Genomic DNA, 72089 nt, shown 5'->3' with positions numbered 1-72089 from the left:
CTTTTGGATAACCTGATAAGAAGACAGGCTTCACATCTTTTCCAACAGGGAGTGACGTTAATCTTCTTTCTAGCCTATCAAGTTTTTCAATACTATTCTTATAAATTCTACTACAAAACTGAACCCATAATTTAAAAGATCCTATCAAATTTTAACTATGGTGCACAGGTCATTTTTCACTCTTAATTTTACTTCTCTCTTAATACAGCTGTAAATAAATTTTCATAATTATCTTTAGTTATTGTTATATTTAATTAACTAAATTATCAGTACTTAAATAATTAACTAAAAATTATTGCAAACCTTGCCTGTACTAGACACTGGGTTAGATGCCACAGATAAAATGATGAATAAAATATTTTAAAAAGATACAGCTGAGTCCACCAGATGAGCTCATAGTTTAATGGGGGGTAGCTGGGCACAGAAACCTTTAACATTTATTATAATAAGTTCTACAAAACATGATTATTAATACCACTAAAGTACTAATTGGAGGATCCCAACCTAGTAACAGCTGATTAACCTTTAGTACTCTCCCTCTGACATCTAGTTCTTTTAAAAAAAAATTTCTTAGAGTTATGCCTGTCTACTTCTCACTATATTGTACCTATATAGTCTGGTACTGATCCCTGTTATCATTTTTGATCAATAATTTATAGTTCATATTTTAAAAATATCAAACTTACGGATTCTATTTCTACCTTTGAGGTGGAGTAACTTCCCCCTAAATTTTAAAACTGAAAACTTGCCTCAAATACCCAGGTAAACTAACATAAAAGTGTACATTGATAAGTATCAAACATCACCCATGTTCTACTCATTGGCTACATTTTAAGCTTGTTCTCTAGAGTAACTAAAACTCATTGCCTTCTCTTTGTAATTGTCTTGGAATTAGTGAGCTCACATTTCAGAAGAATGTTTTCTGAGCCAGTAATCTTCAGTTTGTGAATGAAAATAGGATACAATGCAGAATTAAATCTTCCTGAAAGACAGATATTTTACATGTATTGTTTCTTCTTTACTTATAAGGATTATCACTTAATCTCTATACAAAATAACTCTGCCTCTGAAAATTAATGGTCTGACTAGTAGATTATAGTATTTTGAAGGGGGAGATGTCAAAGTCTTTAGGCTTGGAATCAATATCAAACCTAACTTATTTTTTAAATGTCATATACAATTAATAATCCCGTAACAACTAGGAAAGTTAGCAGGCTATTACGAGCATTACCACAGTATCGAAAAGGCTAAGGTTCTTCAGTTAAGACTTAGCGTGTAAGCACAGTCATGCCTGACTATAAGCACAGCTATCTATCTCTTATTCAATAAGCCAGTAAGATGCATTATATTTTTAAAGGCCAGATGCTTGGGGGCAAAACAAATGGCTAGCATGAAAGGGCTAAGCTAGCAGATAAAATCACATAATGAAAAAAGTTTAGGGAAAGAAGTGGAATTTGAATTGTGTGGCTATCAATAAAAGCATAATATTGACCTACTATTTCCTTGGGAGGCAGTGGGGAGATTTCAGGAGGAGTGGTAGGCTGCGACAGCTGGGATCCCATGAGACACAAAGCAGCAGCATGCTAAAAGCCTCAAGAGTTGATGAAGTACACCCTCTGGTAACCTAGCAAGTAATGAATTACAATCATCTGACAAAGAGGCTAAAAATAAGGAATCAACCCAATTTCCCCGTCTTTCCCATTGAACCTAATGCTGGCGGCATTCTGCAAAAAAGAAAGAACTACATTGCTTAGAATAACTTTCAGTTATTCTCAGAAAAATTCTATTATGATAGGTCTTACATATTTGTGTGACTTTAAATATCATTAAAACAGCCACCAGATATGTTAAGAGTTTAAACACCAAGCAGTGTTATCCAACAATGTTGAAAGAAAAATTTAAGATACTGTTGGTAATTCTTTTTCTGCTAAGTTCACTTGGAACATTTCAGATGAAACATTTCTTTTTTCTTTTTTTTTCTTTTTTTAGAGAAAGAGAGAGGGTGGGGGAGGGGCAGAGAGAGAAGGAGACAGAGATTCTTTAGTGGGCTTGATGCTCAGCTTGGAGCCCAATGTGGGGCTCAATCTCACGACTCTGGGGTGAAATCAAGAGTCAGATGCTTCACCCACTGAACCACCTGGGTGCCCCAAATGGGGAATTTCTATCACTAGTGGACAGAGCTTACGAAAATAACATGATGAACATTCATTACGTAAACTACTTATGTAGTTGGGTTTACTTACAACATCCATTCATTTATCATATATTCACTGAGTTCCTGTGTCAGAATCTATGCTATGCTCTGTGGAGAAACAAAGTTGTGATACATGAGCCCTATGCTAAAGGAGCTTGCCATATAATATAATAGATTATATGACTAACAAGACCCCAGTGTAGAATATGATAAATGCCTTTAGACAAGTAGAATAAAAGTGCCATGGTGGTCCCAATGAAGAGGAAAGGAAGAGTAATATTTATTCATTCACTCAGCAAATATTTTAAGGACTCTTCTAGGCATTGGGGTTAGATTGGTAAACAAGATAGACAGAGACCAAGCCTTTCTGTGCTTTTACAAATGTTAACACACTTTGTCTTCATGAGAACTCAGTAAGGCAAGTATTATTCTAAGAGGGTGACTGTTTTACTGTTTGGAGCATAAATAATGGCCTCCCAGTAGTGTTGAAAGCACACAGCTTAGAATAGCAGAAAATTCAGTCTCCATACCTCTGTCCTCCTAGAACATAGCTCGGAGAGCTAACGTATATCAAAGGACCAGTCCTATTTGTTTTCACTTTTTGGCTGGGGATAAAATTTAAAAGCTCCCAAATGAGGAGGGTGTTCTCTAGGGTTGATAACAGATATTCTTGCACAGGACTCTTCCACAACATTACATCTTCAAGATGACTGATGCAACCAGGAATGGGTTAAACAATGGTTTCTACTAAAAACCAGAACCAAACAAAAAGCAGTAAAACAACCTCCTGGATAGATCCTGAATATCCAAATACTTCATCCTAGCCTTCAGTAAGCAATGCTTATACTGCTCTACAATGAAAATATTTCCATTCTGAATGGTAACACTGTGCTACTGGAATTATCAAAATGTATTCAATTATGTGCACTAAACTTGATTTTTTAAGGCAGAAAAGACAATTAGATTTTAGGAATATTTCCAGCAAGGAGAATTCAATCAAAATTTATTTTCCGGCTAGCCCAGAGAAGTAAGTTAATTAGAATATCTAATTCCATGATCATTCTGGGTAAACCCAGTAGCGCTTTATAAATTCAAAAGTGTTAATATTGATAATAATATTATACTTTTTCTAATCTTTCAGGTCCCTTCAGATTTAGAATGATGTCTTCCTTACAACCTCTCTTTAGGGACACAAATATTAATGATTAATATTTGGTATTATCTCCGGTATTATCTCTAGATAATAATAATAATAATAGTAACTCTAGAATGTAATTCACATTTTAAAGATGAAAAAAAACTAAGGATCCATAAGTAACAATACCTGAAACCATAATTCTAATAAAGGTAATAAAAAAGCATTTTGTATACTAATAGTTCTCCACTATCTCAGAACCATCTGTGGACTTCCCCAAAACACAGAACTACCAGGCACCATGCTGAGAACTGAAAATCTGCTTCTGTAAGGGAGTCTCCACTGTTATTTATTTATTTTTTAATTTCTACTAGTAAATCTGGTCTAACTTAATAGAGTCAAACCTGTCAAATGGCAAATTAAAAGTAGGATGTTCCAGTATCTGAATAAAATGGGAGCTAAAAAATAATGGGAAGAATTAAAGTGAAAGGAGCATTGGTTTTACTGAGTCTAAAAGAAATAATGCAAGGAGAGAAGTAGTGGTTATGGTCTGCATAATCGGGCTTTAGATTGTGACCAACACAACTTATCTGATACCAGTCCTTCCAGGGTGAACGTGATAAGATTGTTTGTCTCTTCTAACGAAGAGCGAGTGGACCAGAAGGAAATACATCATCGTAACTCCAACTTCTAATTTCTTTCCTTGATAAATTAAGGGCCACGGCCCAGGTCAGTCCCTCAGTAGCACTCCTGGTACCACTCCCAGGGCCCAGGGCCTGGCTGGACAGACAGCGGATTGATTGTTACAGGCAGGCACATGTGTACCCTAGTAATTCTTCCTGAATCCTACCAGTTAGACTTGGCAAAGAAGAAGAAATTTACTTGGACTTCTCCTAAGTCATTCATTCTTTCGTTTACTCATTTATTGAGCAAACACAGTGCCCGCTGTTGTGTTTAATATTGGAAATACAATGATGAATAAGTCTTGCACCCTGCAAAGACTAAATGGCAGAAGAACCTGTCCTACATAGGCCTGGCCCCTACTTTTTTTTTTTTTTTATAGGTTTAATTTATTTATTTGAGAGAGAGAGAGAAGGCGCGCACGTGCTCGCACATGCGGAAGTGCGCGGTGGGGCAGAGTGAGAGGGAGAAGCCAACTCCCTGCTGAGCAGGGAGCCTGAGCTGGTGGGGCTCAATCTCAGGACCCCAAGATCATGACCTGAGTCGAAAGCAGACCTTTACCAGCTGAGCCATCCAGGTGCCCCCAGGCATTTTTTAAAAGATTTTATTTTTTTATTAATAGAGATGCAGCGAGAGAGGGAATACAAGCAGGAGGAGTGGGAGAGGGGGAAGCAGGCTCCCCCATGCAGAGCTCGATCCCAGGACTCTGGGATCATGACCTCGTGGAAGGCAGAAGCTTAACCACTGAGCCACCCAGGTGCCCCCCACCTCAGGCACTTTTTAAAGTACTCGTGTGTCATAGTTCTTCATTCAAAGGTGTTTAAAACATATTTATCTAAGTCTTCTAACACGTTGGGTACTTTTTATCATTTAATTCTTGAACAAACCTGTAAGGTAAATAATAATATTCCTTTTGTTACAGAGGAAGGAAATGAGATTTAGAGAGGATAAGTACATTGCTGAAGGTCACACAGACAGTGAGGGATAGAAACGAGACTTGAGCCTAGGTCGTATGGCTTCAAAACTCAGGCTTCTAACCACTAAACTTATTCTGACTCCTTTGAGGCTAAGTTTATTAATATCTAAGACCTGGAAAGAGCCCTACAGAGAAGCTTTTCATCTTCATGAAGTAGGAATAATATTATTTGATCAGTCAATGAGCATAAGGAAGGTAGGGGGAGCGGGAGGATGCAAGGGAGGGAGGGAGGGAAGAAAATGAATATAAAGAAGTTGATGTTAGGAGTTCATTACAAAGACCACTGACAGTGCAGACTTCCACATACCTCCATTCATAGGAAATTTCAGCCTTACTCAGCGGCAAATATGTTAAGAAATTATCAACACATTCTCACTACTGATCTGCAAGATCTGATTCTGAGAAGGGATTTGCTATCTTCTCCAACTCCTGTTCAGGCCCCCTCCAGTCATCAGCTATGCCATCTCCAGTAGGGTCTGGGGACCCCTTAATATTAGTTTGTTTGCCGGTTGGTTTGGTTGGTTAATTTGGCACAAATTTAAATTTGTGTTAAATTTAGTTTTTTCTCTCAGTTCAGTAAGACTGACGTGGTCTCCAGTGGTCCAGGAAGGACATGGTTAAAGTGAACTCCGCAATAGCTCCTGTTGATTTCTATAAAATTAGGCTACAGAAGTGAACGTATTTCACTAGAGCTGTCTCTGTTTGTCAGTTAGGTTGTTTGCTTGGATTTAGTCAGATAAGAGTTCTTAGCGAAGGTTCCAGGAAGGAGAGCAGTAGGAGTAGTGTAAAGAGTAGTGAGAGGAAACGAAGATAAGAGCATGCCCATTTAGCGCTATGCACCCTGCAAAGCAAAGCGAAAGATAATCAAACTTAAGAACTTAAAAAGCTGCCTTTAGATTTGTTGTCAGTGGTGAGAATTAAACTAATTTTCTTTTGTCAAAAGTGAAAATATGTTTATGCCAAAAAAAATTTCAGCATGAAAAGAGATAAAAGGAAGTTGTATCCTTGCATGATTATGAGAGAAAACATGTTTTCACTCAACTCTTTGCATAGCCCAGAATTAAAATGGGGGGTTGCTTGCTTAGAGTTTTGAACATAGTGCCTAGAACATTGTGAGTGCTCAATAAATATTTGTAGAATGAATGAATGAATTAAAAGAAATATCAAGAAAGCAAACTGAGTTTGTGCCTTAAAACATCATAAGAAATTATAGCAGAGAATTTCTAAGAATTCATTTATTGTGCCTTCAAATAAAGAAGAAAAAATGTGACCTTTGGAAAAGGAAACTTCTATCTGAAACATGAAATCTTTGCAAATAGTGTATTTAGCTCAGTTTTTAAATGAAACTAATTTGTTATGTGAGTGGTTGAGAGGATGAGATGCCTCCCCATATAAATGAGAAAATGTCTTTACCTAATTTCATTTATCTTAGAAGGTCTTTTCCTTTACCTTCTAGTCACTTTTTTTTTTTTTTTTTTTTTTGCCAAACATCACAGAGAAAGCCATTGAACCTTAATCAACTATTTAAAGAGTAGCTATTCTCTTCTATTCTGGCTCTATAATTACCAATTATATTATTTTTTCCTCAAGAAGAAACACTTCTGGACTTATTTTGATTGATTTTTATCAGGCAGCTCTCTTGCATCTTTAAGCAGCATCTTTTATAAAAGAGTTTCAGTTTTGCTTAGTTTATGCTAATAATAGCATTTACATTTTTATTTATGAATGAATTCAAATGTCTCATTCCTGTTGGAAAACAAAGTCATAATAAAAAATTGGGAAAATATTAATTAATTCTGCTTTTATGCAGTTTGAAAACCAGATTAGTTAAACAGCATTTGCAAGAAAAGTGAATATTATTCAGGGGCTACTAGAGCCAAGCTAGTTTAACTTAGTTTTCCACATTATAAACCACACATATTTGCATGTTCTTCTTCAGTAAATCCTGTTTTCCTCCTTACCATGTGCATGATAAAACAAGAAAAATATGGCATTGATTGATTGCCTTAATTCTGAGGAAAAATGAAAAATCTATCCTTTGGAGGGAGGCAGAATGTGATTCTTCAGGGCTATACCCAGTTGTGGCATTTTTGTGGAGAAACTAGAGTTCCTGAAGTCCAACCCAGAAAAGGAGCAATGGGGTGGGGTAGGGGGTGTGGAGTAAGCGTAGCATGAAGCAAGACTTTCAAGTAACCCCCTGAAGAATGGTGTAGCCAAGGCAGAGTTTGGAGAGGGAGACAGAGGAGAGGTAGTAGATACTTGTCTTCAACTAGAAATATATTTGAATCAAAGAATAATCTTGGAGAGACAGAATGGCCAATAGTGGCATGGCCCTTCCTAAATAGTGTTGCATAGTCGGAGTACCAATGACCATGTCAAGGTAGTTCCTGCCTTTAGGCACTAGAGCCTTTACTTGGTGACCACTCGGGTTCCCCAACTGTTAGGAAACTTCTTAGGCCTGGTATTTTAGAAATGGTTGAATTGCAGATCTAAAGCAGGAGTTTCTCCACCATGAGGATCCAGGATAAAATCTCATGGGAAATGTTTTTCCAAACTGCACATACCTGCCCAATGCCTTGTATATCGCCTCAAGACTGTGAAGCAGCTCTCTTGGACATAGTTGTGAATGGACAAGGGAAGACAGTAGGGTAACTTCCTGAGTGTCCCTGATTTTGCTCCATCTCTATTAATAATTACATTTTTATGTACATCTCTGTGCATAATTACATTTGCTTCTTAGGCTTGGGCTTTCCCTTGGGTCCATGTCCCTGTGAGCAGCTCCTAAGATATCTTCTCTAGGGTACAGTACATTCGGCCACATGGCTACCTCACATGTGATACTCTTGGTGTTCTAAGGGGCTTTCCACAGCTAGAGGACCACAGGTGGACAGGCTCACAGGCTCACATCTTCTTTTTATCTTTCTGAATGAACACCTGACCTCACAGTGGTGACCTCACCTTTATTTACTATTTCCTCTTTCCAATGTGATATGTCTCCAAGATAGCAACAATCTCCCCAAACTCCACAAAATACCCATTCCTAGATCTCCCCCTTTTCTCCCTGTGATTTTTGCCATGGGTTCTCTGCATCCTCTTCATCCCACTGCCTCTAATTGTTCCTTAAATATGGTATTTTCCAGGCTTCTAGTCTTAAACATCCTCAATATTAACCCTTCCTCTGCCACCTCTCTTAAGTGTTCCTAATCCAAGTTACTCAACTGCCTAGTGTTTTTCCCAAATACTTTACCAGACAAATCAAACAACATACTCCAATCTATGAAAGCTTTCCCCAAACCAAACTCATTCTTTTTCTTATTTGTCTTCATTCTGGTCCTTTTACCTGCATCCTTCACTAACTTGTCATATATCATCGTCTGCCTAAATATTCAGAGAAGCACTGTTAGATCCTCTGTCTCAGTCATTCCTTGTGTTTAATGCCACAGTGTCCTATTAATACTGCCCACCTACATTTCCCTCTCCCTTCGCCATTAAGTCTCTGTCATAAATTAGAATCTTCTCTCTGATGACGCCATTGAGCTCCTCCACCCTCTGCCTCCCAGTCTCTGGATGACATTTGTCCCTCTAGCCGGGGGTTTTTATCCCTTTTCCAGTCCAGGTCTATTTCATGAGGTTTGATGGAAGAGCTGATAACCCTATCAACCTCACTGCCTAGCCCTCTCCTTCCCAGGGAGGATATGGTCCTCTAGGGGGCAGTGTTGTGAGAAGAGTTTCAAGTGTAGCTTCGCGCTCTATCAAAATGATTGCCTGCTCCTTTGCCACATTTAGCCCTGCCGTTGAGCCTAAACTCAGCTTAAACTTATGAGTTGTTTCTGCCACGGATCCTGGTGACTCTCCTGCATTCATACTCCTGGAGAGTCTACTCCTCCCCTCGTCTATGAGCCATCCCTTATCCTCCCACCCCCTCACTGGGTCTATCAGCCGTATCTGTAATGAACTCTAATTGTGGATGAGTTTATGGGCTTTCTTATGGGACTCCGGAGACCCAGACAAATCAGGGAATGTGGCTGGACATCTGTTTGTGTCCCTTAGCACGCTATCACAGTTACGGAGACAGCCTGCCCAGAGCAGTTGGAGGACTTCCAGCAGGGTGTTTCCTAATTCCACTTGCTGGCACACTGGGGAGATACCTCCAGTCCAGCCCAGACACACACTGTTACACACAATTTCCCTAAAGCTCCAGGATCACAAAAAGGAAGTTAATTGAGAAATCTGATTTCACAGGTCATATTTTACTCATCTTTAGTGTGTGGTCCCAGCCTGCTTCTACATGTCAGAGATCTTCTTCCCGCCCTGCTTAATACACCACGATTCTGCAGTAGCTCCAAGCATATTAAGTCTCATTAAAATTCAGGCCCAAGACTAAAAAAAGCCCCAGAGAGAAACATGAATTCCTTCTCCAATTGTTCTGAGGAATGCCTTTCCTAACTAAGGAACACCTGAAATACCCACCCTCTTGAGGGGATAAAGGGTCCATGTACACTAATCCAAAGGACAACAATATTAGAATCCAGAACAACACGAGAAAAGCCTAACATCTGTCCAAGACATTAACATACGTACAACGGAAACACAGTTTCCTTTCCAAAAGTGCCCAGTGGCTGTTGGATAAAGTCCAAACTCCTGAGCAAGGCAAAAAAGACCTTCCTCAACAGGCAATAACCAGATGTTCTAGTCTCAAATTCTGCCTCCCCACCTGACCTGCTCCAAGTTTCATTTATCCTACACTTGGTCGTGGTAAACCACCTGCCATTCCCTGAGTATGCCATGCTTCCTGACTTGCTGTCTCTGTCTGTTCAACCTTCCATACTTAAGAAGGCCTGCCACGTTGTCCTTATGATGGGAGAATATATGTCATTTCTTCTCCCAACTTTTTTTTTTAATGTTTTATTTATTATTTATTTGTCAGAGAGAGAGACAGAGACAGAGAGCTCACAAGCAGACAGAGTGGCAGAGAGAGAAGCAGGCTCCCTGCCAAGCAAGGATCCTGATGCAAGACTCAATCCCAGGACCTGAGCCGAAGGCAGTGGCTTAACTGACTGAGCCACCCAGGCGTCCCTCCCAACTTCTCCCAGCAAAGTTTTCTTTGTTTTCTGGGCTTCACAACCTCTTTAAGGAGTTTCAGGTAGTCTTTATTAAATTATGTTTTAATTTTTTGGATGCACTCTTAGATTCTTTATGGAGCTAATATCAATAAATGCTTTATGAATAAATGATTGAATCTTCCTGAGGTTTGCCCCACAAGATTCCAATATTCCCTTTAATGTTGACTCTTGGGCTCAGAAAGTTACCAATTATTCTGTCCTGATGGTTTGAGGCTTGATGAAGAGCCCAACAAAAGTGTGCTTATCCCTGCCCACAGCAGACATCACAAATCAAATAGAACCTTCTTTTCCCTGAACCAAGTGTTTCGGGCCATATTCTCTGTCTCACTGAGAGAGGGAGTGTTGCTACAGGATTCTGATTAGGGATCAACACTGTGGCAGTAGGGGAAGGAAACAGGATCAGACAGAGGTAGAAATGGCATGTGTTACAGGCCTGATAAAGTCTCAAGGCTCCTGCAAGCTCTGGAGCATAGGCCCATCAGAGGTGTTTCACTATCAGCCAAAATGGCTGGACCTTCATATTCTTACCACAATTAACCATGCGTTGGCCAGGGCATGACCTTGGTTGGAGTGATTCTCTGCAGCTGAGGCTGACTCTGCAGCAGCTAGATGCTGGAAGTTGTCCGTTGATTGCTCTCCCAGCAGCTGGGTCCCGAAGTTCTTTCCTTGAAGAGTGATCTGAATGGTGCATCTCATGTCTAGCACACCCAGCGGTGACATTGGGTTTCTTTGCATGGTACTCTAAATAGATCAGTTGGTGAGAGCTAGCAGGTAAGATGACATTAGTATGGCTGTCCCCACCTTCAAAATTTTAGACCCCAATCTCTGAGGTATTTTCCTGTTTGAACTTTCAAAAATGTATCCATTTTCCAGAGTTTCTGAACTAGGGACAAAATGACTGCATTTAAAATTCAAAAGTGCTGTTAACATTGAAACAACTACTATGCCAATAAAACAGCACTTTCAGCAGTTTTAAAATTTTTAATTAAGTCTTTTCCATCAGGCAGGAACTGAGACAGCTCTTTCTTCCCTCTCTATCCAGGAGATCTGGGGAGAAATTAACCCTCATTTTCTAATGTGAGTTCTACTGCCTGCCTCTTGGCTCCCTACCTTCTCCCTCCTCACCTGATCTTGCTTTCTCTCAGGCCTTATGGCCTCTTTCCCTCACCCTCTCTCTTCCTCTGATTTCTTCCCTTTCTTTTCTTCTCTTTCCCTCTGAGGTTTTAGTCAAAATTAATCAAACTTGACCATTGTGGACCTGAGGTCCTGATTATCTTTGTCCTAGAAAATATTCTGCAAAAATAGTCTCAGATTAAATTTTTATGAGGGAAATTTGGAGGAAGTGAAAACCTGATTTTGTCTTTCATTTTATTTGGATTTTAGGCTAGAAAATACATTCCACACTCTGAAATACCCCAAGTACGTCAAATAGCTGTAGGTACCAGGGGATATGTTATAACCTGTCCTTGACAAACGATAACCAGTTCCATTCTGGTCAGTGATGAGTTTCCATTAATGGGCTTCCTTATCCCTCTAAAGGGAGTTAGGGAGTTTGGTGAGTGCATTTATCTGGACAAGTGCAGATGTGTGTAACCTAATAGTGCTTTGCTGTAGTTGTCACAGTGAACTCCCAGTTTAAATGTCAGTATCTACTGAAATGGAGTTGAAAATACTTGTAGTGCTGAATCACACTTTAAAAATTCCTGGGTTTGTGGTTGCATTTAACTATGATTCATCAGTTACTGGGACATTTCTTCTTGCTCCATGATAGATGGGAGTGGGGGAATGGGGGGGGGGGGACAGAGTCCAGCCTTCTGTTTATTCTTATCTGTATGAAGTACTACATTTTGAAAGTGTTTAATTTTATTACATGATATTGCCTTTAAGAATTTTCTTATAGCATCAAGTAGTAATATTTTGGCATGAATAAAGTATGTGTGCCCAGATAAATGATTAAATATGCACATTTTCCCCAAGTACCTGACCTTCTAAGAGGTCAAGTCCCACAGAAAGCATTTGGGTTTTGCTTATCAGAGATGAAAGATAAAATGAAAAAGGAAGAAAAAATGATAAGGGAATAAATACTTAAAAAAATTTTTTTTAATTGGGAATAAATACTTTTACGTAACAAATAACTTGGGGTACAAGGGCGGGAATAAAAGAGTCTAGGATCTGGCAGAGAGAGAAGAGTACAACGGGCAGATGAAGTTGCAACAGCTATCATTAAAGGTGGAACTCTGGCAAAAGGGAGGGGTCTATAAAGGAGTTTTCAGAATATTTGTCATTATTTATAGATTTATAGATTATCCACCTTGGGGTAGTAAAGAATATTTCAGGCAAGGCCATTAAATCTCAGTAGCTTAAAGTGGGGGTCAGCAGACCATTTTTGTCCCAGGAGCCAAATCCAACCTGCTACTTTTTTTAAACAGCCAGTGAGTTAAGAATGGGTTTTATATATTTAAATCATTGAGGAAAAAAAATGAAAATATAAATAATATCCTGTGCATGTGAAAATTTTATGAATTTCAAATTTTGGTGTCCATGAATAGTTTCATTAGAACACAGCCACACTAATTTATGAATTGTCTATGGTTGCTTTTGCACTATAGCCAACCAGATCACATGGCCCACAACACCTCAAATATTTATAATCTGGCCCTTTAAAGAAAAAGTTTGCCAACCACTACCTTAAAACAACGTCTGAAATTCTCAATATAACCCTACCATAGAAAAATGATTCACTATTTATTACTATGGTCACTCATTATTATTTAAAACACATAAATAGTGTGTTATGAAAAATGCAGAATAACATAGTTCAGGGAATTCCTGAAAAGTCACCTAAAATTCTAGTTGTTCATTAATGAATCTCAAGGATGAATACTTATTAGAAATTTGGAAACATTAGCCAACAGCAAAAATAAGACACTTTTGATTGTAGGATGCATTTCAATTTCAGTGATGTTAAAATGTGAAAAAAAATGTGGGTCTTAGAATCAAGGAAATGCAGTATTAAATAAAGACACTATATTAAAAGATAATCTCTCTCACTATCCTTCTAGGTCTAAAATATTCAGTGAGCTTATGGTTTAAAATTTTCTAGGAAGTAGAGCACACTAATAATTGCCCAGAATGTTAATTAGTCATGTTTCTTTTTTCTTCAGCTTTCTCTAGTTTTATCCTGATAGATTTTTCCGTTTTGTTTTTTGTTGTGGGTTTTTTTTTTTCAGGTTCCATTTGTTTCTTCCGCTTTAAGTAAATTGTAACCAAATTTTCTAATTTTCATAGTGTTCGATGTTATGGTTTTGAACTGTTTCATAAGTACATACTATCTTCATCAGAAAAATAAATTGACCAGATTTTTAATGTCAATATTTTATTGCAGAATGTAAAGATATTCTGTAGAATGTAAATAATTTCTAAGAATACACTTTTTTCATTTTAATTTTTCCTCCAGACAGCAGATGGTATAAAATAAAGCATCCAAAATACTTTTTTTGTCTGCTTACTTTTATGAATACAATGGTAATATTAGCGCTAAAAGAAGGATAAGAGATAACAGGGATAGTGCTTAGTTTACCTGATAATTATGAAATGTATGTTGGCCTTCCCTACTATCGAGGATATTACTATCCTCGATAGTAATATTCTCAGAGAAGACATTCTTCTCAAGTATTTTCTGAGGGTTGGGTGGTAGTGAGCTCTGGGATCACTCCAGGTTGTAATAGTATTTCAAAAGCTTATCGTTCATTCCTTCAGAGTTTTTGCTAGTCCCGTTTTACTTTTTACTATAATCTCAACCTTACAAATTAGGGAAACATGAGCTGACACAGCAGAAACAAAGTACAAATACATGTAACTAAATAGTACTTAAGACCTTCATGTCTCTAATACTTCACTTTCCATTAGGGAACCAAAATCCGAAAATGGTTTTGCTGACACAAGATTGTTGATTTTAGTAATTGCCAGTCCCAGAATTGTAATCCCAGTCCTTCGCTCTCCTTTGTAGTTATAAGACAAGTCACTTACGCTCAGTTGTCCCTCCCTTAAGAAGGGAGAGAACTGCATCTGAGGAGTTCTGTGAGATTTCCTGGTTAATATCTACAAAGTGCTTCGGCAATTAGAGGGATTGTCAAATTGACAATTGCTATTAGGGAGAGCAGCACAGTTAAGGGGTCTAACTGGAAGATTGGCAGCCTGCAAAATTTTAAGTTGGTCGCAAGAGTTATTATTAGAGAATGGCTGCTTTCTGAAAATGTATATTTAAATATTAACAACATTTGAGGAGCAAATACTCCCAGAGATAAAGATATGCTTTGAATCCACAATTACTTATGCATCTTCCCTCTGCCTCCTCCATGTCCGTGTTTTTAAAATTCTGTAGGTGAAGGACTGAGGTTCAGTCTCAAGGTCATTGAAGCGGGCTGTGATTTTATTAGTATGCTCATTGAATGTGCTATAGAAATGTAATTTAAGGCATTAATATGTACACACTAAATAAAACCACACAGGCTGTGGGAAAGTTATTTATGATGCTGGAATTTCACCAGTTATGGAAATAAATAATATAATGTGTGTATCTCTGGAAACAATGTAAACTCAGCTTACTCAACAGAAGCAGTAAAAGAAATCCAAACAATTCTGTAGTTCTATGAGGAGGGTAATTTCACTGAGGACAGCTTTCCATAATTTTACTCTTGTAGATAGCAAATAATTTTCCTTATTCTTTATTTTATTACTATTTTGAATTGCACTTCTTGTTGGAGTTTCACCTTTTACTAATAATTCTTCAAGAAATGTATTTCCACTGTTTCTCATATGGCAGTTACTGCTGGCAGTACCTAGTTGAAACCAACAGAATTACAACTCTCTTCAATATCCCTATATGACATGGGTAATATTTCAGTGTAATCCAGGGGCATGAATTGAGCCAGGAACAACCATTTCAATTTCTACTGCAGTTTGTTTAGGCTTACCTTGGACTAGCTAACATACCCTCTCTCGGTGAACCATATTAAATTGCTTACAGAGACCTGCTCAGGAAGCAAAAGGCATGGCTTTACTATTCTCATGACATGCTTTTGCCTAATAATCATGAAAGCTATAAAAAGAAATCTACCATAAATGCCCCCCCAAATCTCCTTACTGCTGCCCAATAACCAAGCTCCAGTAAGAGAGTTAAACAGCTATTAAGATTACTTCACTTCTATATAACATAGCATCATTACTTAAAAACCAGTAGATCTTATCTGTAATAATAGACCAGTCCTATTTTCCTGTATCCATATTCATAACAACATGACCATGCTACATACTTACCAAGCAAAGACTGAATGTGCAATAACTCAACCATATTCTCCATAGTTCGGAATTAAGGTCATGAGTTTACAAATGACTGGCAGGTTAAAGGAATTGTTTATAGCCACGGAAGAAAATAGGTTGAGTGCTCAATGCAAAGGTCTTAAATAAAAGGGGGACATATACTTTACAAATCCGATTCATTTTCCCTTAAACTATCTGAATGCCCCTATTTGAAAACTCACCATTGGTAAGGATATTGTCAATGAACTGAAACAATAAATTTTGCTGTGACTGACACACAGTAGGAACACAGTAAATGTCGATCAAGTGAATTAATGAAAGGATATGGTTATGACCCTTTCCTTTCAGCTGGAGATAAATATGCACCACCACATACAAAAATGATTAAAGAATTTTATAAATTGTCCTGATTCTCAAGAAATTAAGGTTCCAAAGTGCTTTATGGTTAACAATCAGAATAGTTGTTATATATATTGCTCAATAAACCTTGCTTGTCCTTGGCAGTGTGATGAGTAGAAAAAGCATAAGTGAACCTAAGGCTGGAATTCTAGTCCTGGCTTTTCCACTAATTAGCTTTAGGTAAAGGACAAAAAGGCTTCAAAAATCTGTGTACTGGATGTCCCTGTGCATAACAAGGAACTATGAATTATTTGATATTATAACCTCTTCTAATTTCTGTGCATCATTGTTGACAGCATGATTTGCTAACTTGCATAATATAGAAAAATGTATTTTGATTATTTCTTGTTAATTCTTTCATATCAGCTAATACCTATTAATACTTGATCACCATTGACCACATTTGGAACCATGAACCAATTGCTGACTTATTGAGTAGACATCATGTAACAAAGTACCAACCTGTTAGCTACTCCTTTTAATTCTTAAAACACCTATTCCTGTGTCTTGCTATATTTTCATCATTTGTGTGCGTGACATGCCACAGCTTGGTCATGGGTACAGTATGCAGAAAAAGAAAATTTGCTTTCTTTTTGTCCCTGACAACATAGCAGTGGAACAAACAGGAGGAAATCCTTGGTTATCACTCAGTAATGCTGTACAACATTGAAAGTTTTATATATTTGTTATACTGAAATGCGTGCTGGTTTCAAGGAAGTCAAACTCTTCTGAAATTATTGAGGCCGGCCCATCTTCACTGCTCTGAATTTCCTATTCTGTGGCACAGATCAGTGTGTGGAAGCTTCATGATTCCCTGAAGGGTTTTTAGTACGTTGGCAGTGCCACTTCTTTATACTTAAAACCTCTTGGGGAAAAACTACTAGATGTATCACCTGCTTAGTTCTGCTCTCTTCTCTTCTTCAACTACTGCTCTCTGCTCCCAATTCTGCGTTAGCAGGAATATCTCTTAAACAGATGTCTTCTTCATTTTCTGTATAATAATAGCCAAAGACACTCCTTGGGTCTATTGTGCATAACAGACTGACAGGTCTTGAAGCCTATATTAAATTTGTCCTAAAACCTTTTCTTGTGAGTCTATATAATCAGTTTTCAAGGCACTTCCCTAATTTTTATAAATGCAAACAAATAAACAACAACAATAAAAACAAAAACAAATCCCCACATTACCTATGTAACATGAAAATTAAGTATGGTTTTGGATTTACAATGCTTTCGTTGGGTTTAATTTGGCAGGAGGATGCATAATGGTATTAAAAGCAGATTTAGCTTTCTAATTATCTTATAGAGATTAGTATTTAAATAAATTCATATTTCCCATTAGTTATCAACTGAAGTTACTGTGACCTGGGAATTTAATTCAAATCAACAAATTTTATTGAGCTCTTGCTAAATGCAAAGTATTGCCATAGGCAGTCATGAAGAATTGACTAAAACTTTGTCTTCTCGATGCTTTTAGTGTGGTAAGAACGATATACTGAGTTCGCTCGCACGTTGACTAGACTCAAGTAAGAGCCAGAAAAGGAGTAGAAATATTAAATTCAAAGGCGTGACAGAACATCTAGTTAAGAGCTTCTAGAAAGCTGGCTTTTGAGGTGAGCTTTGAGAAATGGAAAGGATTTTAACAAATGAAGATGAATCATCATTTAAAATCATCTAAAAGGAAGAAATACACCAAACAAATGCACTCAGACTGAAATATGTGAGGCACGTTTGGGGAACAAGTTGCTAATCTGGTTGGACTATATATCAGGTTTGTCTAGGCAAGTAATGACAACTGAAACCAAAGCTGCATTGGGCCAGATTATCTTTTCCAATGTTCTAAATGTTACTGTGTGATGTGGTATCATTTTGTTATATATTGACCCAGACTTATACATAAGAATTTCATCAAATCCATAGAAACAAGGGCCAGTGTTAGATATAATTTTTATAATTTCCTGGATAATACTCCTTCTTATGTAGTTAATTCTATAAAAATAAATGTATTGATCATTAAGAATAGAAATTTTGCACAATTCATAATAGGGAACTCATCAGAAATGAAGAATGAGGTTTCAGGACCTTAAAGTCTTATTAAACAAAGCTAAAAATAACATAGCAGATTCTAGATTAAATTAACCATGAAGGATTTACTCTGCAGATTCTCTCCACATCATCACATAATCATCCTAGCACGATCGTAAAGAAAAAAATGTATAAAATCAAATGAGAAAGTGAATAAGAGAGAAGACAACAACCAGTAAGAAAATGCCAACAGTGTTTCAGAAGATGAGAAGCAGCTGTATGGCTACTCACTGAATGTGACTTGAGTTTGTTATGGTTTCTTCAGTGACTGGTAGGGGAAAGAAATAAAGGAGGGGAAAGAGGAAATCAAAAGAAGCAAACTGATTCATGCCACTAGCATCATAAGGCTTATGAATTAGGGATGTTAGGTATCTCTACAGCTGGGAAAGTAAGGAGTAAGGCAAATAGAAGGACCCCAGATTGCTTCCCTTAGGCCCACAGCCAGAGAGTGTCTCTCCCCAGCAGAATAGTTACTGAGTTCATTCAGTCTTTCTATCTATCTATCATCTATCTATCTATCTATCTATCTATCTATCTATCTATCTATCTATTAAGGGCTGAATTGTATCCCCTCAAATTCCATGTGTTTAATCCAGTATGACTTGTATCTTTATAAGGGAAGGAAATTAAGACATAGACACACAGAGAGAAAAGGACCATCTGAGGACATAGCAAGACAAAGGCCATCTCCAGGCCAAGAAGAGAATTCTCAGAAGAAATAAAGCGTGCAACACCTTGACTTTGGACTTCTGGCCTCCAGAACTGTGAGAAAATTAATTTCTGCTGTTAAGCCACTCAGTCTGTGGTGTTTGGTATGGCAATGCTAGAAAAATAATACCTTATCTATCTATCTAACTAGTTCATGATAATTCCTAAGAAGGAATATAAAACAAGGCAATTGAGAATAACTGCTTTGCCACAGAAGTGGGTGTGAGAGAAGGATCTTTTTATTTAGTATGATCAGGGAATGACCTCTCCTAGGAAATACCATTTAAGGTAAGATCTGAAAGGTGAGCAGAAGCCTGTCATGCAAATATTTGAAGAAGCATTTTTCAGGCAAAAGGAAGTTAAAACACAAAGTTCCTTGGGTATAAAGGAGCAGGGCTGGTTGGGGACTAAACAGCTTGGCTAGAGTACAGTAACCAAGAAGGGTGGTAGAATGAGGTAGGTTTGGGGATGTAAGCAAGGATCACAATATAACCTCATGCTTATGATACATTTGTCACTTTTGCCTAAAGTATAGTAGGTCTACATCATGGTCTGTAAACTATGAAAAATATGAAATTTTATTTACTTTTCTAAGTCTGCTTAATTTCATCTCCCAGTCCTCATCCTACCAGACTGACTGGCATTTCACCTCATTTGTTATTGCTCCTACCCTCACACCCACTCAAAGTGTTATGTAAAGGTTCTAGCGGCTTGGGCAACACTGATGCCTCAGGAAGTCTCCTTCAGGAAGTGGCCATTAGTCAGCAGGAATTAATGCTGAAATACACGTTATCGCAGTCCTCAAGGTTTCTTGGGATTTGAAGGCTCAGGGGCTTTCTTGCCCAGCCTAAAGTGTGTGAACCTTTAATGAAGCTTGCAGATCTTGGGCCTTAGGTCTAGGCTCCAGCAGTGGCCACAATTTCATCCCTTCTGAGGCTATGCCCCTTCTGACATCACAGTCACGAGCACTGAGCAAGACCCTGCTACCAACAGGACCCACAAAATCTATCCTTCCACCATACTGACATAGGAAAATAGCTCTTCTCCTTGCCCACATCCTTTTTCTTCCAAACTTTCTTGGAGCATTCCTTTTGCTCTTCTTCCTTACATAATCTTTTCAAGAGTGTAAGCTTTCACAAAGGAGAGAAAGAGCTAGTACCTTCCAGCAACTTCTAATCTGCATCCTGCAAATGCCCCTGAAGATTGATATACAAAGAGCCTGGCTATCCAGCAATATTTATAGTAGCCAAGACATGGAAGCAACCAAGTGTCTATCAATGAATGAGAATAAAGTAGTTGTGATATATATATAGATCTATCTATCTATCTATATCTATCTATATATATATATATCAATGGAATATTATTCAATGGAATAGTGAATGGAATATTATTCAGCCATAATGGAATATTATTGCAATGGAATGGAATATTATTCCATTGGAATGATGCAATGGAATATTACTCAGCCATAAAATATGAGGAAAATGCACCATTTGTGGTAACATAGATGGACCTTGTGGGTGTTATGCTAAGTGAAGTAAGCCAGAGAAAGACAAATACTGTATAATCCCACTTATAGTGGAATCTAAAAAACAAAACAGAAAAAACCCCAAACTCATAGAAAAAGAGATCAGATTTCTGGTAACCAGAGATGGAGGGGAGGATGGGGCAATTGGAAAAAGGTGGTCAAAAGCTTTCAGTTATAAGATAAATAAGTACTAAAGAGGCAATGTATATTATGACTGTGGAGGCCGAGAAAATTAAGACCATCTGACTTCAAGTTTAGCTGATGTGGGAAACAGAGGCAGAAGAAAATCATTAAAATTCCTCACCTACTGACAAGCCCTTGAAACAGACAGAGTGGCTCTCCCCTGGGGACTCAACTGCCCTCACCTTGAGGTTTTGCTAAGGACAATCCTAGCCTGACCGATCCCCTACCCCAACAGGTCCAACCAGGATCCTGTAAATCTACTTTAATAATTCCTTCATCTCTAAACCTCCAAGATAGTGTCGAGAATCATTCCCAAGTATATGGCCCACTGATATACATCTAAAGGGTCTCACAAGAATATTTTTATTATTGGTAATAAATAACCTTTCTCCCAACAATAGCTAGCCCCCAAGGTCCTGGAGACCTTGCTTCCAAAAATCCTTGGAGATTTACATCATCCATAATCCCCTTTGTCCTCACCCACCGCGGAGTCCACCCCTACTCTGCCTTTAAAAACTCTAACAGTAATCTGGTTCGGGGTCCAAGTCCCTATGCCGCTGTGTCGGGTATACTTGGGCCCAAGCTTAAGCTTGTCAAAAAAACCCTTGTGTGATTGCATTGGTGCTTGGCTCCTTGGTGGTCTCTCAGACGCGAAAACTCGGGCATAACAATGATAGCTACAGTTAACCACTGGGGTATGGTACCTAGAGAAGGTGTTCAGAGAGTAAACCGTAAGAGTTCTCATGGCAAGGAGAAAATAACTTGTTTCTTTTTTATTCCCCCATTTCTTTTTATCATCTCTACATCAGATGATGGATGTTAACTAAACTTACTATATGTAAGTCAAACCTTTATGCTATATGCCTGAAATTCAGACAGTGATATATGTCAATGATATCTCAATAAAGTTGGGAAAACAATAGAAGAGTGGAAAATAACAGAAACAACAAAAAAAGTCTGGCTATCCATGTGAAATGAGGGAAGAAGCTGTTGAAGAACAACCCCAAATCACAAATTAACATCTCAACTATTTTGTCTAACTAGCTTGAGTGAACTTTTGTTCCTTGCAAACAATAACAACAATTTAACTAATAAAAGCATCAGGCATTCTCCTGAGAGCTTATAGTGTTTATAAAATCTACTACTTTGGCTTAGAATCGCTAATGCCCTTTTTCTCACCGTTCCCTCCACTCTGACATATGCTGACTTTCTGGGTAATAGATCCTTTGGCCTGTTTAGAAGTTTTAGTACTGTACTCTGCTGATGTAGTTACCCATCTTGTCTCTTGGGAACTGGTGGCTATTGGTGCTGGCTAAATCAAACCTTCCTAACTTTTTTTTTAGTTTTTTTTTTAATTTTTTATTTTTTATAAACATATATTTTTATCCCCAGGGGTACAGGTCTGTGAATCACCAGGTTTACACACTTCACAGCACTCACCAAAGCACATACCCTCCCCAATGTCCATAATCCCACCCCCTTCTCCCAAACCCCCTCCCCCCAGCAACCCTCAGTTTGTTTTGTGAGATTAAGAGTCAGTTATGGTTTGTCTCCCTCCCAATCCTAACTTTTCTTGCTACAGAATTTGGACTTTGGCTAAGTATCTTTTCAAAAAATAGGAACCCATGAGCCATACAAAATCAAGAACTTCAAACCACTGAAGAGTTAATAAGATAAAACACCGTAAGAGAAGAGCTATTCTAATTTGGAAAAGTCTCCCCAATGAAATAGGTTGCATTCTTCTCTTGGTAATCTGAAATCGGTCTTCGTGCAGAGTTTACAGAAGTCATACTCTCCAGACGGTCCTTGAAGTGGGGAAAGCTTTTATTTTAAGGCTAAAAAAGATGGATTTTCTAAATTGTCATAGGTTGTGGTTTAGCAATTGCATTCTGCAGGGTCCCTATGCAGCTTTTTCTTCTAATTATGCTGCTGACAGCTTCCCCATTGGATTAAAATCCACACTCAGAGTTCTCTTATCTATAACCTTTCATCCTCGTGACTCCCTGCTCCACAGAAGCTTCTCCTAATGCCTAGTTCTAAGTCTGGGGACTTCTTAGACAGGTACTTGCTCAATAGAAGAAAAAGGTGATTGTAGTCTTTCTCTGATCTTTAACGTCTAATTTCTACATACATATTAAACACAGAAAAATGAAAAAGTAATCTATTTTATAATACAAATGTTATCAGGTCCTTCATTCAGCTTTTAGAAAGTGATAAACCTTTGATGATTCTATGTAGGGCAACTTTAAAAAGAAAAAGTAGGCTTTGCTATATAGCAATGCCTTGTTCGAATGGTGTAAAACAAGGCCAGAGTAGCCCATAGTAGTTTAAGTACTCACACAACAGGCTTCTTAATAAGTAAGATTTTTAACCTTTTTGTTTGGTTTGCTTTGGTTCAAAATCTTTTAGAAGGTATAGGCCTCCTTAATCAGAAGATGTTAAAAACAATTCAATGTTCTTTTATTCAGGATAATCATTCACAACATTCAGACCCTGAGGGGAATATAGTCTTGCTCATTTTGGCTCTCCATCTTCCTTCAAATCCAGGCTTGCTTATCAGGATATGTTTTGTATTGTTTCCATTCTCCTCATCCCGCTCCTTGAGCTACAATATTCCAAGTTTTGATGAGCGTAGGGAGACCAGATACACATGTCTATTAAGAACTCTCCAGGGGCGCCTGGGTGGCTCAGTGGGTTAAAGCCTCTGCCTTCAGCTCAGGTCATGATCTCAGGGTTCTGGGATTGAGCCTCGCATCAGGCTCTCTGCTTGTCAGGGAGGCTGCTTCCCCCTCTCTCTCTGCCTGCCTTTTTGCCTACTTGTGATCTCTCTCTGTCAAATAAATAAATAAACTCTTCAAAAAAAAAAAAAAAAAAAAAGAACTCTCCAATAAACCCGTAACCAAGGGTCAAGAATAAAATTTCTTGACTTTTCAGGAGTTATTTAAGAGTTGGTCTTCCTTTAATCAGGCATGGCCATTGTTCTGAAGAGCTACATTCATCAAAGTCAGTTATGGTAGGCTTTTCTAGTACCTAATATGATTAAATAAATTGAATGTGTGCTTTTAAAGTAAATTGAGATCCCTGGATATAGGATGACAAGTTGGAATCTGGAAGGTTCCCCTTGGGGGAAAGAGATGAGACACCTTAAGAAAATCCTCATTTCCTACATTTATCTAAAGAATAAATTATTTTCTCTCAGGAAAAAAAAAAAAATGGAGGGAAAGAAAGAGATTCCAAGGAGATATGTTGTGTAGGAAGAGAGAAGCATTAGAGAGAATACAGGCCCTAGGCAGAGGCTGATATTACTTCCCTAATCTCTCCCAGGCTTGAGGGACCTTTAAAAGGTTTGGATAAGGAAGAGAGAGGGGGGAAAGAGAACTACAAGACCCCTGGGTCCCAGGGAAGGGAAAGAAATGGATCTGTTAACTCCCCAACTAAGTACTAACCATGTATCAGGTAACGTGCCACAGGTAGCAGGCATTGGACTATTACCGCCTGTGCCATTCTTTGCCTTCCTCCCATTCTCTCTATCTCGGGGCAGATGTGTCCAGCAGGCTGCTGTATTTCTCAGCTTAGCTCCCATGTCTGCTGGCTTCTGGATGAGTTCAGCTGATGGGAGGCAGGGGATGGAGGCTGGAGGGAGAGACATTTCTCCTTCTGTTTCTGAGAGCACTGCTGTCAAGTGTGTCCTCCATGGAGACATACTGGCTGTAGTCCAGCTTGCTATAAGCAACATAATCCCCGTGTTCCCTGTTCCCTCCTTCTATCCTCTAGGCATAGCAGTAGAACTTGTTTCCAGCTGCTACAAATCACCAAGTTGCTTGACCATTCCCTGTTTGGTTTTTTTTAGCTATTCCATTACATTTGTACCACATTCTCTGTATTCCGTTTCCTATATAATACACTCAGAGTGTTTATTTATGTAGCACACGGCAGTTTTGCCTTTCCAGTTAAACCTTAATAGTACAAAAGGCATTTTACATCTCACTTAATCTTTACAAGTTCCCTGCAAGGTTGTAATCATTGCTTCTATTTTACAGATGAGAAAAGGCACGAGTCAGCAAATTTAAGGTCTTTGCTCAAAGTCACAGCACTAGGAAGTGGTAGAGCCATGATTCAAATCAGGTTCCATTTAAATTGCTTTGCTTTCCAACAGAAATGGCAACAATGGGGGTGTGGGGTGGGGGAGATGTTAGTTCCCAAAGCAGCCATCTAACCTGTAGCAGAACTGTGGGAGACCAGAGCAGCGTCACTATCTGGAGTTCCACCCACGTTGAGCACCATCTAAAAAGGCAGATGTCCTCGCTCCAGAGCAAAGTGCCCAAAGAAACAATGCTGTCTCCACCCTACACCATAGAAGACTCCTGTTCTGTTTCAGACAGCAGAATGAGAACTGGTGGGCAAGCATCCTACATGCCTGAACTTAATTCTTCTGACAACCTGCTTTCCACTTTTGCCACTTAAAAAATGTTCTCTACCTTCATCATCCCGTCTCTGGCTTGTAGACTTATTTCTGAATGGGATGTTACATTATTGTAATGGTAATCATTAATCTCAGGTATACACTCTTTCTCTTATTTATGTTACCTGGAAAATGTTACATAAAAGACAGTCCTGTTTAGTTACTGAACTCTGAAAGCTGATTTTTTAATAAAATGATAAATTTTTTAAAAAAAGGAAGTTGAAAGATCCTTGCTGAGGTATCTTGGTAATACCCCCTTCTACTACTGGAGATAGTTTAAGAACTTTGTATTCCCATACGGCATGTGTAAGAGGAGGTTTGTTCATTTCAAAGCCACTGCTCATAACAATCCAGACTGATGGGTTTTCATCCTGTTATTCATAATGGCCTTTGTAAATGTCAGTAAACTTGGTCTAATAAATGTGCCATGTAGATGGTTACCATAATCTTAATTATAAGGATATATGTATATGTACACCCAACACCAAAATTCTTCATGAGTATACAGACCAGAAGGGACACTCATTCTTTAAAAACAAATAAAACACAAGCACATATCCTTGGTCCAGTTTTCTACCCAATGCAGCAGGAAAGAACAAGTGCAAAATACAAGAAACACCATTTTACAGATTTCAAATTCCTCTGGAAATTGTGTGTGTGTGTGTGTGTGTGTTTCCCCACACTTTCCTCATTTCTCTGGGGAAAACAAAAAAAGCCTCTGTTGCTCTGTCAGTCCCTTCTTTTATGTGCTACAGAACACCTGGTGGCCAATTGCTAGGTGGAGGATAATTAGCCCCTCAATTATCACCAGTTTATTTTCACCTGTTCCACTAGCATTTCCCTAGAACTTGAAGCTTGTCTAATTAGTCTTTTCTGACCCATTCCCCACCATCAGACTCAAGAAATAGCCCTTTTACTAAGTAATTAACCCATGGTAGGCCAATCCTTCAGCTTTTGTTTCAACTCCTGTTGGAATCATTAGAATCAAATGAACAAAGAAACATCATGGGACGGGGTAATAAGAAACTTAGAAGTTCTGTCTTCTTTCTCCCTTTGCCAGCTTCCAAATCCAAATTATAGAAATCTTAAGCACAGTGACATTTAGTCAGACACATATGTGCTTGCTGTTGAATGTCTTGAAAGAGCAAAATAGCACTGCCAGAATTATCAAGTTCAGTTCTCTGAAATGCCATAGGGAATATGGTGTTTATTTTATACCTAAAAGGTGAAAGAGATCAAAAAGAATCCAAATTTTAAAATGCAGGCCCAAATCTCAACTTGTAAGACCTTTAAGGATGCTGTAATTCAGTCTAACAATTTCCTCTATGCATTGTTTTGATCACCTATGAATACTTTTTCCAAACTATTTACACACATGCACAGAAATTCTTACTTTGTTTTATCACGGAAGTCAATAGCAAAGTCCAGCAAAGATTTCTATAAGGGACATCTCATGTTTACCCATTCATTCAACAAGTATTATTGAGTGCCTACTTCATAGCAGTAAGTCTCAGGGACACAAAAATAATGGGAAGGTCTTTACATTCTTGATCTTGAAAATCTAATGTGACTTTAAATATCATCTACTTTTAAAAAATGAGTCTATTGAAACCATACACATACATTTAAAAATTGACAGGCAACATTCCTATTCATTATGCCATTTTCTATTTCTTCTTCCCAATGGTATCTCAAGGTCCTTTGAGGAACTACTTCTCTTTTACCACACAGACTGGTTTAGGGCTGCATACATGATGAAAAGTGAACCAATGAGAGCCATACTCTTGTTGCACTGTCGGAGGTCTCTTTTGGTCACTGAAAATCAATAGATGTGAGTTGATGCTGCCATCTTATAACCATTTGAGAATCAAGCTAAAGCAAAAATAAAGAACAAAGCTATAAAATAAAGGAACCCCTGGTAACATCATTCAAACCCTGTTTAAGCAATTTCCCAAGCTAGGCCTTACCCTGTTTTTTGGTGTTTTTGTTGTTGTTGTTGTTGTTGTTTTTATATGAGCCAGTAAGCATTCTCTCTACCTAAACTACTGAGCTTTGGACTTAGGCCAGTTGTATCCAAAAGTATTCTAATTGATACAGATGTCTCCCTGATATCATAAATAACAGCTTAAGGTTTAAGGTAATTGTATTTTCTTTGAAACAATTAAAGGACCTACATCTTGTCTATTTTTGAACTTCTATCATCCAGATAAGAGTATATTTTGGAGGGGTCCTGGATGACTCAGTTGGTTGGACTACTGTCTTTGGCTTGCGTAATGATCCTGGAGTCCTGGGATCAAGTCCCACAGTGGGCTCCCGTCCTACGGGGAGTCTGCTTCTGCCTCTGACCTTCTCCCCTCTCACTCTCTCTCTCTCTCTCTCTCTCTCTCAAATAAATAAATAAAATCTTAAGAAAAAAGAATATATTTTTCTGTCCATAATTCTGTTTTATACTTACTTTCCACCTGTAAACATTCTGGTTGCTTTCTGGACTGTAAATTTGCTTGTCGGAAACATGTCATCCTATAAAACGTGCTGCCAAGAAGTTGCACCCTTTATTCTTAATACCACAACACACGACCTGTGGTTTTTAACACAGAGGCTATGATCCTGTCAAGTCACATAATTTTATATTTACCTCTCTGTCTTCCATTCATTCCACAGATACTCACTGAATACAACCAGTGCAATGGTTTTGGTAACCCAAAGAAAAATACAAAGGGTTAGCGTTTTTCAAGGATCTTCCAGGCTCTGTAGGAGAGCATGAAGTGATGCACAGGGATGACAGTACTGTGTGACAAGTGCTCTGTAGATTTCAGTCTCTCGGGTGCTAAAACCAACAAGGCACCATTGTTTCCATCACTTCTCACGTCCAACATACCAGCAAGTCCTATTGGCACTGCCCCCCAAATCTCTCCCAGATCTGACAATTTCTCATAGTGTTGTTCATAAAACCCTAGTCCAAGCCACCATTTCTCTCACCTGTACTACTGCAACAGGCTCCAAATTAGTCTCCCTGCCTCAATGCTTATAACCCCACAATTCTCCCATCTCTTCTCCATACACAGCCAAATGATCTTCTCAAAGCACAAATCAGATCAATTCACTCTGCTGCTTAAAACCCTCCAGTGTCTTTTCATTGCTTAAAAAAAAAAAAAAAAAAAAAAAAAAAAAAAGGTAGTGGCTTTTCTTCATCTTTAAAAAGACTTCTTCTTTTAAAAAAAATTTAAAAAGATGTATTTATTTATCTGAGAGAAAGAGAGAGCACGTGAGCTGGGGGAGTGGCAGAGAGAGAGGAAGAGAAAGAATCTTCAAGCAGACTCTGCAACAGCACAGAGACTGACACGTGGTTGGATCCCAGGACCCTGAGATCATGACTTGAGCCAAAATCTAGAGTCAGCTACTTAACTGACTAAGCCACCAAGTGCCCTATCCATCTTTTATTTTCTTCACAGCACTCTGTGAATTGGGTCCTTACTGCTCTGTTTCCGACAGAGCACTATTTAATATCAGATCGTTTATTTATTTGCTTATACAACAATCATTGGCCTTTCTCCACCCTCCACTAAAATGTAACTTCCAAGAAGTCAGAAACTATGTTTTATTGATTGTTTTTTCTTCAGTGCCAAAGATGCCTGGTGCACGTTGGGCATTCAGTATTAATTTCCTGAGTGAATACAAGATGACAAATAAGATGTATCTAGCTTCAACTTGGAAAATAGAGAAACAGCGAAGGAAGTTAAGGACGATAAAATTTTTAGATAAGTGGGGGAAATATTAAATGAATAAAATGTAGACTATATGAGTTAATGGGAAATTTGAAAGGAAGTACAGTAGCTTGAGGAATTAGTTCAAATGTGTTTTCTGTAATATTCTATAAAATGACTACCAGACCACAGAGAAGAGCAATGACAAATAGGAATAAATTAAGTTGCAGGACTATTCTAAGTTGCTATCCCTATGATTGTTGTGAGGTTTGTGCATATTTAACATTGTTATTAGTGAACCAGGGAGAAAATGTGTGTCATAGTCCTAAATTGAATTATATTACAAATATCAGTAAGGACCCAATTCTCAAGTAATACCACTTAGCTCAAAAATCTAAATCTAAATCTTGAGGATTTGACCTAAATACTTTTAAAAACATAGATATTTGCATAAAATTCAATTGAATCTAATCATTCACTACAAAGGAGAAGGCTGAAAAGCTAAAGGGACCCCTGGTAGATAACTGGGCTGAAAAGAGGATACCACTTGAGAATTCAAAAGAATTTTGTTTTGCTTGTTGTTTATTTGTTTGTTTTAAGTTTTCTGAATAGATGTGACTTTTATTGTGTGTCTACTAGGTGCAAGGAACCCTCTATGTATAGTTCGTTTCTCTTTTTTTAAAAAAAATATTTATTTATTTATTTATTTATTTGACAGACAGAGATCACAAGCAGGCAGAGAGGCAGATAGAGAGAGGAGGAAGCAGACTCCCCGCTGAGCAGAGAGCCCGATGCGGGACTCGATCCCAGGACCCCGGGATCAGGACCTGAGCTAAAGGCAGAGGCTTTAACCCACTGAGACAACCCAGGCACCGCTAGTTCATTTCTCTTTGAATTAACCTCTAATGAGTCTGTCATCTCCATTTTCCAAGTAAGAAAATTGATGGAAGTGAAATTCAAAATTTTACATACCTCTTCCCAAAGTCCTTTTTCATCATCAACATTTCCCTGTTGTAAGCTGCCTGGGTCTAATCAGAAAATACCGTTCTACTTTGCTTAAGACTTGGCAACACATCCAGGGAAAGCTAGTAGAAAATAAACAAAAGTGAGAAAACCTTAAAAAGGATTCCTTGATGGAAAATGAAACCAAAAAGTATGTAAAAATGAACATATTTATTTAGGCCATAGCTAAGAAAGCACTAGTATGAAAAAAATTTTTTAAATGTTGACCAAGAAGAAAATATTTATAAACTGAAATTAAATAAAGTTTAACTTATACCAACAGCAAAGAAAAACACTACCTGCCAATAAACTTGTAAAAAATGCCTTCCATAAACTGTGGCATTTAGAAGCAGACAGATGAACAACTGAAGGAAGGAAGGAAGAAAGGAAGGAAGGAAGGAAGGAGTGAATAAATTAATAATAATAAATTAATATCTTAGCTATACTGTTGAAAACAATCTTGAGCTAGCAAAACAGGGGCTCCGAGGAAAAACTCAGAGATGAATTTAGGACCATCATTTTTTTTTTCTTTCTGTACCAGGAATTCTGTGCTTCTCAAGTAATTCTGTGTTACCTTTCAACAACTTAAATGAGGTTTTAATTGGTTCTCTTCCCTGAACTAGAAGATAGGCTCAGAGTGGGAACCTCTTCACCAGTATTTTATGTGAACTGGGGCATTACGTCTCTAGTATTTTCAGCCTTCACATTTTTAATTTTTGTCAGGCAGTACTGTAACAAGATCCCCTAAGTCAATGTGCTACCAGAGGGGGGGAAAAATGAAATAAAGAAAGCATCCATATAAAATAAACAAGTTAGAAAGGCTCATTTTTCATTTGTTAACTAGCCTCCACACGGCTGTTGACTGTGACAACAAATGATTTAATGAGTCCAATTTAAAATAGTCTTGTCTGTATAAGATAGATGTCTTGGAAAATACTTCTTAAAATCTCACAGCTACAGCAAAGGCTGCTTCGGTATACCCCGAGAAAAATCTGCACTGCAGTCCCACATTTTTCTCTAAATTTCTTGATAGGCCGGATACCAAGCTAGTAACAGCGAGAAGCGGCATTATTCCTATTGTACCTGTGAACGTCTCCTAATAGTAACTGTTAACAAGATATTTCAGAAATACCGGCTTAAAAAAACCGTAAAAATTTATCAGCTGTGTGGGAAAGTGATTAGTGAACAAGAGCCTTTCTGAACTATGTGTTTGTCTTCTCTTCAGTCACTTAAACGGCTCATTAGAGTGATGCTTTGTCAGAAAGGGACAGGGATAGGGAACGTGATGTGTATGCCGCAGGATGACAGGGGAAGGGGGCTCCGCTGCGGGGTGGGCACTCTCTAGGTGGCTGCATCTGATTTCAGAAACCATGCCCATGTATTAAGTTGAAGAGATGAAACCTTCCCAAATCCATTCCCCAAGTTCGCAAATACACATCTTCCTCAAGTACGTTTCTTAGATTTTAAGAGCAGAGCAGGTAAGACATGTTTTATCTGAATTCACACGATGCTTCCCTTCATGTAAAGAGCAATTGCATCTTTTTGATCATCCTCTGACAACAGATAAAACACATTATATAGCTTCTGAGAGGGTCAGGTAGATCCAATTTTGTTGAATGACCTGCCTCGGCTCCAAACTAAGTACCTTGTTTTGTTCTTGGAACATGAATAAGCCTAAATTTGATTAGTCTGAATGTGTATCTTTACTTTTTTGAATGTCTAGATGAGGTGATTATCCAGAATTAACCTTCAGAAATGAGATTGCCTGAAGTCACCTCCGTGATAATATTCCAATTTGCTAAAAATGTTTTAAGATTTCAGGAACAAGAGGCTTGAGCACCAGTGCTGAAGGATGTATACACTAAATAAAAGGCTGGAAGCCCAGAGAGCAGATGTGCTTCAAAGGCAGACTCGGGATAAAATTATTCAAGAAGTCAAAGAAATGAGAAAAAGCAATGTCAAAATATTTTCACATTAAAAAAGTAATTAACATATACTGCATAAATTAAAGAAATGTAGACAAACAGACCTAGCCATAATACAAATACCTTTCCAAGCCAAGTTTTAGTTTCGATAAATATAGTTTATGCAAGTAGGAAAATTTACACCACTTTTCAAAGCCATGCATGTGTCTTCTCTGACTTCTGTAGCAATCTCAAGGAAACCAGCAGAGGAGGGCGTGGGTGGAACAAATGCTACCAAAAAGATGGAGTACATTCCCAACGGTCTCGTCTGTACGGGCATTCACCTCACCACACTGAGCTTTTGTTGTGGTCCAAGTCTCAGGCCAGCCCTAGAGCAAGCTCTTCTTTGTATGGAGCTAGTAGAAAACAAATTTTAAAATGTCAAACGTTGCCTGCTATTTTTACACTCCACACTTGTCTCTTCGGTCTTGGATGATTTAAAAAAAAAAAAAAAAAAAGGAATTGAATTTACTGAAAAAAAAATAAACGTTTTTGTTGGGCTAGCTGTAACACTCTCCTCCATCTAATGATATATATACGAGATGCACAATCCCTGAAACTTTTTTGGTCATGTTTGAAATGGAAATACAATCAGGGGTTTAACCTTGAATTATTTGCTTTTGTTTATTGTAATACAAATATGTCATTAATAACTGTTATTTTCTACATTTTAGTCTGACATCTTTGGTAGCTCCAAATGATATTATTTTGATCCTTACTTTGTTTCATTAGCATGCAACCTCTCTTTTAATCTCATTCTGCTGTTCTGTCTTCTTCTCTTTGATTTTTCATTTTATTTAATTATATTCTTCAGTTATTTTGTAGCATAAATCTCTTGTGAGGAATTGCTTTCTGTTCCTTGGTTTTTGTTTCTTCAAAGTTGGGTTTAGTCCTTTGCATTGTAAATTATCTTTAAAAACAAGTTGTTGTTGTTTTTTTTTTTCCGGTTGCTTAGATAGCTGTGCTAAGCCATTTTTCCCCCATTTGTTCATCCTTGAGCCGTTTTATCCCAATTCTCTAATTTTATTTCTTTTCATTTCTGTATTATATCTTCCTTATTCCTTCTTTCAGTATCAGAAACGAGTTTTTTTTTCTCTTCCAAACTACCTATGTACTTTGAGGTGTTAACGATGTTTATGCTCTATGCCCAAGGTTACAGGTCTGTTACCTGAGGACCTGCAGGAAGGGTAAGGTGAAGAGATCAAAGTTGACATAAACTGATCTCCAGTCTCTTCTATAATCCAGGGTTTCTGCTCTGCTTGAATTTATTAAGTGCCCTATCCTGGAACTAAAATTCCTCTAACTGTGGAAAATGTGCTACACCCAAGGGAGTAGTCTCAGACTTCAGTTTGGTCCTTAAAATCCGTATTGGGATTGCTTCTCTGTAATCTCCATTTGTTTTTTCATGAAACAATAGAATTCCTGATCATAAGGTGACTCACTGCTCATTAGAATAAAAACTACATATTTGTATCTCCCTTACTGTTGAGCATAGTCACCAATTTCTGGCTGATGGGATGGAAGTTAAGTGTGTAAAAGCTTTCAGGAACTTTCCACATAAGGCAGTATGCTTTTCTTCAGTCCTTTCTTGGGATGTGAATGTCATCTTCTTTTCCATGACATCTAAAAATAAATAGTGGGTCACAAAGGGAGAATGAGCCTCAGGTTGCCCAAAATACACAGCATCATAACCCAGCCCAAGGTCACCTCCTGGGACATTTATGTGAGCAAGAAATATATGCATATCTTAATTAGCTACTACTTTCAGTTTTCTGTCATTCGTAGCCCAGTTTGGACCTAAATAATACGCCTCTTTCAGAAAAAATCAGCACTTGTTCATTTCTATGGTCTCATAGTGTCAACCAACTGGTTTGAGAGAGAAAACAGAAGTACATGCTCCTGACTTTATTCTCTCTAGATTTGGAAGAATTAATGAGAATTCTCAGAACTCTGTTAAAATTCTCAAATGGCTTCTTGGTGATGGGGGCAATTCTGCTCCACTCCAGAATCTTGTTTCTTTCCATAGCTGCTGCCTTTCTGAAATTTTTGGTATTATGCTGTTTCCCTTTTATTGTTGGTAGTTGGTAGAGACTATATTTTTCAGCTGAGTTTCTTGTTTGTTTATTATATATGAGATTCTACAATAGAGCTCCATTCTACATGTTTTCCAAAGCTTAAGATTCCATTTCCCTAGCTTTTGGGGGACTTGTTTGCCTTCTGAACAGGCCTAGAGCTATTTAGTAGATAAACACATCTTATGAGGATGAGAATCAGGGCATAAGATCCCTATGATGGTTCACCACATATATCAACTTGACTGGGCCATGGGTGCCCAGATACTTGGTCAAACATTGTTTTGAGTGTGTCTGTGAGGGTGTTTTGGATGATATAAACAGTTGAATCTATAGACTGAACAAAGCAGATGATTGTTTTCCCTTGTGTAGGTGAGCCTCATCTAATCAGTTGAAGGTTGAATATAACCAAAGGCTAACCTTCTTTTGCATAGGAGGAAACTCCTCCTGACTGACTGTCTTCAAGCTGGAGTATCAATTTTTTTCCTTCCTTCAGATTCAAATTGAAACACTGGCCCTTTCGGGACTTCAAATTAGCTGGCATTTGGACTGGAAGTACACCATCAACTTTCCAGAGTCATCAGTTTGCCAACTGCATATCTTGGAACTTCTCAGCCTTCACATTGCATGAACCAATTTCATACACACACACACTATATATTTACATATTTACATATGTACGTAAATATATGATATGTGTGTATGTGTGTGTGTGTGTTTGTGTATATATATATATATATCACCCTAGCACAGTCCCTGAATACTTCTCCCCACTTCCATTAAAAAAAGGAGAATTCCAATGAATGAGTGTGTATAATCTCTAGAGAATATCTGGCTATTGATAAATGTATCCTGGGATTTAGGAACAAAATTGATTATAGTATCTTACATAATGAGGTCACAGCTGAGCCAAGGCTCAGAGTCAGACATGACTGTCATGTGGAGTTAGAATCCTACACATTATTTGTATTCACTGATTTACATGGGGATTGATTCACAACATGGTGAGAATAATTCAGATTTATATACACAGACTTTTTTTTTTATTGGATTGGGAGAGGGAGAAAGTAAGGTTGCCAGATGGCACAGAAATATGGCAAAGTCCCTGAGAAAGAATTCATACCAAGGGAAAAAGGAACCTAGAATGGCAATTTCACAACAGGGTTTGAAAATTAGATGACAGAAAAGACATAGTGAGATGGCATAAAATTTCACCCCAATCTGGCACCCTGGTAGCCATATGTACTCTGAGGAAATAAGGAATCATGAATGAGAAAAGAAAGTGGATCTCTCCCTAAATAGCTTAACATTTCAGGACCCAAACAACCCCCACTAACCTTGTTTGTCATTTTGTACTCATAGGAGACTGACAAATTTTATAGTGCCAAAAATATTCAGAACATCAGAACTGGGATGAATCAGCAGAGGCCTTAGTGACAGTAGTAGAAATGAAAATGAAATGGCATAATAGACACTTACACTAATTTACAAAATTATTTTTAAAAAATTCTTCTGGATTTCCAAAATGGTGGAATTTTGAGGTACCAAAACTCCTACATGAGCTTAGAAATGAAAATCCTGAGTATTGATAAAATTGACCTCATTCATACCTGTCAATTGGTAAGATTTTGGAGCCTGGGAGATAATGGGCTTCTTCCAGACCTCCACAGTTGTGTCCTAGACACAAAGCCTGTAAATAACATGTTTGTTGTTTTAATCCAGACTGAACAACTTTTCTTTAGAGAAGAGTATGGGGGACTAAGATCCAAGAGGAATTTGGACTTCATGTCTCAGTCTAGTTGATTATACTCTTATAAGTAAAATTGTAATTAAAATGGAGCACATTTTCAGGATTCAGGGATTCCTGCCATGCCAAGCTATATCTCAAAACTTTCCGGAAACTGGTGGGCAAGTAGTAAAAGCTTTTGAGAAAACTCTTCTCTTTTGTTCCTCATCTGAGTCCACTGACTTTTGCCTGCCATTGGCAATGATATCCTTGTTAATCTTGCTTTCTAACATTACAGTACACGATAATAGAAAATGAGGATGATTTGTTTGGGTCCTGGATTTGTTTGAATTTATCAAATATAACAATAGCATTATATTCATTTCCTCTTTCAGTATTTAAGTCCAAAATTACTTAATTTGTTTCAATTTTTCTGGTTAACACTAGTCATTCAATGAACATTTTTGGGTACTTAAGTACATTTTATGTACTTAACAGTAGGCTAGCTTCTGGGAACTCCATGGTAAACTAGACAGACCCAGTCCCCATTCTTATGGAGCTTACAAATTGGTGAAAATACACATATGAACAGGACAAGAGACAACTACAATACACTGTGCTGTGGCTGAATTATGTTATGATATATTATATTATATTATATTATATTATATTATATTATACAGAATGATATAGTACAGTTAGTTGAGAGCATAGGCCCTAAGGCCAAACTGCTTTTGTTTCAAACTTCAACTCTGCTATTTGCTTATTATCTTCTTAGTTTGCTGTATGAATAGATAAAATAAGCATAAAAACATTCATTAGGGGGCACCTGGGTGGCTCAGTGGGTTAAGCCGCTGCCTTCGGCTCAGGTCATGATCTCAGGGTCCTGGGATCGAGTCCCGCATCGGGCTTTCTGCTCAGCAGGGAGCCTGCTTCCCTCTCTCTCTCTGCCTGCCTCTCTGTCTACTGTGATCTCTGTCAAATAAACAAATAAAATCTTAAAAAAAAAAAAACATTCATTAGGTATTAAGTAATTCCTAGCCACCAACTCTGACTCTTTATTTTCTCTGATACTATCTGTTTTTATATTGCCATTATATATATGTTGTCTGTCCCATACACTGTTGCAACTATTATTATTGTTGTGGTTGTTGTTGTTTATAATGATGACCACTACCATCCAGAAATCTCTTCTGGCAGCACACATTAATTTTTTGTGGGATTTTCTTTGAGGCTTCTTTTTACAGTTCAGGGCAAGAGATTCTCTGAAAATGTTGCTCACAGGAAATCTATTGCCTGATAATCTGAAGAGGCAAAATGTTGCTGTTGATCTGTTCCTTCTAAAAGTTAGTCAATTGTAATCATTATCCATCCAGCCAGACACAGTCCCTTCTCTCCCTGTTCGCCTACCAGGGGCCTGATATGTCCTCAGAGAGGTTCAGTAGTGGATTCTTTGCTCCTCTTTGTTAGTTCAGTGATAGTATTGCCAGAAGGGTAACTGTCATTAGTGTCCCATCAAACTTGATGGGCATTTTCTGGTCTTTGAACTGTGCATCTATATAATCAACAAACTGAAATTACTTGGTGATGACTCACCAGAGCCATCCCTAACAATAATAAATTCTCTACATAACACAAAGATCTTGCGTTTTGTATTTTCTCAGTTTAAAATAAAATTAATGTTCTTTTTTCAACCTGTGCCAGCACATATCCCTGATGTGAAAAATCAACCAAGAAAAAAATGATCGTGTTGTCTCTCTCACTGTTTGGCAGTTTTAGTATTCCCAAACAGAAATCCTGGTGGGAAAAGAAACTGCCTTGCTGTATCTATAATTTATCAACATGGAAACGTTGTGGTTCTAATCATAAAATTTCAGAGGTCAGTCTTATCTCCACAACTGTGCTCTGAAGAATTTCTAATAGGAGGGGATGTGTTTCCTAAAAATAAACTTGTAATTACTGAAAGCTGATGAGGGGAGAAGGGATGCAGATATAGAACATTCTATGAAGATAAATGTATAATCTGTAGAATTGGGGAGAGTGATTACAGGACATGAGCAGAGGAAAGAGTAAAGAGGGAGGTAGCAGCCCCCAAATGTCTATGTAGGGGTAGCAAACAGATTAGAAGGGGGAAGCTGGAGGACTGGTCTTGAAGCTTCGGTTGTGTAACAGGGTCATGCCTTCACTTGAATGAATTTAATGGGGGGTAGTGTTGGAGATGCCTTGAGGAGGACTAGAGGAGAACTAAAACTCATAAATCCCTCTCTGAAATCAGTACTAGGGAGGAGTGGAGAAGGTTGTGAAAGTATGAACATGATCTACACCAGGATATGTTAAACACTGAATAGCAATGATGAAGCAGATGAGAAAGTCAACAGATAGAGCACACAGCCCTGGCTTGCACCAGATTACTCTGTCTTGCATGGCAGACTATTACCTCTAAAGTGACAAAATGTTAAATCTAATGAGGAGGATTGTCATTCCCTCCACTCTCTATCCTCGTGCTTCGCTTATTCTTAAGCCACGCTCTTTAAGAACATTCATGTAAAAACAAGTTCAGTAAGGATTTCCTGTGCATATCTGCATGTCCCCATGTTACAAAAGCCCCATTCATGCAATACTCTCATTCTAGTACTTGGCTTATAGTGCTTGGTTAATATATTATACACCCATATTTTCCTCTCTAGATGGCAGTCTTTATAAAAGCCCATTTCTATCTCAGTATCATTAGTAATAATAACATTAGCAAATTTCAATTCATCACTTGTTTTCTTCCAGGCACTATGCATTTAACCTTCTTAACAACCTATGAAGCACTTATTCTTTCACTTATGCATTCAGCTCCATTTTTGGACCACCTAATTGGGTCAAGTACTGTGCCAGCTGCTAGAACTAGACTGGCAAACAACACACACTCTAGCCCACCTTGATGAAGCTTATTTTCTAGTAGAGGAAATCAGCTATAAACAAGCAAACAATGAGAAACCAAAAATGTTAAGAAGGTAATTATAACAAATCATGTATCCATTTTGAAACATAAGGTCAGAGAGAATGACTAGATGATGAGGGCAATGGGGAGCAGAGGGCTACTTGTGATAAGGTGGGCAGGAAAGGCTTCTGGGAAGAGGTGAACTTGAATAAACATGGGAATGTAGCTGTCATATGGCAGTGCAAAGGACTCAATGGAAAGGTCCTTGGCTTGCTTGAAAAAGAGAAAACAGACCACTCTGAAGTAAGCCCATGAGAGATTAGAATGAGTTTGTGTGGGTAGAGAGGAGTCAGATAATGTAGGTTTGGGCTTTAGGCTATTTTTTAAAATTTGAATTTTATTCTGTCAATAAGAGAAAGCATTAGCATGTTTATCTCCATTTAATCAAGTGACAAATGAAGAAACTCAGGCTTAGTGATAGTAATTAACTCATTTAGGGTCACCCAACTAGTGAGCAATCGAATTGGGACGTGTACCCTGATCAGTCAGATGCCAGACATTAGTTCCCGATGTGAATTCCTGATAGAGTGCCGAGTACTCCGTATATTAACTGCCATCATCATCATTATCATCATCACCACCAACCAGAATCACCATTGGATCATTAGTTTACAGATGGGGAAGTAAAGGGCATTAGATTCTCAGGAAGGTCCTGGAAACCTTCACACATCTGTGAAAGAATAGGGTTTAGAAATGGAGTGCCATACAGATGAACATTGATCAGTTCATGTCAATTTCGCTCCACAAACATTTGCTGAACATCAATAGTCACACAGACCAAGTGAGTATGGTTGTGAAGATTCACTTAACTATACCTCATTCCACTCACATTTTTCCAGCTTAGGGACAATATGGAGGCACTTTATCAAATATTTTCCTGAGTTCAAGACAAGATATGCATACACGTTTCCCTAATCTATAGCTCTGTAGGCCATCTCCCGTGTGGATTTCAAGAGTCTGCAGAAGTTTTCACATATGAAATCATAATTATTTCTCATACCCAAGTATAGCCACAATACAAAGAACTCAGAAGATTATCTCAATTGCAAAATTATGTCCCATTTTGTTAATTTCATGGTAGTCCCTGTTTTTTCCTTCTCTTAGATATATGCCCCGGTTTCTAAAACTCTGAAGGAAACTTTTTTTAATAGCAATATAAGTTTTATAATTAACCATAGCCGTGTTATTTCTGCTTACATATTTTTTTTCAACCTGATTAAGAAAATTGCAATTTTCCAGACTTCTCTGGTATGAGCCTGGAGCAAAGTATAAACCAGCAGTTCTTGTTTTTTTTTTTTTCCTTTAAGTTTTGCCTGGAGGCTGAGAATCCACTAACCTGAAAGTAATGGTCACTGATAAGGAACAGAGCATTGGACAAAATGTAATATCTGGAATCACTGCATGTTCCCAAGTATCATTAGTTGACCCTTAAACAGAACAAATCTCCAGCGAACCATGGAGTGTGCCATGTCTGTGTCACATGGTTATGTAATCTAAGAATAATTTAAAGCATATCCATCCCTGAAAACAGATGTCTTATACACAGAAGTCATTCTTAGTTACAACTGTATTTATTCTGATTAGACATATTTCTGTTAAAAGGCAATATGAGAAATAACATGAATGCATATAATTCAATACCAAGGCAGTATGTATGTGAATGGGGGAAGTTAAAATTTAGCAAAGATTTAAAAAAAAAAAAACTTAGAAAGTATCTACCAAATATACACCGAATCAAAATTTCATTTGCAGTATTTTTTTTTTTTTTTTAAAGATTTTATTTATTTATCAGAGGGGGGGGTGGAGAGAGAGCACAGGCAGAGGCAGAGGGAGAAGCAGGCTCCCTGCCAAGCAAGGAGCCCGACGTGGGACTCGATCCCAGGACGCTGGGATCATGACCTGAGCTGAAGGCAGCTGCTTAACCAACTGAGCCACCCAGGCGTCCCAGCAGTATTTTGTTTTTCTCATCAATGTGTTTCGAACACCTAGAACAGTACCTGGCACATAATTAGGGCTCAAGAAGTTGAACAACAAAAATGGTGACAGCCGCTCACAAAATGTGGGAGTTTTGAGAGGAGCACACACCGCTGAGGAAAATTTCCCAATGAATAACTTGGCAGGCATCAAAATCTTCCGCTTTCTCACTGTGTCAGAGGAGGCTGTCCTGAGAAAAGGTGGGCACCGTATCTGTGGAACCAGACGATGCACCTGAACAGTCAAGTCACTGTGTCGCAATCATTTTAGTTGTCACTTTGTTATTATGGTTGGCAGGAGTGGTTTGAAGACAGGTGGGGTGCTGCTTTCCTAGCAAAAGGGTTGTACAAAGCCTAATACAGGCTCTGGCCGAGAGGGCCCTTTGTCAGTTCAGGCAGCTATAACAAGACTCCACGTAGTAGATGTCTGGAGCAACACAAATATATTTGCCACAGTTCTGAGAAGCTAAGAAGTCCAAGACCAGGCTTCCAGTAGATCAAGTATCTTGTTTGCAAATGGTTTACAGATGGCTGCCTTCTCACCGTATCCTCCCATAGGGAAGAGCAGGTGGAGGAAGCAAGCTCTCTCCTGTCCCTTCTTGTAGGGCACCAATCCCATTGTTAGGGCTCTGCTTCATGACTGAATCACCTCCCAAAGGCCCCATCTCCAAATACCATCACACTGAGGATTCCAATCTCAACATATGAATATGAGGAAACACAAACATTCGGTCCATAGCTGGGCTAGTCATGGGCCCTCCTTATTACACTCCCAGAGCTGGGTGTTTTGGAGCAACTATATCCCTATTTCCAAAAGGTCCCAGCGAAGCTTCTAGACTACTGGCTGATAGCCAGTGCTTTCCCATGCCGAAGGGAATGTAGAGGAAAGGCTCTCCTTCCTCTGAGAATGAAGGTTTATTATCCCTGTGTAGCCATGCTGGTGCAGAAGGAGGGAATCCATATGAAGAAGATAGCTATGTTGCGAAGAACTCAAGAATCAACAGACTTAGAAATTTATAATTACGTACTTACCACCACTCCAGTTTCAGAGGCTTCATCAGAATAGGAGCAGTCAACGTCCTTCAGCTGTTTGAAATGAAGAATTCCATGAATATGGGATTTCTGCTTAAGGCCAAATCTTCCTCCAAATCTTTTCTCACTGCCCTCTTATCATGACATTCTCTTTGGTTCTTATTTCTCCTAGAGTTCTGCCTTCCTGAATTTTCGCTATATCCTGCATTCTATTGTTCATATTTATTATTTGTCTCTCACTTATTTAAATATATATTGAGCTCCTCAGAGTATTTTATCCTCACAACAACTGAGGGAAGAGATATATTACTATCCTCATTTGCAAAAGAAAAAGACAAAGCAGAATTGCTCAAGTTTGCATAGCCATTAAGCGGTATCACTATCTTAGATGGTATCTTATCTGTTAACAAACCCAGTCTGATTCCAGAGCCAAGGTTTTAGCACAGAGTATTGCTGCAAATCACCACCAGGAATACCTAAATTAGTGGCCTTGGTGTGATGCCTCTCCTCTCCCTCAGCTCCAGCAAAGAGGTCCTTACAGCATAAACAACTTCTCCCTCTCCCTGTGCCTTTGGTGTCCTCAACACTGGTGGCATATAAACAAGGTCAGGGACAGGTTTGCTATGGTCTAAACTTAGACCTTCCACAAACTAATACAAAATTATAGATACATTGTTAAGTATGAAAGTTAATATGTAATCTTATTCTAAATAAGAAATCACAACAAACTGAAAAATTTAAAAGACTGGCAAATACCACAAAGCCCATAATAATTAACACACATAATTGATCACCTGCATGACACATCTCATAGTAATGGATTTCATTTATATCTTCTGGCTGCACATTTTTTATCACTTCTTTGTATAATGAAAAATTTAGAGTATTCTCTAGAGAGAACAGAGAGATAATTCAGTATTTCTCCTAGCATGACTGATTGCATTGCTTTTAATGCTAGAAAAAATTTATTTCAACTTCATACATGAAAAAGAAACTTTCGAAAATAGTCAATAAAAGTGGTCACATTATGTAAGTTTTTTGGATTACTGTAAAATTTGGAAGTATTCTAGCTAGTTTATTTTCCATATGAGCTGTAGGATCTCAAGTATTTCCACTTTCTTTTGAATCCACAGCTTGTTTTTCCAGTTTCCTGTTGATGTAATAAAGTTTCATAAATGTTATTACTTTTCTGTTTGCCAGGATTTCATCTAAAACATCTTTCCCTATTGTGTTCACATGATTTATCCCTCTTCATTAATTGGATATCAAACAATCAAAGAACCTATTCAGTACTTTTCCTTGAACTTCGTCTCTTCCTCTTACTGAATGTTGGTGTCACCTGATGAATTTTTGTTACTATTGTTTGCGTCTCATTGTTGGAATAATTTTTATTAACGTCATCACTCAATTCCACTGCATCTGAGTCAGGTTCTATTACCTTGCATCTGTATTTTCTCTCAATTCTAAAAGAAAATGTAAAGATGACAAAATGATACTTTTTATATACTTCCATATCAGGAAGCTATACATTCCTACTTGTTTTATTGAAACATTCCAAAATATCTTCAGAAAAGCAGTCAAAATGGTGTAGTTAAATTCATCAGCTTTTTCAACAAACTTTATATATTCCAACTCGTAGAAAAAGAATACTTTAGATCCTTAAATGGTCATTATATCCTATCACACAAGGTTCAGGCAACTTTGCAGTGGAACAATCCTCTTGTTACTTTGAGATTTTTTAATGAAAATATAAGTTGCATATGCATTTATATATCCCATTGTTTAAAATACTCTATGAGATGAATCTGAGAAGAAAACATAGCTGTTGCAAAATACTAGAGTAGTCAACAGTTTCAGTTACTGTCACAGCAGATTTTTCTCTGACAAGATTAAAGAAATGAGCTGGCATGGCACATATTCTGCTTACTTATTAAAGTTTTCAGAGTGTTTGCAGCCCTTTGTCCCCACCTTTCATAACAGCTGCACTGTCATACAATTTATTGCTAATGTTTTTCAGCAGATAGTTACCATTTTCCAGAACTCATTTTATTTCATTTTAATTTAAAGTTGCAATATCTAGGTGGCTTTTACTGGGCAAAAGAGTTTAAAAATATTCATCAGGGTTTTTTTTATTATTGTTAAACTGCGAGGGCCTAATAATTACTAATTTAATCAGTGCTTTGAGTCATTTAGAAGCTTAAAAAATGAACTAATATTTGGTGTCTTTTTTTTTCAATTTTGTTTACCATTTCATTTTTTACACGTTTTCCTATTACTAATAGGAATAATTACTATTCCTATTCCTATTACTAATAACGTTTTCCTTTTACTAATGTAAAACTGTTTCAGATATGTCTCACGTACTTTTCATTCATTTTAACATTCCCCTACTGTTCATGAATCAAATTTAACAGTTTGAAGAAAACCAATCTTTATTGTGAACTCTGAATGGCAAAAGTCTATCCTAATTACTTTTGTTAAGCTCTTTAAAATAATACTGAATGTTCTTTCTTTCTTATCTGTTATTCAAGACATTAATGTAGAGGCATTTGTAATTGATTTACTTTTTGTAACTCAAATACGTAAATATAGATTTCTTGTGCTCTGTGGAGTCTTTGTGACTTTCAAGGGTTCTCATTATAAACATCTGCTCTGGAAACATGTCTGTTGTAATGACTGTCTTGTTAAAAATGGCTTAAACAAAACAATAGATACAACCTTTTAGTCTTGGAATAGACAAGCTGGGATCTACAATCGTTTGATCATTTTATCTTATTTTCAGAATATCTGAGTCACATTCTTTCTGTTTCATGCTCTATGTAATTGTAAAGTTATTGGAAACCATTGAAAAACAACAAAGTTTTTGTTAAACAGTATTAAAAGAAAATATTTCTCAGTGAAACAGACCATAATGAAAGATCACAAAACTTACTGAGTCTGAGTGACTTCAAAAATATAAAGGTGCTACCAAGATCTTCATGATCATAACACTCTCGGTTCTTTGCCAGATTTATGCCTATCTCCTAAGTCACCCTCTTCCTTTTCTGAGGTCACCAATGTAAGTCTCCACCCATTTTAACCATCTGTAAAAGGGAGACTCTTCCTTCTCCTATATAGAATCTGTAAAGGAGGAATCAAAGAGAAGGCTTTAGTCTATGGGTCTCCCAAACCCTGCAGCACTGTCCAAACTCCCTAAAAAACCAGGATCTTCCTTGTAATCCTACCACGAGGAGCAGGAGGAATGTCTGCTGGAACACAACTACACATATCCCGAGGAAAAGTATTCATTCTCAGCAATAGTACAGTCTGAATCCTTTAAGAGGTCTGCCTATCTTCCATTGAATTATGCAAATCACATCATTAGGTGGAACTGAGGGTATTCCTCTGAATAACTTTCTCTCACTTAAAAAAAAAAATGCTTTGTGATCATAGTTCTAACAGGGACCATGTGAAATTTTTAGCCATGGGGCGCTTCTTTCCAAGAGAGGAGGAGCTATCATTTTATTTAATCCTCACAACAATTATGCAAAGTAGATATAATTTTTACTCTTACTTTTCAGTCATGAAAATGAATGCTTAAAAAAGAAATACAAATTTCACATGGCCACACAGCTTGTAAGTGGCAGAGCAAGGAATCAAATTCAGAACTATCTAACTTTAAATCTTATACTCTTATCCAATGATGTAGGGTAGACACCTGGTACTGGTTCACAAAAGCCAATTATTAAATTTTTAGGACTTTCTCGAGTTGGTTGTTAAACATAGCCATTAGTAAAAATCAAATTATATTAATTTACAATTAACTAAATTATTTGAAAACAAAGGTGATAGTCAAAACACAATACTTCCTCATTATTTAACTGTACTTTACCATTATCAATGCTCTTGAGTTTATGTACATCTTTCTATATTTGCATGGTGGAACCCTATGTAATAGAGGGCCATTGCACACCTTTTTCCAAGGTCATGTTCAATGATGTCATGTTCCTAATTTGAAAGTGGCCATTATAGAAATATTTACATCATGAAAGTTAGTAACAGCCCCCACCCCCGAATAGAGCTGCTTTTTAATAACACTATATTACACTATTTCTCCTGTTAACACTGTCTTATCCTTAAACAGTGATCACTTCTCTCTATAAAAGACACAGTCCATGCGTCAGAGAATTGATCTCATCAGAGCCATGTAATCCTGTACCCTTTGGTCTAAGATGTCACATATCCTTAGATATCACACATATTATGGACTAAGATAAGTAAGCAAAGTTCTACTTCCTACAGTCATAGAAAAGAATAAAATCCATTCTTCTCAGAGTTCTGGATGCCCAACACATTAGATGTATCACTTACTTAACAAGGATCAGTGAAAAGATAGACTGTTGTCCCTCTTAAATGAACTTGGAATTTAATATTTAGAAGGAAGGAAGGGAGGGATTTAATATTTAGAAAACAAAACAAAAAATAAAAATGATAAAACTCCTTGTTCAGACTACTAGACAGTAAAAAAGACATACTGAAGGATTTTAAATCAACTCTGTCTGTCGAAAATTCAGATTAATAATAAATAGCAGAGCTGGGACCAAAAGAGCCTCTGATTCCCCTCTTCCCATCGATATCACAAAAGCTGGAAAAGCCAAAATCTTGATCCTCAATTCCCACTTGAACTTAACACAATTTAGTTTGCATAAAGTTACATGCTGAAGTATGCCCAGTGAAATAAAAATGAATTATCCTCCCCTATTAATGCTACACGGTACTGTTGTTCAAAGATATTTATGAAATTATTACACATTTTCAGATCTTGGCATAACTGAAGCACCACCACAGCCAAGTATTTAGTAATATCTTCTAAGTTTTCCTCTAAATCACAAGTTTTCAGAAAACCATAGGTAAATATGAAACCCAAAAGATAATATAAAATTAGAAAATTGCTTCATTAAGAATGAATCTTTGACACAGTTCCTTACTCCCCACTAAAGAGCAGCTATAAAGCGTAGAATAACAACCCTGAAACAGAGAGTTTAGCTAAGGCTGTTTTTTAAATTGGCCTTTTTGGATGACAGGTCCAATTCTAGAAATTTCATAGAACCATAAAATCAGGAATACTGTCAAGAGGAATCATTTCATTTACCTCATTAGGTGAGAATATATCCATACCAGCATCTCCCAAAGTTCCACAAGATGGTAACAGATATTACGTGAAAGAAAAAAGATTAGCCAAATAAGCTTAAGAACGGCTGGGTTTTTAAAAAATTTTTTTTCTTTCAATCCCTCTCCAAACAGAAACCACCTCCAGGTTCTGGAAGCCACTCCCTCCCTGTGACCTTCAGGTCTTCTGAAGGTAAACCTATTGTAGCTAGCTACGGGGTATTGTGCGACCTTTACTGATGCTCCTAAACCTGTCCAAACCTTCAAAACTGTCATTAAACTCTTCTAAAATTATCCAGCTAAGTGTATTAACTCTTTCCTGCCAGGCCCCTGGCTGATAAATATCATTTCCACCATCTCCTCACTGGGAAATCTGGAACCACCCTCTTTACTTACTATTTTGGCTTAAAACCATCCCGGTCCATGAAAGTGAGGCTGTTCATACTGACTGGATCGATTGAAGGCTAAGCAGAATCTCAAGGCTTCAACCCTTCTGGAAGAGAAACAAGCACCATGGGGACTGCTGTCAGTGGGTGATCGTCACCAACAAGAACAAAAAGACCTTTTTCTCTGCTGCTCAGTCCAAGCAATTATGCCATCCACTGGAATGGAGACTGGACGATGTCCTGAAACAGTCCCAGTCTCTGCCATCTCCCAGGAAATACTCACAGAAAGTTCTGGCTTGGATGGAGCATGGCGACCTCTTGATGCTGACCTCTCACCAGTGCACATAGCTCCCTTCCTATTGCATTCCCATTCCTTATCTGGCCTAGAGACAGGAAAATAATGTTAACCATCCAAATGTTCCCCGTTTTACACCATAGATTTCTGAACTTAGAATAAAAAAGTGCTTCTTGGATTCTCTTATTTTTATCATTTCAGGACTGATGGGGAAGTTCTCAAAATATAAGAGAAGAAATGCAATAAAACTTAAAGTGAAAGGAAACCTATCAGAGTATCCCCAAATGCATTTTTCTTGCCACATAAATTTTGATAAGTTCTAGTTCAGAATGGTGGGGTTGGTATGTATGTACTTCTCCTCTCCTCCCAAAGTCCTCTTAAAATAATGCTATAAAACTATAAAAGGAATAAATTTATAAAGGTATTGAAAATATAATGGCAAGCTAAAGATTTTAATGCATACCTGCAAAACCAAAGGAAGTCAAATCAAATCAATGAAGAAATAATAATTGAGGGCTCCAGAACTCAGGATATGCATAGGAGAAAACTGCAATAGAGACAGAACTCTTCTCATAACACATCAAAACCTCTTGCCGAGTTGAGAGTAGAGAGAGCAAAAGTAAGAGAAGAAAAGCTCCTAGAAAGAAGAGCAAACTGGCCATTGCCGAGATACGCTCCAGGCAGCCCTGAAGCCTGACCTGCCAATAGGGTGGCAAGCCTCGAGTTTACCTTTAATCTCTGCAGTCTTGCAATAGCACTGAGGAATGCTTTGGGAGGGTTGCCAATTACAGTAATTTCAAATGCTGGGCAGACAGGAGCATGGCACAAATCTCTTGAGAGAGCAGGCGTAAGGGACCCAGAAGGTATAAAACCACTGTATGTCAAGCTTAGTGCCCTGAAGAGTCATCACCCAGATCAAGCAGTATTATCGGTATCGCCAGCATTGCTGTGTTTGCAGCACTGTATAGTTCATGAGCAGTCGCTGTGCCCTTTACATCCTTAAGGGAACCTGGATACTTTGCCTTGTGTGTAAACAATGTTCTCCCAATCACACCACGGTTCTATTTTGACTAATCGCAGAGTGATATTGGGAGTGGGATACATTCGCGCCCACACACCCTCCCCCTTCCCAAAACAAAACCTAAACAACAAATGTCAAATCCCATTCAGAGGAGGTGCAATGTAATGGTTACAAATACAATCTCTAGTCCCCAGCTGACTTTGTGTAGTCTTCTCTCCAACCCTTACAAGATACGTGATATTAACCTTTCACACCTCGGTTTTCTCATTTCCAAAATGGGGACAATATTTCAACTCTCAATACACTTAAGGATCCTATGAGACTTCAAGGAGTTAAAACATATAAAATCCCAGGTACCTGTCACATAGAAAATATTGTAAATTGCCATTTTATTACAGCTATTTTAAAACAGGTCTATAAACATTTTCTATATAAGGCCAGATATTAAATATTTTAGGTTTTGCAGGCCAAACGTGATCCCTGTTGCATATTCTTCTGTGTGTACGTGTGTGTAACTCTTTAAAAATGTAAAATCCATGTTTGCCTCATGGGCCATACACAAACAGGCTGCAGGCCAAATTTGGCCTCCTGTCTGTAGATTTGCCAACCCCGGTTTTAAAACATTCTTTCACTTTCATTGTAGGAAGGAATATCCACCCCCTTTTCTATTAAAAAATGGCAGCCTTACATTGTGAGTCAGAAAACCACCTATTACAAAAATGATGAAAAGATAAAAGGAAATCATTTCCCCAAGATTTGTAGACGTACAGAAAACAAGTGCGTTGCCAGCCTCCTCCTCATCTCAGCTGGGCCCCGTCTAAGAGTATCATCTCTTCTAAATACAGTTCTATCTGGGAGAATAAATTATTTGTCCTTTTTAGATGACTCATGTTAACATTACAATTCAGTATTGTTGGGAATCATGTATCATCCTGGAAATGAACATATAGATGTCAATTTCTCAGACCCTTCCATCTAAACTGAAATTTCCTACTTACACTGAACAGGAGGGGTTAACAAATGGATAATAGTGAGCTAAAGAGATAATATATTAAACAAAGGAATTTAAAAATGGATCAAGTTAATAAAATATCAGGAATTGTGATATGGGGAATATGGGAGAGGAGGGATGTCTGGGTGGCTCAGCGGTGAAGTGTCTGCCTTCGTCTCAGGTCATGATCCCAGGGTCCTGGGATGGAGTTCCACATTGGGAGTCCCACACCGGATGGAGCTCAGCAGGGAGCCTGCTTCTCCTTCTGCCTGCTGCTCCCCCTGCTTGTGCTCTCTTTCTGTCTCTGACAAATAAATAAAATATTAAAAAAAAAAAAAACAAAAGGCATATGGGAGAGGAATGAGCAGGGGAACTGCCACATGTTGAATATTGGTACAACAGAACACAAATTGCCTCAGAAACCTGAAAGTAAGGTCAGTAGTCTTTTGTGTAAGTGACCTTTAGAGGAACTGGTAGGATCACATAGGGCCCTCAAATGGCTGCCTCAGCCCTAATGAATTCTGATGCCAACTGGACAAGCAAATTGATAAAGTAGAGTTTTACAGGGTCAACTTGAAAGCATTTAACTCCCTGAGATTCTCTTTGGTGGTGAAGCATTTAAAATAAACCACAGAATCTTAAGTACAAATTTCTGATCAAAGCCAAGATCAGGAACCCAATGCCTCATCAGCTAGTCAAGATTTTGGGAAACCATAGTCTACATTTAGAGATCACTTGGAGCTAAATTTACCAAGTTACAAGAATAAGGCCAATTGGGTTTTATTTTGGAAAAATTATTCAATTAATACAAATTACCAATTTAGAATATGTGTGTGTGTGTGTGCATGGGTATGTGCACCACCATGGTGTATAAGTACATACCCATGCATGTTTACATGTACATATGTATTGGAAAGGATATTTGAATTGAAACTTCATGTGACTGAAACCTGATAAATTGTGAAAATAAAAAGATTAGGAACGGGGCAAAAATTTCTGGAATTATTAGTAAAAGAAATATAGAATATTTAAATATTATTTAAGCATAATATTTAATATGAAATTTGTTATAATACAATATGCTGTTGTCTATTTTGAGTTGAGTCCTGTGAAACCAGGTAGTGGTTACCTGCAGAAATTTTTCCACTTGAACTTTTTAGGTTTGAAAACATTCTGAGGATTCTTGGCATTTATTTAGATGTGCTGACATTCTTTAATTGAAAAATTAGGCTGATACAATAATATTAAGCTAATAGTATTTGTATAGATCCAGATATCTATATCTATATCTAGATCTATATATGTATATATATATTTTAGTGTATATATATATATATATATATAGTATTCATTTTATTTTAATTTTAGGCAGAATTTCAGACTTGTCCCTTTATTCCTGATAGTTTCTAATTATATAGAATTCCACATGAAATACTACATGTCTTCTTCCTGTATATTCTTTATAATTTTTCAGGATATGGGGTAGAGTTTCTTTTACTTCTCATATAGTTTGTCCTCTACAATGATAAGAAGAGTTGTTTGGGTAACCATTCTATGGCACTTGAAGCATGGTATAAAGATAGAATAAGAAAAGATTTCAAAATACAAGAGACAAAATATTGCTTGGTAAGGCAATAAGTTACATTAAAACAACTGGAGAAAGTAGTCTCTCTCTGACTACTTGTGATCACTCTCTGTCAAATACATAAATAAAATCATTTTTTAAAAAGTCTCATATTAGGGCTAAGATAAAAATTTGGTTATATTCAAAATTATCATAAAATTGTTATCTTTTCTTTAAAAAGAAATTATATTTTCTGCTCTGTACCTAAAGTGGCTTCACTAGCATCCCCCAATCTTCATACAAAATACTGAAATCTTTACTTCTAGCCCCTAGATTTTATCTTTATTGCTATATTTTAACAAAAGGAACTACAGTCCCCTGGGGAGTGTGGCTGATTGCATTTTAACAGTCGCAGAACCGGGATGAGACTGAAGAAGCATCTTACTGAAGTTAGAAAGCAAGAACTTTCATTTTTGTTTTTGTGCCTTCCTGTATCATTTAAGTGTTTATTACCGTGTCTGGATATGTACAAGTGTATAGTTATAAATAAATAAATAAGACATAAGTATTGTTTATGATATGTCAAGTTCACATTGTATAATAATAGGGTACAAAAAGGCCACTTTTCTGGACCAGGCCTTCTCTCAGTAAGAAACTTATCAAACAGGAAGCACCATGGCAAATATTAGCATATTTATGGCTGGCCTAGAGAGTGAAAATCTTCTTTACCTAAATGTCCGCTATCCACTCATCTAATGGTTTTTTTGGCCAACTCTTTTTTTTTTTTCCTTAAGATTTATTTATTTATTTGAGAGAAGGAGAGAGAGACAGAGAGAGTACAAGCAGGGGGAGAGGCAGAGGTAGAGGAAGAAGTAGAAGTAGACTCCTGGCAGAGCCAGGATTCCCTGCTGGGGCTTTATCCTAGGACCTGGAGATCATGACCTTAGCTGAAGGCAGGTGCTCAACCATCTGAGCCACCCAGACACCCCAGGCCTACTCCTGATGATCAGAGAGATGGAGGTTCTCCTCTAGTCTTTCAGCTCTACAAGCTTCCTGGACATCGGGCACTCCCAGACAGCTCTGCAGTCCCTGGTTTATCCTTAATTATGGTATTACTTCCCTCTGATGCTCTTAAAGCTCACATATACAATACCCATAGTTTTGCCCACTAGGAAACTGAAAAAATTTTGGAGTTGTGGGGCTGATTTCCATTGGTGGGCTGATAGAGCAACTTACTGTTTTTGTTTTGTTTTGTATTGTGTCATGATTTGTAGCATTTACCTCTTTCTATGATATAAATATTTCTGCCATGGCTGATTTCAAGTTACTTACAGCTTAACATTTGGCTCACAAAATTCCTAAATATTTGACAAACATACCTCATGAATGTGAGGTAGCTCTAACACACGACTGGCCCTACCTTTCTTCATTTTGCCTTATCTCAGCTAATCTCTGTAATTTTACCTGCAAAAAAAGTCACATCTCGTTATATCGGGAAACAATATTTCCTATAAATTCAAAGACCCTGCTCTCTTTGCCGCTCCCTAAATTCTAACACCCATGTTCACACCCAGACTTGGTAGTGGAGACCTGATATTTTCTACTTGTTCACAAAACTTTTACACATTATGTATACAAGTATCAATGGAAAGGAAAAGGTAAGGGGAAGGAAGAGCAAGGAAAGGAGAGAGAAAGGGAAAAGAGAATGAATATCATTGTCTCCTGTATTTTACACACTTATTACTTGCCTTGTGTTACAGTCCTTCTTGCACTTGAATTATCACTTCCCCAAGGTAAAAACACTTTGAGGATAACCTGTGTCTCCTTTGTTTCTGCAACTCCTATAGCATCCAGCTCAATAGCTAGCCCATAATGAGGCTTCATAGTTGTTGAAAAAAAAAAAAAAAAAGAACAAATGAATGAGTAAAAGAATTCACAGGTAAAAATGATTAAAAAAGAAAAGCTTATTTCCATACCAATCACACAAATAAGTAGTTAACATTCTGATTTCCAAATTTTCAAATTGTTCGCCATCGATTTTCCAACTCTGTCAAGCTGGTTTTGCCATCACCGATGTCTTCCTGTAGACCTATTGCCTTCACATCTTCCTTCTGTAATAGGAAACACGTATCTGACTGCCTTACTCTGTTTAAGGTAATGCTTTCGTGCTTCACTGAGATAATCACTCTTTACTGATAATAGATCAACTATTGGTTGGAAGACTGGTATTCAGTGTTAGTTTTTTTCTTCCGGATAAAGAGGGCAGCACCCACAGACATGTGCAGCATGACATGACTACCAGAATGAATTCAAATTGGGTTTTATTTATTACTGTTATTATCAAGGTACTGTTAACTGTTGTCTATTGATGATGGTATCAGTTAGTTCAGTAGTGGTAGTTTAAAATACTTTGCACATTTAACTCAACTTAGAAATTTTAAAATTGTTGAGTAAAAATGAACTATCCCTTCAAAACAGGAAAAGAAGACTAGTTTGCCTTTTTTTTTCCCCACTACTATAAAGTAGCAGGAGTGAATCTTAATTTAGATGAACCAGTAAAATCATATTTCATTATTGTCTAAATCATCTAATTTCTATTCTGAGAACCCAGTCTCACTAAACTGGTGAGTCAACCTCAGTTTTTTCCAGGCTTTCTCCCATAACCAGGTTTGTGCTGAGATTCTAAGTCTCCAGGATGAGGCATTACAATATTGGTCACTAAGTATCTGTCCACACTGGTAACAGCTGGATTTTTCTACAACCACATGACTTTATCAAGCATTCCACTGTGCCATTTCCATGCCATGCACAGGGCTAGGATTCTAAGCTTGGTACCTAATCTACCTGGTTTATCACTTGGAGATTTCCTCTGGAGTCCTGCTTGCTCTCAGGTGTTTCCGGGGAGGACATGAGCATCCCCTCTGTCCAAGGACCAGCAAACCTTCTTCCCCAGCCCCCCAATATGGAGAAAACTCTTGTTTCCTTAGAGAACTTTCTGTCTCTCCTGGTTTCACACAGGGATACCAATTTCCTCTGTCTTTCAATTCTATTATCCTCAGTGGGCAAACAGAAACCAAGAAACCCTGCCGAAAATTTTTTATGTGGCAAGAAACTATGGAAGGGCACCTGAGTGGCACATAGGTTGAGCGCCTGACTCCTGGTTTGGCTCAAGTCTTGATTGAAGGTCATGATCTCAGGATCATGATATCCAGCCCTGCACTGGGCTCCTGGCTCAGTTTGGAGGCTGCTTGAGATTCTCTCTTCCCCTCCCTCTGCGCCTCCCACGTGTGCTCTCTTTCTCAAATAAATAAATAAATCTTTTTAAAAAATGAAGAATGTATAGAACTGGTTATCTGGTTGAACGGAGGACAGACAAGAGGGAAAATTCAAGGAGAAAAACATCTCGCAATTTCAATTAATACCTCAAGAAGAAGAAGAAAATGAAGAAGAAGGAGAAGAAGAAGAATATCAACTAAACATGCTCCTTCCGCTTAGGAATATCTATCTTCAGGGCCAAATTTCCTACCCTCCATTCCCCTCCCTCCAAATGCTAGTTTAGGTACATTTCTGTCCTTTCTCCTTGCTCTTTGCCTAACAGAGATCACATTCTTCTTAAATAAAGTAGGCACTGCCTAAGCAATATAATCTAAGGGGTACTAGGAAGGTCCCTCCCTGTTTGAAGATGCTTATTTCTCTGTTACTGATGAGCAACTGCTGGTGTTGCCATTAGAAAAACCAATGCCTCAGATTAAGGCAGAAGCTTAAGTAGCGGGTACTTAAAAATAATCCCCACATTTAAGTATTCATTCAACACAGATTTGCTGATAACTGATATATGCCAGACACTGGGCAGGGTACAAGATATACCACAATAAAAAAGCAAACAGGGTTTCTCTCGCACAGAGTTGATAGCCTAATCATGGTAAGAGATATGAGAAAACACTTCTTTTTTTTTTTTTAAAGATTATTTATTTATTTATTAGAGTGAGAAAGTTTGCACGGCACACAAGCAGGAGGAGCAGCAGGCGGAGGGACAAGCAGACCTCCCACTGTGCAGGGAGCCCGATGAAGGACTCGATCCCAGGACCCTGGGATCCTGACTTGAGCTGAAGGCAGATGTTTAACTGACTGAGCCACACAGGTGTCCCCATTTCTTTCTTTCTTTCTTTCTTTCTTTTTTGAGAAAACATTTCTTTTTTTTAAGATTTTATTTATTTTATTTGACAGACAGAGATCACAAGGAGGCAGAGAGACAGGCAGAGAGAGAGGGGGAAGCAGGCTCCCCACCAAGCAGAGAGCCTGATGCGGGGCTCGATCCCAGGACCCTGAGCTGAAAGCAGAGGCTTAACCCACTGAGCTACCCAGGTGCTCCAAAAACATTTCTAAATGATTATCAATTACAGTTATAAGGGCTATGAAAGGAAAATGGAGGTATCTGTGAAAGTATGTAACAGGGGAACTTCCCTGATGAAGCAACATTTAGGCAAAAACTTAAAAAGGAAGTGAAGCGATGCATATTCTCCTCTAGACAGGACACAGCATGTCTAGAGGCCTTGAAATAGGCCTTGTTTAGAATTTTTTTTTTTAAGTGAAAAAAGACACCGGTGGCTGAATCCTGAAGGTGGGACTGGGCGCCTCAAAGATAGGCTAGAAGGTGAGAAGGGCTACATAGAGTATGCAGGCTGTGTAGATTGTAACGAAGATTTTGGTTTTTACCCAAAAAGACCCTGACGTGTTTTATGCATAGCAATGAATGATCAGGTTTCTATTTAAGAATTCTAGCTGCTGTGCAGAGAATGAATGGGAGGAGGCAAAGACTGAATATGTAAAACATTATGCCATTACCAGCTAGTAGTATCCTAGTCTCTCAATTCTCTCCGAGTAACTGTTGACACAAGAGTGTGACAGTAAAAGCCCTAAGAGCGAGTCTCTCCCATAGCTACAACCTTACCAAACTGTACTTTCCTATCTGTGTCTCCTTCCTTTTGCTCATGTACTTTTGCTTATAATAAAGTCTCTACCTGGCAGGTCAGCTCTATTGCCTGGGCCCCTATTTTAATCAGGGAATTTATAAACTCTAAAACCTTGCCTGTTTAAGCCTCCTCTCTCTTACCACTCATGCCCTACACCCAGGGACTGGAGTCCTGCCCCTGAACTCCAGTCTTGGGCGTGGAGCTTTGTTATATGCTAACAAAGTCACCTGAGAATGTCTTGTCTGGCACTGGCAGTGACCCTGCTTTGACCTAGACATCAAGACATGACCTAAACTACTTCTCGCTATCCTTACTGACACCTTCTTTGTTCAAGCTGCTATCATTTCTCCTTCTTCTTCTTCTTCTTCTTTTTAAGATTTATTTATTTATTTTAGAGAGAGATAGAGAGAAAGTGCACACACGAACAGATGGAGGGACGCAAAGAGAGAGAGATGGGGAGTGAATCTTCAGCAGACTCCTTGCTGAGCATGGAGCCCAATGAGGGGCACGATCTCATGACTGAGATCTTGACCTGAGCCAAAATCAAAAGTCTGATGATTAACTAACTGAGCCCCCCAGGTGCGTCAAAGCTGCTATCATTTCTTACCTCAATCACCCCAACATTCTACTGGTACATCTTCCTCTATCAGTCTGGCTTCCCACCAATGGCTTAGCTCACACCACAGCAAGAAAGATCTCTCTAAAACAAAAGTGTTGCCGTGTCCTCTCCCTCCTGAAAGCCCTTCAGTGGTTTCATATTTCTTACCAACAGCAGACTCCTCACATGTCATAAAAGGTCCTTCAGAATTGGACTCTGCTTACCTTTTCAGTTCTGTTCCACACACTCTCTCCTTTGGACTTCCTGCTCCAGTCACTCTTATCTCATTTAAGAGCAGGATTAGGGGCTGGACAAACTGGGGTGCTCATCCCACTGGAATGCATTAGAAATACTGTGCTTGGGGGACCTGGGGTGGCTCAGCTGGTTGAGCATCTGCCTTCAGCTCAGGTCATGATCTCATGGTCCTGGGATCGAACCCTGAGTCAGACTCTCTGGTCAGTGGGGGGGGGTCCGCTTCTCCCTCTCCCTCTGCTGCTCTCCCTGCTTGTGCACTCTCTCTCTGCCAAATAAATAAATCTAACCTTTAAAAAAAAATTAGAAATACTGAACTTGGTTGCCTTGGTTCCCTAAGTTTTGTTTAACTGGTGAAATTGACACTGGTGTTGGTTCTGGAAAAAAAGAGTCAGCACTCCCAAATGTAAATAAAAATGTTCTCCTGGTCCCCCAGACATACTGACTTAATAAGTATTTCTGCAAAACGTATTTAGAGTGACAGCCAAAAGTTGGCAGTAAGCTGAATTTCTAACACCAAATAATACATTGGATAGTGCTATTTATCAGGGATGAGTAGTTTATTTTATTATCTAAATGTTACATTTCTAGTACACCTCCCAAGAAGTTCACTGGTTCAAAACACATACCAACTGAAGAAAAGGAAGAGAAGGGGGAAGGTTTCACTGAATAATTCCACAATATCGACTCTACTTTGACCCAGCTGAAGTGAATTACTAAGTGAATGTGTTTTGCATATAATTTTTTTGTAATAGAAAAATCAATTTCTTCCTGGCCTGAAGAAATAAATATTGAACAAATAGTTTTTAAATATCCATTTTAAGGGGTGACAAGATGTTGGCCTGCCTAACAGGCCCTGATTCTCAGCATACTCTTGCAAGCCCCTATGCTTTGCTAGTCTTGGAATATGCCTCATTCCCTTATGCTATTACCTACGCAGCTGAAATAGCACTCCTCTAAAGGCCTTCCATGACCCATAGGTTCAGGTACGTCTCTGTCTATACTTTCTATCTTCCCACACTTATCATTGCCTTGTGTATCCATTCTATTTTACTGTGTGTCTATTCTTCTAAGACCTTAAGTTTCTGAAGCAGGATATTCTTTGTTTTGTTAACTTACATATCCCAAACACTTGGGCCAGTGCATAAAACGCAGAAGACCCTCAATAAATATTAGATGAATGAATGAACACATGAATGAGTAAATGCATGAGAAGAGTACTTCATGTTAGAGCTCCCTGATTCCTCGCCTGAACTTCCCCTGTCATTTATCACCATGGCATCCAGTTACCATATTCTGCATGAAGCCGTGTCTATGAACTGAATTAATGACAGATCTAGAATTAACTACAGCTGCTGCCACACACATCCCCAGGCAGATGACAGTTTTCAACAATGGGTATAGAAAAAGTAAATGCTAAGACATTTAACATCATGAATTATCTTCTTCATAATTTTGTTTATGGCCAAATCTCCTCATATTCTTCCCTGGTTTTCATAGGGAACTCCCCAGACATCCGGAAAACAATTTAGTTAATGAAGTCTCAGCTCTGCAACTCCCAAAGGACTATGGATACAGTGAATTCAAAGCTTCAGAGAAGGTCAGCCTGAGGTAGCTGCTTACGAAATTATTGATGGCTCATGGAGTAAGCAAATCTTCTCCTGGCTGACATCATCACTCCAGAGTTGCAATAATATTCCAGGGCATTATGTTGTCTTTTGCAAAAATTACTTAATCAAAAAAAATATGAAATCCTTACAAGGTAGGCAAAGCTATATAATACCCATTCTATATATGAGAAAACTGAGGCCTGGGGAAGTTAAACAAATTGTTCAAGGTCACCCAATTAGGGAATGGGAGAGCCAGAATTCCAAATGGATCTAACAATTCCAGTATACAGGCACCCTCAATATAGCTTACATCCTTCCACTCTCACCCCTCAATCAATTTTTACAAGAAATTCAAGCTGGTTTTGAAATCTGAAATGAGGGGTGCTTGGGTGGCTCAGTCAGTTAAGTGTCTGCCTTCAGCTCAGGTCATGATCCCAGGGTCCTGGGATCAAGTCCTGCATTGGGCTCCTTGCTCAGTGGGGAGCCTGCTTTTCTCTCTGCCTCTGCCTGCCGCTCTGCCTGCTTGGGCTCACTCTTGCTCTCGCTCTCTTTCTCTAACAAATAAATAAATAAAATCTTTTCTAAAAATCTGAAATGAGTTAATAAAAAAGAAAATTAATCTTTCTGTTTGTGATGCTATAATTTTTTATTTTGAGTTCTTTTAAACAGCTGTTGCATACACTACTTTGGGGTAAATAACATTTCTTTAAATAGAAAAAAAAATCTCATTCTGTTTACATCTAAAATTAATTAAGAGGGGTGCCTGACTAGCTCAGTTAGTGGAGCATACAACTCTTGATCCCGAGGTCATGAGTTCAAGTCCCACAATGGGTGTAAACCTTACTTTAAAAATAAAATTAAATTAAGAATGATTACGAAGGGAGCACCTGGGTGGCTCAGTGGGTTAAAAGGCCTCTGCCTTCGGCTCAGGTCATGATCCCACAGTCCTGGGATTGAGTCCCGTATCAGGCTCTCTGCTCAGCAGGGAGCCTGCTTCCTTCTCTCTCTCTGCCTGCTTCTCTGCCTACTTGTGATATCCATCTGTCAAACAAATAAATAAAATCGTTAAAAAAACAAAAGAATGATTAGGAAGGATTCAGGAACAAAAAAATCTAAGCACATGACATGAGTGTGTTCCCTAAAGTATATATATAAAAAAAAAATCACTATAGAGTCTATCATTATTATAAAAAGAAATATACTTAAAATCACCCAAATTATCATCACTCATGATGGTTTTATTCATGAATTAGCAATGCTATGGTTAAGGATAAACAGCTCATGAACTGTAGAAGATTGCATGGGGAGAGAGGCCAGTTAAAGGGGAAAATAAATTTAGAAGAGGCGGGCAATAATACTGACCAGCAGAAAAAGATATTATGGTGGTGATGGGAAGAGAGAAGAGGTAGTGACCCCAAGAAAGGTGAAATAGGGTTACCCTTCCTCCTTGAGACCTTTGAGAAAAATGTGGGACACATGTGTTTAGGGAGGGTTAAGCTTGAAACATATTCTATGCTGACATCCAACTGGTGCCATGAGAAAAAAAGCCAGTGAGGGTGAGGTTAATAAAGCTAATATTTACTGTGCACTTAGTATACACCACACTCTACAATAGGATCTTTATGTGGTTCTCAACAGATTTAAAAAGAGAATTCAAAATAAATGAAAGGTAGTTTTGGGATCAAAGTTGCTTTCATTTGAATTAGAGAGAAAAAATTGTTAAAATAATTTAGATATTTATAACCAATAAATCTGTATAGACTCACCGTGTTTCCAACACTCCATTCGAGATTATGAGAAGCTACAAGAAAAAAGATACCTTGACATCAGAGGGCCATATAACTGATGAATTAAATCTGATGAGCATAAAACATAGTAATAGTTCAGGAAAAGGATGAACTTGTATGGTTTGTAGAATCAAATAGGCCAGGAGGGATTTTCTCTGTATCTTAGAAGCATGGGAATTAGAGGGATAGTGGCAAAGAAGAGAGACCTTTACACCCGAGGCATCCCATGAGCAAAACAACACAGGGGAAGCTCAAGGTGGCTTATTAAAGTCTGTTAAGATTTGCCTAACTGGAATTTAGGGTGGGTTTGGGGGAGAAATGAGAGAGAGAGACCTATAAATTGGGATGATGAGATTATGGCAAACCCTAAAACAATTTAATGGATTAAAATCTATGGAACTTGAACTCCAGTTGGTCGTTGGAGTCTCAGTGTCACTCTACCTATCCCAATCTAAATCTCTGACATCGACACGGCTAGCTTTCTATCTACATTCCCTGCAGGTTTGCAGGAGCTTCATGCCCAGTGGCCCTTTAGCAACCCCAGCCAGAACTGGGACAGGTGCAGAGGTAAGCCCCCTCTCTTACGTGGAGAAAAAAAGGCCGTGCCCTAAAGGAGGTGTCTCTCCCCATAACGGCATCCTCTTCTGCTATCACACGCCTCACGCCTGCAGCAGCTTCCCTTACCCTCTCGGCCTACCTCTTAGAAGAATGCGTGGGCTCCACGGTGGAGTCTGCAGAGTCCAGACACATTAAGGTGAGCTGCGGGTTTCATCAGCCTCGGGTATAAGAGGTAACCTGGTAAGCACGGCTCACCCATATATCCAGCCCACAGCTGTCATGCTGTCCACAGAGAGTCTCTGCAACAGTGTTCTCTACAGGCAAAGCAGTTTGCTCTCTCACATTTTAGTGGGGGGTGAAGGACACATTTTGCAAAGACAGAGTAACACCAATGTGAAAGGCTGGACTCCACTCTAGCTTGGCACCCTTCCTGCCATAACAGAGAGCCACCTCTGTCAAATGTGCTGAGGTGCACGTCAACAGCAGTAATTATGTGGGAAATGGCACTCCTTGTAGCCACTGTGGTCTGTCGTAGTAAAAGATAACTGGAGACTTGAGCATTGGTAGATGGTAAATTTGTCACTCTAAGTAGCACAATGCTTAATGGTGATAAAGAAAATGAAGCAAATACCTGACATTAAATCTCTTTTATGGTATTTTCATAGAACTGGAAGAACACCTACATAATCCTAAACCTCAGGAAGGAACATGAAAAGAAAAATATAGTCCTTAGTGACACGGACTTTCATAACTGGATGGGATGTTCAGGATCATTAATAACAACTTCCTTTCCAGGTGAAGCAATTAAGACTTAGGAAAGTTAAAGGATTTGACCCAAGTTCATATGGCTTTCGGAAGCAGAGCACAGCTATTTGGATGATGTCCCAAATCTCGCTTTTTCAAAAAAAAAAAAAAAAAATGCCATGCTAAAACAACAAAGATCTGCAGTCCACAAAACAGTAGGACAGGGGTGCCTGGGTGGCTCAATGGGTTAAAGCCTCTGCCTTCTGCTCAGGTCCTGGTCCCAGGGTCCTGGGATAGAGCCCCGCACTGGGCTTTCTGTTCGGCAGGAAGCCTGCTTCCTCCTCTCTCTCTGCCTGCTTCTTCGCCTACTCGTGATCTCTGCCTGTCAAATAAATAAATAAATAAATAAATAAATAAATCTCTTTAAAAAAAAAATAGTAGGACATATATTATTATGTTTGATCTTTACTGCAACCCTATGAGGGTAGTATAATTATTCTTTTCTCACAGATCCAAAACCCAAGGCTCAGACAGATCAACTGAGCTGTCTGAAGAGCTCATGGAAAAGATGGGGATCGTACCTGTGTCTTGCCCAAGAGACTGAATCAGTGATGCTGTTGGTCTTGTAGATGGAACTCCGCAGACACCTCCTCTCTGCTTCTTCACTGCACCTATGCAGGAACCTGTAGCTCTTAAAATGAGGTGATTGGTCATCAGCTATTTTATTCAACAAACAGGTACTGTGCACCTACTATATATATCGGGCAATGATCTACATCACAGAGTTAGAGCAGTCAGAACAACGGACAAAGTCAATTACCATCATGGAGATAAATAAAATACAAAAACATATACGGCAGGTGGAAATAAGTTCTACAAAAGAAAAATAAAGTATGATAAGAATATAAAAAGTGTTGGGTGTAGCATTTACCAGTCACTGAGTGGCTCTGTCCCAACCTGAGCAAATTGGCATGAACAGACCTATATATTTTTTTTCATTTTTACTTAAATACCCATTACTTAACATATAATATAATATTAGTGTCAGGTATACAATATAGTAATTCAACACTTTCATACAACACCCAGTTCTCATCACAGCAAGTGCCCTCCTTAATCCCCACCACCCTTTTAATCCATCCCCCTGCCCTCCTCCTTTTGGTAACCATCAGTGTGTTCTCTATAGTTAAGAGCACAGATCCTTTATGCAATGATCTGTAAGCTATAGTAACAAGCCCAAGTTTACAGAGTCTTAGCTGTTCACAGCTATATTCAGTGTTATGGAAAAAATAAAATCCAATCATAAGCTCAGTATGTACTAAGAGAAGACTCTAGAGGCTATTTTTTTTTCAACTTTTAAGACAGATTATATTAACTTGTAGAAGCACTGACTACCTAGACTTAATCATAAATCCTGATTGGCAGATATATATGTCACAAAAATGGGGGCTCCAATCATTACTTAATGAATGCAATTTGCCTGGTAGAAAAAAAAAAAAATGAATCCTTCCCAAAAAATAGGTATTATACAAAGCTGTCCTTGTCCATGATAAGGTTGTAATTCACCATCCATCCACCCTGGGACAAAGGAGAGGGAATTTTTGCCCTAATATGTCTTGGAGACATGCTTTGCCCTCTTGGCATGAGGGCAGACTGCTCTGAAGAGACTCCAGGCATGTCCATATTGCCACTGGCTGTGCTGACCCTGGGTAAACCTGAGTAATGAGTAAAATACACACCCTTTGTCACCTCCTAAAACCTGTCTCATTCACATGAATACTTACACTTCCCATCCTAATACTTCCTCAGGAGTCAAGGTACCTCGGTGGTGCTGGCTGCCCACAGCCCACAACTGTGGTAATTTCCTTAGGCTATTTCTCAAGAGCTTGCTCGGAGAAGCAACAGTTAAGCACCACAGACGATCCTTTATATATATGTTATATTATTTACTCCTCAAAACAACCTGACGAAGTAAACACAGTTATTTTCACTTAGCACATGAAGAAACTGCTGGTTATGGAGATGAAGTATCCTGCCTGTGGTCACACACATAGTCTCTTTCTCCTTCCAACATAACAAGCTACATGTCCAGTCAATCTACTATGTGCAAGGGTAAGACCTATGTTTTTACACAACATTTCAATATTTTTAAGACAATACTAGAAGTACCTATAAATATCGCAAAGAGCTTCATTGTTTACAAATTTCTCGCACATTCAGTATCACAGTGACAAGTCAACAAGGGAAAGAAAACATAAGTCCTCACCATCCTCAAAAAAAGAAATTGAGGCTTCTGTGTAGCTGTAAATCCTTTAAAAATTTAGAGTTTATAATTTTTAAACTTTAGTTAGTATTAAAAATAAAGGAGGGGCATGACTCAGTCATGCCTCAGTCGTTGAAGTGGTCAACTGTCTGACTCTCGACTTCAGCTCAGATTGTCATCTCACGGGTCTTGAGATTGAACATGGGTCTTGAGATTGAACCTGGCCCTGCGCTCTATACTCAGCGGGAAATCTGTTGGAGATTCTCCCTCTCCCTTTGCCCCTACCCCTACTCTCTCTCTCTCTTTCTCTAAAATAAATAAATCTTTGAAAAATAATTTTTAAAAATAAATTAAGTGTTTGGGGTGCCTGGGTGGCTCAGTCAGTTATGTGTCCAACTCTTGATCTTGGCTCAGGTCATGATCTTGGCATTGTGAGACTAAGCTTGGCATCAGGCTCCATATGGAGCCCTCTTGACATTCTCTCTCTCCCTCTTCCTACCCCACAACCAAAAATAGTAAGATTTTTAAAATAAATAAATAAATAAAGTAAGTGTCAGCTTATGTGTTTGGGATTATTTTCCTAAGAATACTGTTATGTTTACCCTTCCCCTAAAATTAAAAGCACAGGCTGTAACAAGCATGTTAATGGTTAAATAGTGAAAAAATAAAGTATGTGTTTAAAATACACAACAGGTTAGAGATAATTAGAAGCTAGTCAACATTATCCAGCTAGAGAAATGTTTTGATTTCTAATATTGTCAAATTTTATCTCCCTAGATAGGTTAATAATAGTTCAGCTAATGCAATTTTAGACCTCATTTAATCCACGCAACAACTGGAAGATGAGAATTATGATTCTCACTTTACAAATGAGGAAATTTGGACTCAGAGAAGTAAAATACATTCCCAAACGACAGCGCCATCATTTGGATTTAGGAGTATCTCTCCCAAGGTGTGTGCTCCTAAACACTCCAAGGCCTTCTGTGTATCTCCTTCTTCCTACCAAAGCCCAAGCCTTACACACGATCTGACTTCATTCGTCCCTAAGCAGTGCCAGGGGTGATCCAAGTCTATATACAGACCAGTTTCCATCACAGATGAACAATACTAGACATTTAACAAAATGCACTCTCAGAAAAGATGAATACTTTGACTGTCACTTTGACAGTCCAAAAACGTTTTAAATATTATGTGCATTCTGCCACTGCACACATGAATCATATTCTTGACTTCATGTTAAAGTTAAATATCTTATCTTTGCCGGACTTCCAAAATTAATATGCTGATGATTCACAACCCCTTGTAACATCACCTTTGCCCTACCATTTTTCATCACTGTATTATGATAGAAATGGTGCTTTGGGGTTAAATCATGTTCATCTGGAGGAAGATTGTTATGGTCTGCATAAATAGCATTCAGTTATTTTTGAAGAATTATTTTCTCCATCTGTTCAAATCAATGTTCGTTACCCTCAAACTGGTAACATTGCCTACCTGAATTCTTGGCTTTAAGGGATTTACTTAGCCTGCTCCTTGACCTTTTATTAAATGATCTGGAGCTGTTTTATTTCTTCAACAAGTTTTGTCTGACTGTTGTTTTAGTCATGCAAAAAAAAAAAAAAAAAAGAAAAGAAAAGAAAACTATAAACCAAGATTTTAAAAAATACTGTACAGATTTGCACACGAGGAGGCTGGCAGTCTTCCACACGGTGTTCATTCTCTGCAGCACAAATCGTCACCACAATAGAGAGCCTAAAACAAAAGCCAAATGCTGCAGAAGGAGTACTTTTCCTTCTGAAAAAATTCCAACATTGGGGAGCATACTTTCCTATGGATGCACACGTATAATTTCCATTATTGTTAATGGGAGCTATACATGCATAACACCCATTACTGCTAATGGGAGCTAAGTGCACACACAGGGGTAGAATACAGTGAAATCTGTCTTAGCGAATCACCCAAGAGACTAGCAAAAATCAGTTGCCTGGTAGAGAATGGTTTTAAATTAAAAGCAGAACAGAACTGAACTTGAAACCACAGGGGAACTATTTAAACTTCAGGGAGCAGTGGGAATTGGCTTCTCTCTTTCTTGCTCTATTCCAGAATCTTGTTTTCCTCATCCATGTTCTTGATGAGAGCCAATGACCTTGTGATCTCCTAAAGAGATGATCTGAAAATGAATTTCACACCTCCATTGACTCAAATGATAAACTTGGGGATCTTTTGGTGGGGGGAGGGAATACAGCTTCAAGATGATTACATAACAGCATATGCAAAATACAAGTCACATGGTTACATTTAATGACGGTTAATGAACCAGAATGAAACAGTAAGGCAATATTATTATGGCAATTTATATCAATCATTCATTAAACATCAAAAACATCTGTTCTACTATAATGTTATTGTAAAAGTCAATGAAAGATAAACCAGAAAGTGATTTCAGTCTACCCAAGTGGCCTACCACATTTCAGGGCTTTGGAAACAGACTATTCTTACGGTATCTCAAAATCATAGAATCTTGTCGTACTCCATTCTCTTCATTTTGCAGATAAAGAAATTGCAGACGAGTCAAGTGTTTTTTCCAAGGTCACAGAGTATTAAAGGCAGATCTTAGATCAGAATTCAGAATTTTCTTGACTCCAGATCCAGTGGTTTTAATGTTCAAAGACCTAACAATTTCCAACGACTTTCATCTCTTGGTTTTGTATTGGTCTCTGGGGACCAAATGCACAGATGGGTAGATGAGTTGCAAATTCCAAAAGGGGCAATTCTGGAGCTCCGGAGACATGGGGACTAAACATTCTGCATATTACTCAAGTGATTGCATGCTCCAGTTATTTCTAAAAATAGTTTCAAATATAAATCTCAACAAGTGTTTTATTTTAAAAAGGCAGAAACAAAATAGTCAGAAGTGAAAGGTTTGTTACTTCATGTTTAGAGAAGAAGAATGGAAAAATTGTGCTTAGAATGACTTCAGTTCTATATCTTGCTACTTATCTCTTCCTCCAAGACTGTAACTATAAGGCACCAACAATAAAGTCGTTCTCATATCATCTATGTTACATATGTGACACATGGAATTTTTCTTATTCTTCATACACAGACGTTCCCAGTCAGCCTTGTTTTGAGCTGATTCTCCTACAAATGGGCAGGAGCAGACAGAAAACAACACAGGAAATGTTTGCAAGAGCCATCAATTTATAAAGACCCATATCACTTCACTGCTCTTTCTCAAGGAAGGTGTCCCTGCTGCCTTGGCTACCAGTCCCTTGCCCTTCGTAGTTCAAATATTCGGCCTAAGGAAACCAACTGCCCCATGGAAGAACCAGAAATAATCGAATTTCCATTCCAACCAAGATATTTTGCATATCCTGGTTTGTGATTTTACAATGAATATAACCTTTTTTGATATACTTCTTTCACATCGAGGGCCCTGCTGATCCAAACCATTCAAGTTGGAGGGATGGGCAGTTGATCAGTGTGATCCTCCCTCAGGCGCCAGTGTTAGTCTAGCAATAAATTCCAAGTGGAAGGAGAGAAAGAGCAGAGGGAGTGAAAGGGAAGGGAAGGCAAGGCAAAGAATTTGAAATGGAGAGTGGAGTGAGGAAGGGAAAGATGGGGCAGGAAGCGAGGGGATAAAGAGAAGAAGCAGCGGAGAGACGGAAGACAAGGAAAGCAGCATACAAGTCACCAGAGAGTTTGGGATGGCAGCTCATGAAGCGGGTGTGCTAGAGCAAAAACAGCAAGGAGTTTGAAGCCTGAAATAACTGGGTTGTACTATCAGCTTGGTCTTTACTCTATAACATGTGATATTGAACAAGCTAAATAAACATGCTGTCTCTCGGCTTCCCCCTCTGTCGGAGAAGGACAGAAGGCTGCTCGTCCTATTTTGCAGGGTTGTGGTATGATGAGGTAATATTGGGAAAAGCTTAATAACCCATAAAGAGCTATGAGGTACAAATCCTAGAATACTGACTGTTTAATAAAACAGATGATCGGGGGAAAAAAATCATACGGAAGGTACCACCTTTTTTCCAGGTATCAGAACACATCTTTATGGCCTTTGATTGTCAGCCTAACTTGCTCTGAACACCTTTGCTCCTACTCTATCTTTATTCTATGACAAGAGCAACCAAATAGAGACCAAATACTTTATGCAAAAAAAAAAAAAAAAAAAATCAGTCCAACCTACTATGCTAACAGCACGTCATTTGACAGAATTCTTTCAAAAGTCATGTGGAAGGACAAGTCCCTAAACTAAAAGTAAGGGCCTTGGATACGAGTAGAAGCTGTTTCTGATGACTCTACAAGAAACCAGCTCCAATTTCCAGAGACATGATTACAGGAGGGCAAGTACCCAAGGGGCTGTGGCTCAGCCCAATGGTTGATGCAGAGAATGAGTAAGCTCTTCTGAAGGCGCACAGATCTCACCGACTTCCTTCAGCTCTTTGTGGAAAAAGAAGGAGGTCCTAATTCTTTCTCTGGAATCCTGAAATGATTTATTTTATTTTATTTTTTTATTTTTGTGACCTGTGTTACAAACTAGCTTTCATTGAACCTCTTTTGCATACATGATATATTTTCATTGTCTGTTCATTTTTTTCCCTCCAGCTAACTGTAATCTCTCTGAGGACAGTAACCGTAACTTTCATTGTTGCTGCTAATCTCTGGGGCCTCACACAGTAGAAGATATATAGTAGGAGCCCAATAAATATCTCCTTGATTTATTTACATATGTATTTATTTGCCCACCTTCAATAGATTAGAAAATAGTGTAGACGTAAGCCATCTTACATATGCACAGACCAGCACATAGTTTACATATTAAAATAGTTGTATAATTGATTGTTTGCATAAGTAATTAATTCATCTGAGTATAAACAAGTGCCCACAAAGCCAATTTATTATAGAATAATTTATTCTATAACAAGCATGAATTCCAGCCAAACAGTGCTAGAACATCTAATGATCATGTTCCTAAAACTCATCTTGTAGCTCTTAAAAAAGACAAACAATGGTTTAGTCTTCACACACAAATTTGGGGATTATATCTTCTGAGGAAATGTTGAGATAATTGTTTTGTTCCTAAGAAACATTGTTTCTTGCAATTCTGTTTAATGGTGTATATTCTATGATTTGGAGTTGACTTTTTCCTCTCATTAATATTAGCATTGCATAAACGGTGAGACAGCTATTTATTCACCTATTTTAGAGACATTAAAAAGAAATGTTTTCTTCTTGTAAGATGATGGCACTATTGCTTCACTCTTAGTTTAACATGGTTTAGGGAAAGGAATACTAGCTAAAAATCAAGACTTGGGTTGGGTCCCAGCTTTAATGTTTTGTCAATATCTGACTTGACAAGTTGCTATTTTGCTAATCTTGCTGACCCTCCACTTCTTATCTGTAAAATGGTTGAGAGAGTGTTGGAAGAATAGAATCACATGTCTAATAGGAGTATTGTATGTTCACTGCAAAGCACCATAAAAAGTAATGATTATAACAATAGATACTTGTATGATACTTGCTGAAAGTTTAGGAATTGAGCATCCAATATTTCTAGCTCATAAAAATTGTGCACTGTGGGTGTTATTACCCCCATTTAATAGATGAGGAAAATGAGTTTTAAGGAGTTTATTTAAGTGAATTGTCCAGGATCAAATGGTAATAAAAGGGAGGAATCGGTGAGCTATTCATAGAAATCTGCAGTCAATTTGCTTACATTTTTGCCCCACTCTTTTTTTTTTTTTCTCTCGCCAATATGGTCTCCAATATCCTTCATTTTTCTAACTTTGGAGAGGGCCGTCTAGTGATAATCTGCATTGTTTTGTGCCTTATCTTTTAAGGTTCATTTCCATCTCCACTCTTCCCCCATATGATACACAGGATTTATGTAACGTTGCTTCTCAACTGATCTACTTTCCTTTTACGCTGGGGAGGACACATACAGATACTAGCAATATCAAAGGTGACAAGAGGGTAGGAATGCTCTGATCCATGAGAGAAATTTCCCAAGTATTTTTGGGTAGACACTGTCATAAAATAACAAAGGGCCACAATAAGAAGATAAAATTACTGGATGGTACTTCTAAGGACAAAAATATTTCTGAGTTGAGAATGAATGTCACATTTACAAGTTCACTTTCCCCGGATCTTTTGATAACATCCCTATCATTTGTCATGGGATATAGATTGTGGGGAATGGTGTATGGGTATGGTGTGGGGAAATAGGCTGAAGTGTAAAAGATAAAGAAATTGTTCAGCTGGGTAAGGAGTTTTTGTCTATATAAATCTCTATTAAAATTTGCTTCTTCATAAAGGGTCTTTGCAATGAAGAAATCTAATGGATACGAATATCATCAATGGGACAAATTGACACAATATAGCTGCTTATGTAATATATCAAGAAACATTCAGGCAAGTCTAAATTGAAGATTATTTTATAGAGCAACTGGCCTGTACACTTCAAAAATAGTTATGCCATAAAAGACCAATTTAATTAAAAAAGGTGAGGGGGAGAGGCAGAGGAAATAATTAAAGAATATTAAAGAGACACGCAACTAAACTCAGTGTATTTTTGACCAGATCTCAAAAAAAAAAAAGGATATTTTGAGACACTTGAGGAAATTTGAAGGTGGATTACACATTAGACATAGCATAACAATATTAAACATTTGGAGTATGATAATTATGTTGTGCTTTGTTGAATTAAGTGAAAATTGTTATACTTGGGAAATACACGGTAAAGTATATTAGGATGAACTATATAGAGATCTGCAACTAGCTTTCAAATAACTGAGTTAAAAATTTATTCAGTTGACCCTTAAACAACACCGGGATTAGGGCCACTGACTCCCCAGCCCCACCCCATGCACTCAGAAATCTAGGTATAACTTCTGACTCCCCCAAAACTGAACTACTAATAGCCTATTGTTAACTGGAAGCCTTATTGAGAACATAAACAGTTAACATGTATTTTGTATGTTATGTGTATTCCATACTATATTCTTACAAAAAATAAGATACAGAATATATATATATATACACACATGCATATATATATGCACATATATACATATGTGAACAGAAAATATGGCAAGCTATAATTGATTAATCTAGGTAAAGTGTATTCTCACAAGATTTCTGAAGAGTTGAAATTTTTGAAAAAGGTTATTTATTTGAGAGAGAAAGAAAGAGAGAGAAAGAGAGCATGCCTGAGTGGGGGTGGGGGAGGCCAAGGGAGGGAGAGAGAGAGGAGTGCTGAGCATGGAGCCTGACTCAGGGCTTGATCTCATGACCCTGAGATCATGACCTTAGCTGAAATCAAGAGTCAGAGGCTTCACAGATTGAGTACCCAGGTACTCAAGACTTGAATTTTTTTTTTAAGATTTTATTTATTTTTTTGACAGAGAGAGAACACAGGCAGGGGGAGAAGCAAGCAGAGGGAGAGAGAGAAGTAGGCTCCCTGCTGAGTAGGGAGTGCAATGTGGGCTCCATCCCAGGAACCTGGGATCATGACCCGAGCCGAAGGCAGTCGCTTAACTGACTGAGCCACCCAGGTGCCCCAAGACTTGAAATTTTTTAAGTTAAAAAATTGGGGGGGATAAATTGAAACTGTCTGTGTATTGTGTAAGCATGTACTGACATGGAAGAAAGACCATGATTTAGTTGAAAAACATACAAACAAATGTGTATATGCATGTGTATATACACACATACATACACACACAATACTTACATATATAAACGGATATATATTAAAAAAGATCCAATTTTACAAAAATTGTGCCTTTGTGCACAGAAGAAATAAATGAACAATAAAAATCTTTGGAAACAGTGACAGTCAAATGAATCAGGCTATAAAGTCAGCTGTCTGTGTACATAAAACTATCTCATTCTATTTGCTTTTGATCATGCTGTATGAAGATTTTAAAAGAAGAATCAGATGAAAAAGGATCACAGCAGATTACAGGTAAGGTTCTTCAGGAAACAGATCCTGAGATGAGGGATAGAGCTCAGGATGTTTATTAGGGCATGCTGTGGATTAACACCCATAGAGCAGAGGAGAGGGAAGCTAGGCTGTGTGCCTAAAAACAGTTTCAGCTAACCCCACAGGAAACTCTGGAGCTAAAATGACCCAGGAGGGCTGTCACATGCTGTGTTGAAATGGCAACTCTTACTATCCTTACCCCCATTAGTCTTTGGGTATTGGCTGCCCTGGGAAGCATGTAACCCTGGACCTGGGGCTCTCTACAGCTGAAGGGGTACCTACGAGAAGGCCAACCCCTGGAGTCTGCCAGCAAAAAGCATTCCCAGCAGCTTGACCACAAGCCCTTCCTTGAAAGAGGAATGGATGGCACATCTCTTTGTTTATCACATAATTTGCCTCCTTTTGTTTCACCAGTTATATATTACTTTTTTAAAATTTGGTTTAGTTGGATCTGGGATAATAATTTCAACCACTCAGTAACCAAATCAGTCGGTTTATGTAAGGTCCACCCTCTTCACTCATAGCCTTGTTATTGTAACAGGCTGTACATTTATTCTTAAGTTCTAGTAATATCTTTGTCTTTCCTAGTACCTGCTATGGACTGAAGTCTGTCCCCTGAAAATTCACAGGTTGCAGCCCTAACTC

The 72089-nt window shown here is 38.2% G+C and overlaps 1 long non-coding RNA gene across 1 annotated transcript; it reads right to left on the bottom strand.

Moving 5' to 3' along the window:
• Nucleotides 1-29408: 29408 nt before the first annotated feature.
• Nucleotides 29409-46510, bottom strand: LOC101678710. The gene is made up of 3 exons (XR_200238.2): nucleotides 46393-46510; nucleotides 41262-41315; nucleotides 29409-29588 (listed from the first exon to the last, which is right to left on the bottom strand). It is a non-coding gene; the product is annotated as an uncharacterized LOC101678710 (long non-coding RNA).
• Nucleotides 46511-72089: the final 25579 nt, after the last annotated feature.

This window comes from Mustela putorius, unplaced genomic scaffold (genome assembly GCF_011764305.1).
Source record: "Mustela putorius furo isolate JIRA1106 unplaced genomic scaffold, ASM1176430v1.1 tig00003853_pilon_pilon_pilon, whole genome shotgun sequence".
Taxonomy (NCBI): Eukaryota; Metazoa; Chordata; class Mammalia; order Carnivora; family Mustelidae; genus Mustela; species Mustela putorius.
The sequence above is the reverse complement of the archived record's forward strand: the minus strand, read 5'-3'. Positions and strand labels throughout refer to the sequence as shown.